The sequence below is a fragment of the Cupressus sempervirens genome, chromosome 11 (genome assembly GCF_028749045.1).
Source record: "Cupressus sempervirens isolate cs-2001-9-10 chromosome 11, ASM2874904v1, whole genome shotgun sequence".
In the NCBI taxonomy this organism is placed as follows: domain Eukaryota; kingdom Viridiplantae; phylum Streptophyta; class Pinopsida; order Cupressales; family Cupressaceae; genus Cupressus; species Cupressus sempervirens.
In genome coordinates this window covers 574,614,861-574,686,949 of record NC_143128.1, presented here as the reverse complement: position 1 = coordinate 574,686,949, position 72,089 = coordinate 574,614,861, and positions in this window count along the sequence as shown.

Here is a 72,089-nt window from a genome sequence, read left to right as displayed (position 1 = left end):
ATATTAGTTTTGATTAACAAACAATGAATACATTCATGGTTAAGAAAGTTTTATGGGTTCACTAAATTGTGAATTTTTTTATTTTGTACATCTAGACCTTGAATAACTGATTCACCCCCCCCCCCTCTAGTTATTCTAGAAGAATTCCAATAGAGTGTGCATCACTTCATATGACCAATGGCTTGAGTTTTTTTTTACTCTTCCAAGTATGGACCTAAATTGTAAATCAATTCTTGAGTAGCCGACTTGTAGCTAAGCTGGCTATAATAGAAGCTTGGTTAGATGTAGGAAAATAACATTCTTAGAGGATGGAAGATAAAAGATGTGAGCTAAGGCTCTGTTATTAAATGATAATTATTTTTTATAAGGCCAAAACCTCAAAGGCCCCACAATTGATCATGTTGTGGTTTATCTATATGTGAAGTTAAATAATTACACCTGCAAATATGCTACATCTAGCCTTGTTTTCTCTGTGCTTTTCTTTAGTCATTGTGTAGCTTCCAAGTGAAACTTTGAGTAGGGAATGTTGAATGTTCAAGTTGAGTTTGTTCCACATGTTTTTATAGAGATCCCTCCATATCCCTACATTAGTATTGCAACTCTAGAGGATTGAGAGGCTAGTCTTCATGAACATGTTGAGGTTGAGACTAGGAAAAATTATGTTGATAGATTAGGTAAAGAGTACCACATTTATGTTCTTTAAAGTAATGGAATACTTGTGTATCATCTTAAAATGGAAGCACTTCTATGTTAAGAGTATTTATCCCTTGGAGTAAGTTGTTTGGGGTCATATCAAGCACCTTGAATAGGTATTTGCATGTATTTGGCTGTTTCCCCCTGTTATGCTTCTCTCTCTATTTGTAACCTATTTCTGACAACTTTCTCTATGAAACTAAGGAATTTGAATTTTTGGGTCAAGGATGACCTTTTAGGTCAAGGTCAACCTCAACCTTGACCTAGGTCAAGGATGACTAGTACCTTGACCTAGGGTAGGGTCGACCTTATGCTTGACCCTAGGTACAATTTTTAATTTCTAGGAGTTTTAGGATATCGAGCTTCAACAAGTTTCATTTTCCTACTTTTGGGTCAGCTATTTTGGGTTTTGAAATGGTAGACTCTTAAATTACATTTAATCTAGGTCCATTTCTATGGGTTGGGGTTAATTGGGATTTAATGCTCCCATGTCGGCCTTCTCGAGAAGTTTGTGCCCTAGATCTCTATATAAGGAAGCCTTCTTCCCTTATTTTGACATCCATTATTCATGAGTGCATACCTTATTGATGAGAAAATTTATTATCTACCTAATATGAAGTGAAGATTTACTATCTATCAAGAATTTAAGCATTCAAGTGTTCAAGAATCCAATTTATCAAGGAGGTCCATTGTTAGCCATTGAAGGATTCAATCTCTATGGAGCTCTCTTGTTGATGATTTCTCCATCCAAATTTCTCCAAGTCTCTTCCTATGAAAATATCCATTCAAGATTGGTGTTGAAGATCTAATTCCATTGATTTGAGACATCCTACATACATTTCTACATTCATTTGGAGCATCCATACTTGTGGATTCAAGGATTTAGATCCTCCACAAGGATTTCAATATAAGAAAGGTGAATAGTTCCATTTAGTTTGTTTATTCATATTGCAATTTTAATTATATTTCATGGTTGATTCCAAACTAGGGATTCACCAAGGTAAACCCCCCATCCAAACAAAAAAACCATTTTCTTGTAGATACAGGTGTGAAACAATGAATTAAAGTGCATATTTGGATATCCTTTTCATTGAACTTGTGGGATCTATGAACATAAATTTTGTCGGAGCAGTGTAGGTGAAGGTAAACTTTTCGGGGCATAATTGTGCCTTGTGGTAAGATTGTGCCCCTCTATTTGGTTCAAGGTTGACCTTCCTTCAAAAGGACAAAAGTTTTTTGGGTTTTCTCTGTTTTGACATTTTCAGTTCGAAATAGGTTGCATAATTCTCCAAGATTGTACACAGACATCATAAATCAACATTTTCTAGATTTACCCTACTTTGAGGTTAGTATTTGTATTCTATTCATTTCAGATTTCAAGTACTTACTTTTTCATAACAAAGATGATAGGATATCCTCCTTTCTCCCTATTCTCTATTGCTTGATCCATTTGTGCATTGATCACTTCCTTGTGGTTAATCAATTTGGATGAATCCTTTTAGGAATTTGGGTTGAAGATAGGTCTTATTTTTTCCCTATTCAACTTGTAACAATTATAAAATATTGTTTTTAATTTAATCCTTTTATTTGTTATTACACATGACCCCCCATTGTAGTGGCATAGCTCTAGGAATGCAACAAGATCACAAGCAACAAACAAAAGAATTTGATGAGGGGGAAAATCATGATGATGGAACTGATCCTATTCTTAGAGATTTCATAAGAAAAAAATAAATGATTGTTATCTAGGTACCTTAATTGTTAATGACTAGATCAATATATGTGTCGATGAATTTAATAATGTGCTAATGAATGTTAATGAATTATACAATGTGTTAATTGATATCTATGAATGTTATGTGTTAATTAATATAATGTTTTAAGGAATGTTATCATGTGATAATGAATGAAAGTTATATTTTATTAATGGTTGAAAGAATGCATAAATGTTAGATGTTAAAAGGGAATTTAGAGTGATATTAGTTGGAATTACAAGTGGGAAAGGTAAACTTTTGAGGGGGGAAGGGGGGGTGAATCAGGAGTTTAAACTTAGACCCATAAAACTTTCACCATTGATACATCACATGCATTAATATACTGAAATAACATGTAAAGTAAATGCATCTAAAACATGTAAGAAATTAAACACACACACTTGACACTAGATATGATTACTCGGAACCCCTCCAAATCAGAAGGTAAAATTGGGGTGGGGATGTCACCCACAAATCTTTACTACTGCAGCAATAAAGTGTAGCCAATTAAGGTTACAATAGTTTGACCATGAGACATGATTTGCCCTGTGAAAGAACTGCCATGTTAAAGGCTTACAAAGATTGTTAAGTCCCACCTTGTTAGAGGATTTCAACACTCTATTAGAAGTGTGCCTAGTTAAAGGACTTTTGATCACTCACTTGGAATGTCACCCTGTTAAAGGATTTGATAAGGCTTGTTAGGACGACTCCACCTAGGAGATTTAACTGAAATCACTTGTCAAAATGTCTTAACATAGATCTTGCAATTGGCACTTGCTTGCTTGATAACAAATCACCTCTATCCAATCTCTAATTAATCCTTCCACAATCTAATGTAACAATCCTCCATCCTCTATCCTCTATTCTTTACTTAACTAATTCTACAATTCACTCTTTCTACTAAGTTACCTTGAATCCTCTGCAAACTATCTTGTTCACTTCTTCAATTTGATCATCTACCCCTTCACAATGCTCTCAAGTCTCTTTTCTCTCATACAAAGTTTAGGGTTTCATCCTACTTAAGAAGACTGAGGTGGCTTAGGGTTAGGTATGAATGTACAGTTGAGATTCACCCATTTTGTCGCTTAAACCTTCCCATTTCCTAATAATCTACATGTAGATTTGTCCTTATCTCTAAAGAATCAAATTCTACCCTTATGTTAGTTGAAAAATGGTTTACATAGTTGTTTGTGCCATAACAAACAAATATGTCCATTCTATGTTACTTGGCATATTTAGTTACTGATGCTTGGCATAAACTAGAATTTTGCTTCTGACTCAACACCTAAACTGCTCGACATCTTGTTAACCTCATAGTGGTTTTTGACACTTGAGTGCCAATAACACTTACCTACTCTACATTGGAGCCAAGTACACCATGCATGCTGAGCCACAACAAATGCCAATTTAGGAAAGACTTCAGGTGCCGAGTAGTTTTCAGATGCTGAGGGAAGATCATATACCGAGTGAAGTGTAAGTGCCGAGTAACATAAGGTGCCGAGTGTTAACAAGTTCTGAGCAACATAAGGTACCAAGTGTTAACAAGTTCCAAGCAACATAAGGTGCCGAGTGATATAGTTTTTTTTAGGTACCGAGCTATCTAGGAAACAACATGTGCTGAGTATTAGCAATACTTCAGGAGCCGAGTAACTCAGAATATCAACATAAGAGTTTGTAATTGCACAAACTATGATGCAAACAATTTTTGTAGCCGACATAAGGTAAATCTTGAAGGATTTAATGATGAGATCAAATATTTTATCTTTCCTATGCAATATACATGCAGCCAATAAGAAAAATGATAAAGACATGCAACCAATAGAAGAAATGCAAATAATAAGTGAAAAATGGAGATTGAATATGGATCGTAGATCCATACCTAACCCTAAATCCTCAAATGTCTTTATAAGGAAGACGAAATTTCATTGTAAAACATATGAGTGGACATACAAGGGTGCACAAGGAAATCTATTTTCAGAAGCGAGGGTTATCAGATCACAAAAGGATCAAGATCAGAGAAAGCAGAACAGGTGCCTGCATTCAACAATCAAGGATTGTAATCTATCAGGTTCATTATACCTAATACTTTCTAGCAATTGTATTAGAATGAAGTTAGCTTAAAAGCTATTTCATAGATCTTTTAGTTAGGTGATTAAATCCTTTAACAGGGTGACATTTCATGTAAAGTGTTTGTAAAGCCTCTAACCAAGTCACTATTAATACAGTATAAAGCCTTTAACAGGGCAGACCATCAGAAGTGGTTGAACAATATTGCTGCAGTAATTTTTGTGGGTATCAAACACACCCCAGTTTAACCTTCTTATTCCTGGAGGGTTTCTAGGTTACCAAATCCCAGTGTTATGAGTTGTTGATGCATGCCTTAGTTTCATGTTTACTAGATTTATTTACATGCATGCAATTTACTTTCACCCAAAAGTTTTATTGGTTAAAGTGGGATACTTATGATTCACCCCCCCTCTCATAAGTACTCTTTCCATATTTGAATATTCCAACACATCTACTGTTCACTCAACACTTGAATCATCCAACATGGTCTATCTGCTCAACACTTGAGTGACTTGACACATGAGTGACTTGACACTCATTGCAACTTGACATGCATTACTAGTTCGACATGAACTAAGAAAATGTCTTAAGTGTGTTGACACTCAATTGTCAAAACCAATATGAGATCAACAATCCCCCCCTCTGACATGAGTGTCAAAAACACTTGAATATACATAAACAATCTGATCTTTTCAAGTATAACATATCCATAACTCGACTTATATACAAAACTTCAAAATTTTCAAAATTTTGCAATAACCTATGTACCTCAAAATGTATAACTCCCCCTGAGTTAATGTGTGTAGTCTGTATTCAAAATCTATTCTCCATTCTAAGTAGATTTGTCTCTACTGATTGATACTCTTTTTCTTCAATGCCCTTATGCTCTTTATGCTCTACTCTATTTCTATTTCTACATTGTATTTCTCAAAAAAAAAGTATATCACTAGGGTCAAAGTTTATAACTCTTGATTGCTCCCCCTTTGTTCAAGCTTCCCACTTTTCTTTATTCATCTCTTCCACTTTCATTATTCTCCCCCTTTCTTCTTGCATATTTACTTTTCCTTTTAATCTATTTCCCTTGCTTCTTATCTCCCCCTTGTTTATTTGTCTCCCCCTTTTTGACACTTATGTCAAAGGGCTATACACTTATAGTGTATTTGTCCAAAAAGGATTTATGGACTTCCATGATTATTTTTAGAGTTGCATCCCAATTATCACATGCAACATCCAATGACTTAGCTTGGATAGCGAGCTCAACTGCAAGGTGTACTAGGCCATCAAGTGTAGAAAGATTGGGATCTTTCTTTAAAAAAGTTTCTACATAGCCTAATTATTTGTGGAGGATTTCCACGTGTGGAGTGAGAGAGGCTTCTATTAGCCTCTTCTACTATTAATACAACTAGTTGAGTCTATGATTGAAGCAATGTATGGAAATGCTTCTCATTCTGAGTTGGCTTCTTAGGTAGTTGTGTACCTGATATGCTTAAATTCCTTGCCAGGCTCAAAATTCTATGTCTAGTGTCTTGGGTGAAGAGTGTGGGATCACACACTTTGGTGTACAATGAGAAGATATTCTCAAGTACCTTCTTCACATCCTCAACCTTGGTTGCCAATGCAACTTGAGTAAGTGCTATATCACTAGATATCTTTTCATTTACTTTTCCTTGAAACTTTCTTTTAGACCATTCCAAAATTTTGGCATTTGTATCTAGGTCTTTATTATTAACCTTCTTCACAATATCTGACAGTTGTTCCAATAGTGGCTTGGTTTCTTCCAAAGTAGGCAAGCTGAATGCATTTGAAAAGATATCTTTAATTTCTTGTAGTGCTTGCTTTTGCCTATACCCCTTCCTAAGAATTTCTTGGCGTTTCTTCTTCTTTAAGGCTTGTTGTAGAATTCTTATTTGATCAATTGTCATTGTGTCATAATCAAATTTTGGAATCAGTATCTCTTCATCTAAAATGATATCACCATAGTGAATTACCTTTTCAACTTTAAAAAGAGCTTGATGTTGGCACTGAGATTTGAAGGGGTATTACTTCTATGATCACCTTCTAAAGAATTTTTATAGGTGAGGAGCCTGATGTTGGTAAAGTTACCAATGCTTGAATGGCCTCCTACTCCTTTACCTTTGATGTTTTTTCTCCTTCTTTAGTCTTATCCTAATCTATGAAAATGACATGAGTTGCACCCTGTGTCTATGCTTCAGGTATAGATGTATCTACCTATCCTATTTTCTCTGCTGTTGTCTCCTTTTCCTCTTCTTTGGCAGTCTGCCCTTGCTCAACTATGTCTTCTTTGGCATTTGTGTCAACCTTAATTGATGTGTCTACTATTGTTGGAATCAAAGGTTGGTCATTAGTAACTAAAGGGATGGAAGAAGGTGGTTCTTGTGTATTCACCTTATCCCTTGTAACCTCAGTTATTTCCTTTTGGAGTTCTTCTACATTGATCAAAATTGGATTTTTAAAAAGTTGAGCTTGTAGTGTAGATTGGTCTAAGATATTATTCAAATCTTCTATAGTTAATGGATTGACGTTCTAAGCTGATGCATCAGGGACATCCTTGACAATTATAGTCTCTGTAGGTGCACTTGTGTCATGAGGAGCACTGGCCATCTTAGTGTCCATCTTCTCAATCTCCTCCTCTATATTTCTCTCTTCCTTGCTATCTTCTTTGTCATCCTCTTCTTTATCATCACCTTTTCCCTCGAAGGGATCCTTCTCTCCTTACTTCACTATAGTTAATCCATAGATTAATTTCCACATTTGAGTGGATTTCTTAACAATATCTTCAATATCATTTTGGAGAATGTTGAAGGCTTTGAATTTTGGTGTGAACCTTCCACCATATTTCTTGTTTGCCTTAGCAATTTTCCCTTTTATTAGTTTTGGCATAACTTGGGCCAGAGTAGCCTCCCTTATTTGCTTCTCCAAATTTAAACAATAATGCCATTTTTGCTCAACTAAATCATACAATAGCTTGGGTACTAAGTTGGAACATTCTAATGGCGTATTCTTAAATTTGGACATCAATGTGTATAGGGCTTCTTCTACTATCTTTTTCTCCTCTTTCCCAAATTATCAAAATTGACATTCTTAAGACTAGAAAGATTTGCATTATTTTTGATATTTTCATAGAGATTTTCAAGATCAGAATGTGGTGTATGACTTACCACTTTGAATTGGCTTTGACCATTTGATTCAATTCTTTCTTCATTTGAATTAGGCTAAGCAATGTATTTCCTTCTTTGTTTCTTCTACTCTTGGCCTCCTCGTTCTTCCTACTTTGTTTTCTCCTCAACCTTTTGAGTGGTGGCTCAAGTGCTTGCTTTGGTGGCTAGTGCTATTTGCTTTTGTAGACTAGGTTTTGCAACCTTGTTTTCCTTGACCATAGGTTGTGCATTGGCCTTTCTTTTATTTGGCTCAGCATGTATTGGTGCTTCCTCAGCTTCTTCTTCCTTGGCACCCTCTTCTTCTTCTTTATCCTCGCCCATGCCTTGCGTTAATGCAAGAGGTTCTTTAGTTTGTTCTTGTTCTTCCTCTTCCTCTTCTTCATCTCCTTCCTCTTTTTCTTCTTCAACACCCTCATGCCTTAAGTTTCTTGACTAATTTGTCGTTCTTCTCTAGCATGGAGGTTGTCTTCAACTCCATTTCTATTTTGGACTTCATTACATCGTAGTTGCCAAAGATTTTGGCTATTTTATCAACTTCCTTAGCTAGAAGTGTAGTGATGGTAGCTGAGGCTTCATCAACATTGATCTCATATCCTAAGGGTCTTAACCATCTTACCCTAGGCATGGTAGCTTGCACATATGTGTAATCAATATCTAAAAGAAAACATATATCATTGTATTATTGTTCAACCAATGAAACAAGTATTCTCATCCTTTGCTTCATAGACTTCTTAAAGTCTTCAAAATAGCTTGTCATGATAGTTTCAAAATTATCACCCATTTTCTTAATGTACTCATTGATCTGAGTAGCAACTATCCTATTTTTTTTTCATCCTATTTTTCCAAAATATGGGAATTTATTCTATACATAGAAGAATATGAAAATTAGGATTGATCCAAATTTGCACGGTGCACTCTTGGTTTTCCTCACTACTCCAAGATTCTGCATTATTTGTTGCAATTGAAGTTCAACTGGATCATAGGTATGATCTTTCTTCACAATTTTGTATCCCACATCCACTACAATATAGGGCACACTGTTCAATATGCTAGATTGATAAGACTTGTGAGAAATAACCCTAACTAAAAAGTTTATTAGTGGATTAGTTATAGTGTCAATTGTCATTCCACATTTGTTCCATTTTGCTCCTATATTCTTCTCTATTGCCTCTTTTGAATCACTTTGTAGAGTCTTTGGCCAATCTAGGGTTGGGAAAGTAGTCACCCTATAGATTATTCTCTTTGAAATCTTTATTGGTCCTCATTCCAGCCATATGGATTCATCATGAATTTGGCTCAATACTATTCTTATCTAATCGGTTTTGAAAAAAATGGGAAATTCTAGGGCATGTGTCAGACCCTTCCTTTCAAAAATTTTGAATTCTTCTTTTAAGATGCCACTTTCACACAATTTTTTATAGGGTTCCCTTATTTCCATTTCACTTGGACCGTAATGACTTTTGGGGGAATCATGGACAATGCGCCTAAGGGATCTTGTTTATAAGCAACATCTAGAATTGCTTTGAAATTTGGTTGTTTTACCTCATTACTGACTAAGTAGACATTCAAAAACTCTTTTCCTTCTATGTTTCTTGAGCTTGATTCCATTATGAAAAACTAGGGTTTTTAAAAATGCAAACTATGTAGCTTGGCTTGTGAATAAATACCTTTAAAAATTCAAAGAACAAGAGTGAAATCACCACTAAGATTTTTGCAGTCACTTCAAACAATCTTCTAAATCACCTTCTACTCTTTTAGCTCTTGCTCAAATTTTAAATGATGAGAAATGAGCAAAAAATAACCATATACCCTTCAAAAACCTTGCAGTTAATGCTCAATGCTTATACAACTATAAACTCGGCATCAACACAATTTTAGATTCACTTTGCATCTATAGGTATTACAATTACTTGGCAGTTTCTATGAAATCAACATCAACTAGCTAGCCTGATAGATTGACACTAATTAGTATTCCATTCGACATCCATAGAAAACTTTTCTTAATCGACAACAAAATGAAAACTTAAAAATTTAATGTTGAATTTTCTACAACTTCTTGCATCTTTATTTATGCTAATGTAGTCCTTTCAGTACTAACTTCTTTTCGAACTGATATGTGATATAATGTTTTGAATATCAATCCCACATACCTCTTATTTGCTTAGTTTGATGAGGTGTGATCACTTGACCCATTGGGTGAAGTGATCCCTTCTCCATTTGATGTACTACAACCATCTTTCTTCTTCAATGTCTTATTCATCTCATTCCTAATGTGTTCAACATTTTCCTTGCCTTTGCCTTTATCAAATTCACAACTTGGTGCCTTTGACCTAGTTCGACAATGCTTGCTAACATGACCAGTCTTCAAACAGCTAAAGCATGTGGTTTGACTCAACCGCCTTTTGTAGTTACCACTAAAGTGAGTCCTAATACAATTTTTAGGTATGTTTCCATATTCTTGATAGTAGTGGTAGCTATATCTTGTATTGAAATCTCAATAATAAGAGTTTCCATAGCTTCTTACCTTTGCTGGCTTGCTTGATGACCACATGGACTTGGATCTACATTCAAAGGCTCTATGTCCATACTTATGATAGTTGTAACAATATCCTTCAAATTTTAGTGCATGCATGGTTCTGGTTCTGCATTCATGTGCCTGATGACCTTGTTTATTGCACTTATGAGAATGAGTCATGTCCTTAGGTTTAGCATTCTAATTTTTATTCTTGCTCCTACACACACTAGTAGTGTGTCCTTTCATTCCACAATTATGACAAGTGGGTTTGGAATTCTTACCTTTGTTGTTCCTTTCTTCAGTAGCTTTGGATGATTCTCCTTCTTCAATGCTTGTGTAGCCCAATCCTAATGTATCTTTTTTGGATCTAGGGGACCTTAGTAATTGCTCAAAGTATTTGTTGGCTTCATTTGTCTTGTTGAAATGTTCAAAAAATTCCTTTTCTCTTTTTGGGTCATTCTTCAGTTGTTCATTCTGCAACTTCAATGTAGTTATCTTAATGTCCTTGACATTCAACTCATGATGAGCATTCGTCATTTGGCTCAAGGTATCCAATTGCATGTTAGAGATCCTGGATAGTTCTATTGACCTCTCTTCCAGTCTATTTGCCAAATTTTTCTTGTCTTCTTCAATCATGGCTTTGTCTTCCATGGCTTTCTTCTTTTGTTCTGTAACCTCACATAATAGTATTGCTTGTGATTCTTGCTCCAACTTGAGATTTTTGATCTCTTTAGCTTGTGCTCTATTATTTTCCATTAGATCTACAATTGCTACATCAAATTCACTTGAGTTACCATTTACAAATAGTTTTTTGGTGTCAATCTCTTTGTATTGTGTGTCATTTTCTGCAATGGCAATCTCTTGCCTTCTCTTCAAGGAACTCTTCAAAGCATCTCTGGCTTCATTTAGTTGATGTAGTATAAGATGTATCTCACTCTCTTAGTTCTCAATAGTCTTCCCCCTTTGTAGACTTCTATTTCAAGATCTTTCCTCTAAGCTGCAAAGCTTCTCCTTTTGAGAACTTGGCTCTAATACCAATTGTTGGAATTACAAGTGGGAAAGGTAAAATTCTGGGGGTGGGGTGGGGTGTTAATCAGGAGTTTAAACTTGGACCCATAAAACTTTCACTATTCATACATCACATGCATTAACATATTGAAATAACATGTAAATTAAATGCATCTAAAACATGTAAGCAACTAAACACACATACTCGACACCATATATGATTACCTAAAAACCCTCTAAATGAGAAGGTAAAACTGGGGTAGGGATGACATCCCCAAGTCTTCACTACTATAAGAATAAAGTGTAGCCAATTAAGGTTACAATGGTTTGATCATGAGACATGATCTACCCTATGAAAGGCCTGCCTTGTTAAAGGCTTACAAAGACTGTTAAGTCCGACCTTGTTAGAGGATTTCAACACCCTATTAGAAGTGTGCTTGGTTAAAGGACTTTTGATCACTCACTTGGAATGTCACCCTATTAAAGGATTTGATAAGGCCTGTTAGGACCACTCTGCCTAGGAGATTTAACTGAAATCACCTGTCAAAATGTCTCAACATAGATCTTGTGGTTGGCACTTGCTTGCCTAATAATAGATCACCTCTATCCAATCTTTGATTAATCCTTCCATGATCTGATGTAATAATGCTATATCCTCTATCCTCTATTCTTCACTTAAATGATTCAACAATTCACTCTTATTGCTAAGTCACCTTGAATTCTCTACAAACTATCTTTTTCACTCCTTCAATTTGATCATTCACCCCTTCACAATGCTCTCAAATCTCTTTTCTCTCATACAAAGTTAAGGGCTTCATCCTCCTTAAGAAGATTAAGGTGGCTAAGAGTTAGGTATGAATCTACAACTAAGATTCATCCATTTTGTTGCTTAAACTTTCCCATTTTCTAATTGGTTGCATGCAACTGCATAGGGAATTTGCATATAGATTCATCCTTATCTCTAAAGAATCGAATTCTACACTTATGTTGGCTAAAAAATGGTTTACATAGTTTTTTATGCCATAAAAACTAAATATGTCCATTCTATGTTACTTAGCATATGTAGTTACTGATGCTCGGCATATATTGGAATTCTACTTCTGACTTGGCACATAAACTGCTTGACATTTATTGTTCACTCAGCACTTAAATCACCTGGCATGGTCTATCTACTTGGCACTAGAGTGACTCAGCACATGAATGACTCAATACTCATTGCAAATCAACATGATCTTGTATATAAATATTATACTCAACATGCATTACTAGTTCGACATGAACTACGTAAATGTCTTAAGTGTGTTGACACTCAATTATCAAAACTAATTTGAGATCAACAATATCATTAGTGAACTTGGGGCCAAATGAGCTTCCACCTTCATGTGGTTGGACCTATTTAGTAGAGAATATTAAACTATTCTATAAACAAAATGAATCTTAATATTAAGTTCTAATTGCATCACAACTTTCTAACTCTACCTAGGACTATTGTTGAAGTTTTCAAGTTTTCATGCATTGACCCTACATTCCTATCTCACCACTTCTCAATATTCATAAGTTGGTTTGTATTTACTTGAACATCCATCCATTATATTTATTATCAAAATAGAGATAATCCCATGGGTTGTCAATTAATTGCACTTGTTAGCAGCCCTAATAAGGGGTTGAAATTTTAATAGGATTTCCTCACCTTTCCAAGATGTTGTTAACATACTAGGCATAGGAGGATAAGACATTAAGTTTTCCAACCAAACCATTTCTTCTTTTGCATTAATTCTATAAAAATTCTAATAACTTTGCATTATATTACTACCCCTCTTCTTGATAGCTCTGACCCTCTAAATTACACTTAGGTTAGATAGGGATTTTTTTCTTGAATAACACAAAGTATAGCATGACCTTTGAAAATGCTAGTTTTCAATCTATAGTCTCCTCCTTTTTCTTGCAAAAATATCAATTTTGAGATTATTAAAGTATCCCTTCACCTCTCATACTCTTAACTCTAGCTAGGTATTATTGATGGTTTAACCTTTTTCATTTTTTATTAGCTCCAAGCTAAGGTTTCATTACTATCTTCTAATGGAAATTCTATTCGATATTAAAAAGTAAGTCATTCCCTCCTTTATTATGTCAAGAGGTGTAAATTACAACTAAATATGGGGGTAGGTGGTGTATTGTCCCCTATATCAACTAACTATTCAAGGCTTACAGTTCTTCTCTAAAACTTAGGGAAAAAGTTATCCTAAAATAAGTGTTCATTTTTTGCTACAAGTTGCATTTAATTTATGGTCAATATCATAAACCTAATATGGAAGTGATATTAAGTGTAAACTAAGAGATTCTACTACACTAGTGTAACAAAATAACATTATAACAACAATGATTAACGTGCCATGATAGTGAAAATAGATTTCCTCTAAATCATATTCAAATTATAGATTTAGAAAGGAGTACAAGGAGGAAAATCCAAACTCAAAATTCATAGCCACTGTAAGTTTGTGTCATGCCTATAATTTTAGTGTCAGGTTACACACTGTTAATTTTTTTTAATACAATAACTTATCTATGTGTAATATATAGAGATGGATAAGATTCTAATTTATTTTATCTTATTTAATACTTCAATAATATGCATGTATTTTCTAAGTTATAACTAATCCTACTAGTCAATTATGAAATATTACATAAGAAATAAATATAATTGACAATATTTAAAATAGATTTATAATTCTTTTTGCACTTTTTCATAGAGTAACCTATTAAGTTGAATAAAAACCATTACAAATGGCAATAGTTAGATTTATTTCTGGCTTAAATAGATTGACTACTAATACTAATTACAAATATGTACTAATATTTCATTTGAGAAAACTAGACACTTGAAAAACTCATAGAAGCATCTCTTTCAACTTATCACACAAAATCCTCAATAAATTTTCTCTTTCTTCTCGATTACATAAAACTTACAAAATATAACACATAATAGGAGCTTTAAGATTATTATTGTTCAACAAGGGAAAGACTTTGAGCAACTCAACAAAACCATCTTTTTCTCTTTCCATTTTTAGCTCCAAAATAAGGATGACTTGCAATAAGTTTAAATATACCCATTGAATTCTCACATTCCAGCGTAAGCCTTTACAAGGTTACCCCAACCTAGGAGAACTAGGTACCAAATAGGTGACAGACATAACCACATAAAATAACACATTTTCTACATTCTACAATATAAACATACCCATCCCAAGGCTAACATAAAGGATCTATTAGAGACTCAGAAACAAGGTGAAAGTGGGCCAAGTACCCACAAGGAGAATTCCAAAAGAAACACATTGCATAGGTTGCCTTCAACAAGGCTCAAAACATGCTATAACCAACTTCCTTCCTTCTTATCCATGTAGTTTACCTTTATGAGTCTCTGATGCACAATTTTTTTTTTTGCACATGGAACCCATGCATCCATGCTTAATCCCTCTCCCATACATGGAGAGAGGTTCTACACTCAGTGGGATGTAAAACTCCTTTCACCTCAAGGCTACTCTTTCCTCCCAAGGGAGAGTGTTCCTTCTACATCCAAACACAACACAAGATAAATTATCACAGAAATATGGATTACATAACTTAAAACACAATACATATACAAAAACAGGATCCACATAAACTCACTTCAATCATATGTCAATATACCACAATAACATTACCAAAAAAAGAATTGCAATCTTGCAACAATATTCTTCCAAACATATTACAAAGAGAGAATGTAAATTTACATTTTAAGGAGATAAATTAACAAACCTAGGATCCAAGCTTTAGGAAAGAAAAATTGTAGAAGAGCTCCCTTATAGTCTCCCACCAATTCCTCTAGTCCTCTCCTCAAACTCACCTAAGTTCTATCTATCTCCAAATGTGGATAATTAGTGAATATTCAAAAGTGTCTCTAAAATTTCGATAAAAAGGGCTTCCCCATCCCCCAACTAACTCTCATTAATGAGGTTATGTGTTTCTAGTCTTCATAACTACCCCTTCTCTCCCTTATAACTAGGATGGTGACTAAAGGTATGGTATAGAGTATTCCTACCTTTAATTTTCGTCACTCTTCATAAGTTCCCTTCTAGAAGGGTCATAAATAAGGCATAAACACCTTTTTGACCAAGAATAACCCCCTAACTCAAGGTAATATAAGTGGGATAGGTTATTTTAACCTTAACTACACCTTGGAGTCCCATTTAACCCACCAAAAACTCACTTCAAACTCATCTACAATTTCATAAGTTTTAAATCAACTCAACAGTAATGAAGTTTTCATAGGAAAAGCCATAGGTTACTAATATAGGCTCAGTTTTATCTCCTTAATCTTAATATGGACATGTCATTGCCAGTTTACATTACACATGTGCTAATTGGCACTACAAAATTCCACATCACAATTACGCTTGACATGTCCATTTAAGATGGAACAAAATATAAATACATAAAATCCAACCATCATTTTACATTTACAAATCAAACACAACACAATGAGGTATTATCTTTTCAATAGATGCAACCTTGGCTTTATTGTTGCACATAGGTTTGGTCCTATTTCTTTGAATTATTTCCGTGGAATTTCCTACAAATCTCAATTTTAATATTAGTAGTACAAGAAACCTTATACATATACAATATAATGAAATAAAAAATATCCAAATAACTAATTCATAATTCAACTCATTTAATCAATTCACCATATTCTAATATGTATAGATATTAACATATGCGATTAATATCATAATCCTATATCTCTTGTAACCCTAATCAAATTTTAACATAACATGCATTCAATTACCATTTCAAGGATCATTCCATATAGAACCTATTCTCCACACCTTAAAAACTATTCAATTCAATTAACCATAATATAATAATAAAAATATATCATTATCACCATGAGATGAATCAAAAAATGATAAGGCACATAACCATAAAAATCACTTACTTTGGAAAATTAGAATTGTATGTATAACTATGTTGACATAATTTCACAAACCATACCTAACATTAAACACATCACATTTTATTCTATCATTCTATTTCATGCAGTCTAAATCCATGAATCATCAATATAGTAACCTAACATCTCACAACATAATATCCTCATAACACTATGTGCACAATAAGCCACTTCTAACCTTACACATTAATCTACCATGAAATAACTTATCATCCTAATACATATTGGAAATATTTTATTTCCTAATGAATCTATCATTTCCAAGGGACGATATGAAAATAAACATCTTTTAGGAAATTTAGCATTTGATTACCATTTCTATATCATCAATTCTTAGTTACACTATGGAATAAATTAACATCTTCCTAAGGAAACTACCACATGAAATTGCATATACATATAAATGAATTTTAAGTTTATAACATTCAATTTACATCATGGCCATTTATTATCATAATACAAATTCAATTGTAATTTTCTAATAAATTTGTATAAAGATAAATATTCATTGTATCACCAAAACAATCACTTAAGATAACTATTTACAATACATGGATAAAAATAGGATTAGAATATCATTTGAATTAAATTTACTTATAGTCATTCTTAGTGTATCATCATATAAACCAATTCACAATTTCAAAAAGTAATTCCACATGACGTACATATAGAGATGAGTATAAGGAGAAGTTCATTTAGTCACATAACTTTCTGTTATCCTCTAATCCCCTCTAAAATAGAATTCAAAGTTTAACATGGAATCTAATACTCCTATTACAATGTTGTGGTATATTTATATATATATATATATATATATATATATATATATATATATATATATATATATATATATATATATATATATATATATATATATATATATATATATATATATATATATATATATATATATATATATATATATATATATATATATATATATATAGAGAGAGAGAGAGAGAGAGAGAGAGAGAGAGAGAGAGAGAGAGTTCACAATACATGTATCATAACTTCATCATCATAAATATAGAAATTAACCATAACTACAATATCAAATCCTTGTTAATTAGAGTCTAAATCCATTCCAATATCCTATATAAAAATATATTTGAAAAGTTGAGATTTTCTTAAGTGCCTCCAAGGAGGGGTTGTTATAAATAGGAGATACTAAGGGAGGGGGAGGAATCAGTATTCCAAAACCCTTTTCCCAACTATGGATATCTTTAATAATCTTAAAAGATGCATATGTAATTAAAATAAAATGTAAATATAATAGTAAGATGATGCAACTCATAATGCCATTATTTTTTTAACTAGGGAAGCCTTGACAAAAGGAAAATCCTATTGGGGATGGTACCCACAAGATGCTTCACTAATCAAAAGTATCTTGTGAAAGATATTGACCTTGTTAGGAATCTATTACATCCATAAAGTTTCTCTATCCTTGTTAGAGGACTAGGCCTTTTTAGAAGCCTAAACCTTATTAGGAGTTGGTATTACAATTAAAAAAGTAGCAAGATGAGTCCACTATTCAAACAACATATACAATGATATATTTGTACACAAAAGGTATAGATACAAAAACCTCTTGACAATATTGATATCTTCAATATATGATTTATCCTTTGTAGCAATTTGACACAACTTCACATATATTATCATTTCTCTACTCTAACATAAAATTCACAACATATAATAAGTACATTTAAATGTCCAAAGACATCACATATCTTTTCATATAGACATCTTTCCTTTATACCCTTCTGTTTTGTACAGTTAGCTTCCAAGTCTTTACACATGTCCCAATATACAAAATTGACCTTTTAGCACTTAGGTTTAACATAAGGATGTATTCCCTAATTATTTAAGTAATTATTTTGGTAAACCAAAATAATTCCTTAAAACAAATTACCATTTCCTTGCCTCTACTCTATTTTTCCTGTACATGATTGTAATTGGTAAATCATTAATATCTCTATCCATACAACTCATTATGACATATACTTTAAGATATGGGATCCTCACACCCTATATTACCTTTTTTTAAGTGTACACATGTCAAATCACTCATTGTGAACCTCTCCAATAAAAAAGGTGTCTCTGCTAAGAGTTATCCTTCATAACAATTAGATAATTTTCTCAGTTAGTTCCTCCAAAACATAACTTTAGAATATTCTCACTAAATATAGCATATATGTTTCCATAAATGAAAACCTCAAAATATTTATATAGTAACCTCCTAGAAAAATTTCCAACAATATCCCCCTTTGTCATTGATGGAAACATATGGGAAACTTGGCTATGTCCCAAAATAACAAAATTACAAAATGTGAAGTTTTTTCACATGGCCATACAAAATTTTCAAAATATAGATCATTTATATTTATATACCATCATTTATATTCTATATACCCCCTTACATTCTACCTCATAGCTCCTTTTATAATGTATACTACTCCCCCTTACATAATACTTTATACAATTTTCCATACAAACACTCCCCCTTTGACATCAATGACAAAGGTGAGTGAAAAACTATATACAAGTCAAAATTTTGAATTCTACTTTTTTTACTTCAAGCTAACTGGGTGGATAGACATGAGATAAAATCATAAAATTTTGTCTTCAAATTCACAAATTCTTTATCCCATGTGTCATGGACTGCCTTCGATACACTGATTAAAGCACATAGTCCATAGGATGCTAACTCTAATACATTGAATTCTAAATATACAAACTTCTAATATGATGCCTTAAATTTAAGGAATTCATCCAAGTTATTTTGAATATAGCTTATTTTTAGAGTGAGGTGTTACTTTAATAATACAAATTTTCTTTACTATACTCTCCCTTCTTAGCTCAATCAAACTGATATCATCACATACTTTCCCAAATTTACTCTCTAAATATTCAATATGCACATTGGGTAGAGGGAGAACATTTACAATATTCTGTAACTCTTCTTGTTCCCTTTTAGTGCTTCTATAATATCTCTCATGTAATTTTATGATATGGCACATTGCCCATAAAAAATCTTTCCCTCAATCAAACATCTTCTCAACTCTTTGACACAAGAGTCAAGAGTCACTAAGTATCCTATGATATTTTTGTATACAATTTCAAATAAATACACATCATGATCATTGACTTGTGCCTTTTTAGATGCAACTTCCAAGAGGGTGTTGATTTGATTATAAAAAAGAATTAATTACTGCATCTCTCTTCTCTCAATCTACTACATTGGTTTTGAATGAAATTAAGTCTTGAATTTGTTTGTCACTTTCTCAAGAATTTCTTGAGTCATATTGGTGCCTTTAGTCTTGTCAATAATTTTGCTAGTTGCAAATGCTGAAATTTGACTAAAAATATCAATCTTTGGATCTCTCATAGCTACCGAGGGTGTGCTACTCATCATGCTTGCTAAAAATAACTTCAATTGGGATTTTGATGAGCTTGGGGTATTTTTTCTTTTATCCTTGGTAAGTGTGACCAAGTGTAATTGCAAGGTTTGAACTATCATCTTTCTCTTTGATCTACCCTCTAGATTTTGTCTTAGGCTTCTCTTTTTCTTTTTCTCTATCTTCTTATAATTTTTTTGGCCCATACAACAATTAACTAAGATAAAGCATTAAGTTCAAAGTATCAACAAAATAAATATATTTTATAAGGACCTAAAACCTCATATATAAAGCATTACAATACAAAAAAAAAAATTCCCAAAGGGGAACACATTAATACTGTAAAAGAGACAAAGACCAACAATACCAACCAGAAACTATGACTAGAACCAAAAACCAACCAAAGAATAAAAAAGGAAACTAGAACCCCCTTAGATGAGCTCCTTTGCTAATTTATCCAAGTTCTTACCAATGTTAGCCACTTCCTTAATATAGTTTTTAGTAATCAATCCTGGACTAGCTTCAATAGCCTTCTTAATACTTTTCCTGATGCACTTACTAGGAATCCCATCGAGAGAAAAAAAAACCATTGGAGAACAATCTCATCCACACTTATATTTCCCAAGCTAGTAGTGACTGCACATAAGATGGAAGTAACCACATTCATGTTTTCTCCATTGTTCTTAACAAGATGCCTAAGTTTGGATTCATATTCTAAGAGCTTACCAAGAATGTCCTCAACCTTTTCTTCCAGCTCCATTCTATATTTCTTTTCTACCTCCAAATTTCCTTGCAGATCATTGACCATATTTCTTAGAGAATTTATTTCATTATAGATCCACATGTCAACCATGAGAGATAGGTCATCATGCATCATATTCTTATGGAGAAACTCAAGATTACCACCCAGCTCCTTTGTAACCATCTCATTGGGGTCATCAATAACATAATTAACATTCTCACAACATTGTCACTTATTTTGATCCTCTAGCCCCGTGTTCACAGTACCCTCTAATAGAGTCTTCTTGTCAATTTTTAGTTTGCTAACAAATTATAGTTTCTTGTTCTATCTCAACATGTTTCAATTATGGTATGAGGTGGGATGTTTCCTATATAATTAATCTCCATTTATTTGTTATCTCATCCTCTTACTTCACTTCCTCTTCTTCTATTTCTTTACCCTCATCCTTTCCTTCATTAGAGATAGGATAATCAACTAGGTGCTCAATAGCCAAATTATCAACAATAGGGTCTTGATCCTTGAATGGATCCTCTATCTCATCAGCAGTGATATGTATATTGTCAATGTTTATGGTATCATTATCAATAGTGATATGTGGTGGCTCATTAACTAATTCCTCAACATTATACTTTTAGTTCCTTGCTGACTTCTTCTTCTCTCATCACAATGTCCTCTTTTGCTTTTACCTCTATGGTATTAGGAGATGGGGTCTCTCCTACTAGTGTAGTTGTGCCATCCAATACTGATATGCTAGGTGGTGTTGCTTCATGTACAACCTCTTCATTATAGGCTCTTCTCATAGGTTCACTTAATATCTAATCAAAAAGTTCTTTAGTTTCCTTCTATCCTCCCATGAGTCTCATGACTCTCATCTTGTCACACACTAATGGATTAAGTCTATGCATTATTATTTCCATTTGTGCAGTTTTCTTCACATCATATAATCTTCTTATAACCTCTTCTCTCAAGGTCTTTTCTTATTTCTTTGTCCTCATTTTGACTTCATTTAATCTTTCATATAACTTTTCTAGTAGTTCTCCATGAATTATGAGTAAAGGTTTCTTGAATTTGATCATGTATTGATTAACTGTTACATCCAAATTCCTTTACTCATATATTGAGTATCTATCATAATATTTCTTTAATTTCTTATAGATACCATCATTCAAGATAGAATTATTTAGGTTCTTAATTCTAGGTTCCCAACTTGTTTTCTTTTTGCTGCTTCCTTCTCCTTCCTCTTGTTGCTACTATGGTTGTTGGACTTGGAGTTTAGGTGGAGTAATATGTCTTCTCATATTCCTCCCTTCATATGTAGTTATAACCTTTTTATTTTTCCCTAGTCTAGTAGCCATTTCTTTGACTCTCTTGGGTTTGGATGGTTTTGCTTGTTCTTGTTTATCCTCAAGCAATCTAGATGATCTGGGTGATCTCCTTGTGCTTGAAGGTGTGGATGATTGAACATGTATTATATTGAAATCTTCTTCCATGTGTTGATCCAATACAACTATTGGTGTTGATGGTTGTGAAACAAATTGTGGTGTAGTGCCGATGGTATAGTTCTAGGTCCTTCTATTGATAATGGTGGAACAATGATAATATCATTTTGACAAATTTTCCTCATCTTAGATACATTTTTCCTAAAATTAACAAAATATTGGTGTTTCATTTTAGAATCCTTTAAAATATTTCTCAATTCACTATCAACTCTCCTACTCGCAAACTTTTCAAGCTTTATCTGACAGGCCATCTTCATGTTTTCTTCACAAATTCTAAATATTGTAATATTAGGATCTAAATCTACATTTATGATCCTTTTTTCATATGCTTTAAATTCTTCCTTAGTGACTTCATAACCAAGAGGGTCAACATACATCACTCTAGGAGTGTCTTCCTCCATAGTGGTGAAATCAATGTCTACCAAGAAACATAATTCATCTTCATATTTCTCATTTATAGTTTTTTGAATTCTTGATCTCTGTTTCATTTTCAACTGAAATGTTTTGACAATAAGTGTTGCACTCTCATTAACCTTATCCATAGGATGCCTCCTATATAAATCTATGATATATTTCATTGTAAATTTCCCACTTGTCTAATTAGATATAGGCATGAATGGAAATCTCTTCAATAGATAGAACACCATATATTTTATTAATAACTAAAATCTAAATTGTGCATTCCTTTTTTTCTTTATCCTTTCAAGGTTATCTACTATTTGAATTCTCATAATTTCACACATGTTTACTTGAACTTTCTCAACACACAAATTATAAGCTACATGTATAAATCTAGCTGCTAACTCATCATCCCTTGAACTAGAACATAGTTTAGTGATAATGATTTTGCTTACAAACCTTACATCATCTTGTTTAATCTAACTAATGACCATACCTCTACCATTGTAGGTTGATTTGGTGTTTTCTATCACAATTTTCTCAACATTATTTTAGTTAAATAGAATTGATCCTTGATAAGATAGACATGTTACCTCATGAATCAATTCAACTAAAATGTTTACATCATTTTCACCCATACAAAAATTATCATCAATAATCCTACTAAAAAATGATCTTACTCCAACCCTCATTATCAAAGTCATGATAAAATATATGCTTCACTACATCAACTTGACCTAAGTGTTCAAACCCTTCCTTGAATGATATATCCTATTTGTATATCTTATCAAATTAATCTGATATGCTACTCTCTCCTATAGTATTAAACTTACAATAGCTATAACTCCTAATATCTTCCAAATACAAGACTTCACCAAGAATTTGAGAAAATGCGGTGTTAGGGTTATCTTCCATAGGTGGTATAGAGTTTAATTTTAGGTTAGGTCATGGAACCTCCACAACATTTTCCAACATTGATGCTTTGATTTTATAGGCTTAAAAAAAATGATCACATTTCACAAATTGACTTCACAAAGATGTAAATACCTTTAATTCACAAGCTAGGGCTTTTTGTGTGAAAAAGACTAAATTCTTGGAAAATCTTTCAAACTTCTTGCAATTCGCTCTCCACTTCACTTCTCAAGGCTCTTCAACTTTTTTCTTAATCAAATGGTGCTTAGTCCATTGATTTCAACAATTATATTTGATTCAATTCAGTTTTTCATTAACTGTGCAATTACACAGAGCTAAAAGGCTATTTCCTTTAATGAGAGAATCGATTTCTATTCACGCACTCATATATGAACTCAAAATTGCATGCACACTTAACTGTAGCTTCTTTTTATCCATACCAAAATACTCCCAAATTCACAAGTCTTAATTCAATCTTGTAGGGGCTAAATAAGTTTTTGGTAATATTTCCCCTTTACTTATCAATAAGTAGATTTCTTAGATTGATAAGGGTTTGTCGATATCTATTATTGAATTCAACTTGTTTTTTAGGTGCATCACTTTTCTTCTTTTCTACCAAAATTTGTGTGCTTTCTGGTGTCTTGGCTTTAAAAAATGTTTAATTGAAGTTCTCTACATGCTCTTTTAGATTCTCTTTTTGTCTATCATTGCTACTTTCATTCCTTCTCATATTCATGTTAGCATTCCTTCTATAATTGGGTGTCCTTGCATTTTGTGATCTCATGTTATTTGGTATTATCATGTTGTTCATCCTACAAAATTTTGCTAAATGTCCCAAAAAAATTCCAAATCCCTTAGATGTCAGTAAAACTTCCTTTAAACTCATAGCTTGGTTAGAACTAGATATACACTATAACTTAGTAAATAAAGAAATCTGATATATTAATGTGTATTAACCTTTAGTAACTTAGTTGCAGAAAGATAAAGAAATAAGAAAATAACATGAGCACATGAGACACCAATATTTAACATGGAAACCCAATTTGGGAAAACCACCAATGCAACTAGGTACAACTTTTCACTCTTTTGAAGTGAGCCTTGTTAGGAGCCAACCCTATTAAAGGTTAGAAAACACACTATTAGGCATGAATCTATTAAAGGATTTAAATCACCCTATGAGGAGTGGCCTTGTTAGAGGTCTTAAGACACTTCAATCTAGAAATGCCACCTAGTTAGAGTATTTACACAATTACTGTTAAGTCAACTCTGTTAAGAGATTTCTTCATTGCTACAATTATTAGAGAGTAACAATGATTGACCTAATTTATGAGGCAACTAGGTTGCATATTCGGATTACTATTCTGGCTTATCCTTTGGATCCTCCTTGATCAAAATATTCTTTGCAACTCCTTGGATACTCTTCTCTTAATTAGATTTCCTTCTCTTTTCCCATCTTATCTTCTTCACCACTTGCTCATGTTTCAATCCACATCTTGACCTTTCATACATATGAAATATGATGTTAAGTTGGCTTGAATACCCTTTCAAACAAAAAAATAACATACACTAAGTTGGCTTGCATAAACTAATAAATGGATAAAACTAATCTGCTAAAGGTCTGCTAAAACTAGGTCGCTAGATTACCACTAAGTTCCTTGGTAACTAACCTGACTTAGTTTATATAGGAATACCTAAACTTCTCTTCTTCTAAAAATTTTCTTGGTGAATGTTGGATGTTTCTAAACTCAGTTCCAATTGGTAGTGCTCGATAAGAGTGTAACATTTATGTAACATCAATGAAAATATACAATTGAATAATTGCTATCAACAATCTCCCTCTTTGGCATTGATGGTAACACAACATGTTGTTAAGCAAAGAAAATTGAGTGAAATCAAGATTATTTGTAAAAATATTTTATAATATCCTTAGTCCTTCTGATTCTCTATCCATCCATGAGAACTTCCTCTGATATTCTCACTTTGTCAACTTATCTTCAAACTCCATCAGATCAAGTTCCCCTCTTGTAGATTACTGCCTATAATTCTGAATATACCAGTCTCTCTCAATGAGTATATGACATGATTCTAAATATATGACATGATTGTGATGTAGGATCATCCTGGGTGTAAGAGAAATCTTGCATCACCCAAAAATTTTTTTTTTTAAAAACCTTTTGTAATTTAATAAGTACTAGTAGATAGGGGGTTGCTATTTCTAGGAACTTGCTAATTTTAGTAAGTTTTTCATACGAGCTTGTAATGTTTTCATTTTCTACATGAAGTTTCATCTTAGAGTTATAAGCCTACCATAAAAATCTCATTGCTCCAACTTAAGTATTAGAGAAGTTATTGCAGATTGTTGGTGGAAAATTTAGGAGAAAAATCTTCAAGCTCACTATTGGAGGCCTTGGAGTGCCCAGATGATGTCCAAAAACTTGATGGAAAGGCACTTGCACCATTTTGAGCCTATATATGAAGAGCTGATGTTTCTAAAAAGTCGTTATAGTAGCCAATCAGAGCAACGGTTCAAGAGTTATGGCCTTCCAAAGTTGGGATACCTTAAATTTCTAAAATAATTGTCAAAGATGTATTTGGCCAATTCTATATGTATTTTTAGGGTATGGCAGCCATAAGTATTAAGTTTGAATGTTTAGAACCTTCCTAGGTGGCATAAAATTGCCTATTTAAGAAAGGCACGAACATTCTCTAGGAGAACTCTAGGTGGTAGTTCATAGTTTAGTCTTGCAAATTACCGTAATGAAGGCACCCATATGGGTTAGCATATTGTACTTGTGAATTCCATAATTCCACGTTTGTGATGATAATAAGATGTCCATATTTTGTTCTTGCATTTGATGTTGTTTCTTTGTTTCTATTATGAGTTTATGGTATTAAGGGGAGCATATTCTCTCCCTCTTTGACATCAAATGCCAATGACTTGACATAGTAATTTTAAAATGTACCTGATGTACTGATTCATATGCAATGAGCTACAACTTCTTTGCATCAACTTGGTAGATCTTCAATGTAGTTTGTTTGATGCATCACTAATTTGTTCTCTAGTGAGCATCAGATAGAGGAATGACGCCTAGCTTTCCTCTTAGATACAAAAATGCATCCTTAGGTAATGGTTTGGTAAATATTTAAAAATTTTTTTTCCTTTGTGTTAACATATTCCAATCTAACCTTTTTATCTTGAACTAATTCTCTTAGAAAATGATACTTGATTGCAATGTATTTTGCTTTGGTGTGCATCACTAGATTTTTAGATATATTGATTGCACATGTGTTATCACAACACAATAGATAACCTATGGATCCTTGATTTTTTCCTTCATTTTTAATAATAGTTGCTTAAACCACATTATATTGGAATAATTAACTACTACAACAATATATTTTGCCTCTGCTATAGACTAAGAGATACAATTATCCTTTTTACTTGTCCAAGATACTAACCTCTTTCCAAGAAAGAATGGTCTTCCAGTGGTGCTCTTCCTATCATCAATTCTTCCAACCCAATCAGCATTAGTAAAGAATTCTAACTCAAAGTTTCCTCCTTTCTTATACCATGGACCATAGTCCTGTGTTCCTTTTAGATATCTCATAATTCTTTTGATTGTCATCATGTGATTTTCTTTGGGATTTGTAGTGAATCTTGCAACTATATCAACTACTAATGCAATATCTTGTATGAACAACATACCAAAGTTTCCCAATCATAGATCTATAGGTAGTCTGATTTACCTCTTCTAAATCATCATTCTTGCATAAATTATATCTAGTGACATAGGTGATCCAACTAGTTTGGAATCTTTCATTCAAGAGGTCTTCAATATCTCCTCTATCTGCAACTTGGCTTCTTCTGGGTAAGACTCGGTTAGAAGTGACTCCAACTTAGGTTTCACTAGCTGCAACTTGGTCTCCTCTATTTGAGACCTGATTCCCATAGACTATGACTTAGGTTCCTCTATCTAAGCTAGAAAACATGTAGTTTTAGTGAAGTCTAGGTAATTTTTTTTACCTTTTGTCTTATTGCTAGTCCCAACAAGGTTTCCTTTACCATCTAGAAGTCTGGTCTTCCCATTCATGAATTCTACCTTGAATCTAATGTTGTTCATATGTGCCACACTTAGAAGATTGTATCTAAGTCCTTCAACCTAGTAGGAATTATCACAATTGATTCCATCAGTCAATGCAATGTATCATTTTCCCTTCACATAACATGGTTCATTGTTTCCAAATTTAACACTTCCATGATCATAGTGCTCCAAGTGTTCAAACTTAGTTTTATCACCAGTCATGTGATGAGAACAAATGCTATCTATTATACATGTGTCATTGTTGCTAACATGAAAAATAAGTGCCATATTTTCATTAACCTCATCATCTAATTCATCTTTAATAGCAATATATACCATTTCATCTTCATTATCACTATCAAAATTGTTATCAATATAACAAGATTTCTTACCTTTGTTTTTGTAGTCTTTGTAGCTTTTGAAATCTTTCTCGCCTTTGAACTTGCTAGATTTTCTATCATCTTTACTTTCATTTTTTGAAAACCTTACAACAATGTGACCAACTTCTTCACAAGAAAAAAATCCAATGAAATTTTGCCTTTATATTTACCTTTGCCTTTTGGTAACCTCCTTCCAAGTAGGGCTTTAATGGCTTCAAGATGATCATTAGATTATTCATCTTCTTCACTGTTAGACTATTTTCCTTTTGAATTTCCTCTCTTTCTACAAAGGGTTAGTTTTTCTTTGAATTTTGATTCTATATTGCAAGATCCAGGAAGATAGTTATCAAAGTTATCCAACTCAAAATCTATTAACCTCACCACTAGTGCATCCAAAGTTCATCACTTTTGGTATCATATCTCATCTCTTGAATAGCTAAAAATCTAATTGCATAAATAGGAAGAAGAGTTCTTAATACCTTGTTGACTACTATTGCATCTTCTATTTTTTCAATTGAGGCTCTAATTGCACTCACACTTGCTTTGATTCTCTTACTATATTTTGCAATGTTATTATTTTCTCTCATCCTCATCTAATCAAATTGACCTCTTAAAATTTCTACTTTGGCTCTCCTCAAATTGTCATCTCCTCCATAGATCTTTTACAGCTTCTTCCACATTTCATGAGTAGTAGGATAATATTTGACTTCATCAAATTTAGCATAATTGAGAGTAGAGGCAATTCCAATCATCATTATGTTGTGATTATTTTTATCTACCATTTGATCTACAGTCAAAGGATTAGGAGGTGACACATACTAGTTCTCTAGGAATTTTAGGTCTATGTCTTCTATGGTTTCCAAATGCAACCTCATGAGTTCCTACCATGCTTTGAAGTTATCTCTCTTCAATTTGGGAATCTCTCTTTTGTAAGACATCTTGATCTTTAGCTTAGGTCCTTGAAATCTTTTTTACAAGCATCAACAACTTTGATACCAATTGTTGGAAATATAATAGGAGTATCTAAGAGGGGAGTGGTGAATCCATTACCACTAAAAAAAATTCCAAATCCCTTAGATGTCAATAAAACTTCCTTTAAACTCATAGCTTAGTTATAACTAGATATACACTATAACTTGGTTAACAAAGCAAGATCTGATATATTAATGTGTATTGACCTTTATTAACTTAGTTGCATAAAGAAAAAGAAATAAGAAAATAACATGAACACATGAGACACCAAGATTTAATGTGGAAATCCAATTTGGGAAAACCACCAATGTGACTAGTTACAACTTTTCACTTTTGAAGTGAGAGTTGTTAGGAGCGAACCCTATTAAAGGTTACAAAAAACACTGTTAGGTGTGACACTGTTAAAGGATTTAAATCAACCTATTAGGAGTGGCCCTGTTAGAGTTCTTAAGACACTTCAATCTATAAATGCCATCTGGTTAGAGCATTTACACAATGACTACTAAGTCAACTATGTTAGGAGATTTCTTCATTGCTACAATTGTTAGAGAGTAACAACGATTGACATGGTTTATGAAGCAACTAGATTGTAGATTCACATCACTATTTTGGCTTATCCTCTAGATCTTCCTTGATCATAATATTATTTGTATCTTCTTGGATACTCTTCTCTTAATCAAATATCCTTCTCTTTTCGCATCTTATCTTCTTCACCACTTGTTCATATTTTAATACAGATCTTAACCTTTCATATAGATGAAATCCGATGTCAAGTTAGCTTGAATAAATTTTCAAAAAAGTAAATAATATCCACTGAGTCATCTTTCATAAACCAAAAAATGGATAAAACTAATCTACTAAAGGCCGACTAAAACTATGTCACTTGGTTACCAGTGAGTTCCTTGGTAACTGACTTGACTCGGTTTACATTGAACTCCTTTGGTAACTGACCTAACTCAATTTACACAAGAATTACTAAACTTCTCTTCTTCTAAAATTTTTCTCAACAAAAATTGGAGTCTTCTAAACTTGGTTCTAATTTGTAGTGCTCAGTAAGAGTGTAAAATTTGTGTAACATCAAAGACAATATATAATTGAATAACTGTTATCAACAACATCTACAAAAGAATTGGATTCTTGGATTTATTTTGACTTTAACTAGAAAGAACCTCTTCAATCTCTACCTCAAAAATCAATTTTCCTTCTCCTTCCACATTTTTGCAACTCTAAAAAAACTTACTAAATTCCTTTCACAAATTCTCTTTTTGAGAATGTTGGCCACTTGAGAATTATGATAGAAAATATTGTTACACTAGCTTCTTAAAATCTTTTGTGAGTTAAAATGGCATTAATGGCATTCAAGGTCACATGCATGAAATCTTTCAAATATTTAGAAAGAACTTTTCATTCATATTTTGTGGTAGTCATACTGCACTTTCATCAATTTTTCCTCTGTCAATCAGTGTAACTAACCTTTATTTTGCATTTAAAATTATTTGGTCTTAATATAAGACACTTCAGTTGGGAAACCGTTATGCTGTGATTGGGAAACCATTATGTTGTGATTGACTTCTTCTTAACCCTAGTCATGCTCTCATTACTGTCAAACTAAATATTCCCTTAACCTTTGTGAGATTACATTTTGTATCTTTACTTTGTGCTTATCTCCATGTCACAATAATGTCCTGACACTCCCTACTAGTTGTTGCAATGCATCACCAAACTGCTAGCTTCATATCTTTATTATCCTAGAACTTCACAATCATAAACATTAATGTTTCTTAGAACCCTGCGAAGGTGCACTCCCAATTAATCTCTACTTTGCTACTATCAACTACAAATGGTCTAATAAAATTGAGATGTTGTGCTTATTATTTTATTTCTAACTTCACAACATCTCAACCTTATGTCTTAACTATTACACATGCTTTGATAAGTCATACTCAACCTTCATCACACCATTGCATCCTTAACTTAATTCTTAGACTTCTCACTTGTGAGGTAGTTCTTAAAAATTTATATGATCCATCATGACATCATAGTGGTCAAGAGGCTAAGAAAAATTTAAGTGGAGATGTTACGCTTAGAAATTATTTTAACCCTTATCATAGCTTCGTAGCTTGAAATACTAATGGTAGTCCTCAACATGCGATGTTGCAATCATACTAATTTTCCTTTTGTCTCTACTTCACAACTTAAAACCTTAACCATGAGCATACATTGGAGAAGTAGTGCTTAACCTTTTAGACTATCATCACTGCCTCACAACTTCAAATCACTTCATAGGTCAAACTACAAAGATATTGCACTTACAGTTATCTCACAACCTTTTCAATATCATAACTTGTAGTTTCATAAAAGAATTACCATCAGTGATGTCATGATTAACAATGAACTTTACCCATTTTACAACTTTGTAGGATTATTCACAACCATCAAGCAAACTGCGACAACATAGCAACCATGATTTGAATCTTTTGGATCACAACCTTGCAACTTGAAATGCTAACCTTAAACAATGAGAAGAGATTTCATGCTTCACCAAATACCACCACTTCACAACATGAAACCTTTAGTCTCAAATAAGCACTGAAAACCCACATAATTCTTTCATACCACTAGATCACAACCATAGTTTCATAACTAAGAAAAAACCTAGAGATGTTGAGATACACATGATATCTCTACTTTGCGACTTAGAATTTTAAATGTTTGATTTTCATTGAGAAGTTGCATACATCTAAGAAACTCTTGAAAATATGATTTGGGCTATAACATATTTGGATTAAAATGTAAATGGCATATTAAAATAAGGGCTTATAAATTTAAAGAAGGATCTAGAAAAATTTATTATCTTATAAAATAGGGCTAAGAGATCTAAGGCAACAAGTCTTGCAACTACTGAGTCTACAAGAAAAGGGCTAGAAAATATTACAAGGCCAATCAAGAGAAAAATTCCTAATAAGAGGACATTAGAAGCTAAAGATGTCAAGCAAGGCCAACAATAAAAGAAGAATTCAAGGAGAAAGCTAGTTGTTAAAATAGATGATGATGATGAAGATGATGAGGCCGAGATTATTGAGTTAGATGACTTGAGAAAATTCTAGATTGTGCCAAGGAAGGAGCCTCAAGACATTGATAACATATATAAGGAGTTCAATAGGATTAGCTAGTTTCGAGCATATCAAGTATGAAACTTTAGAAAAAGTTGATAAGGAAAAAGTTGAAAATGAAGTTATAGATATGATGGAGAATTTCAAATATACAATAACAGAAATAGGTAAAGAGCTAATAGAAGAATTATATAATAAAATAGATGGAAAATAGAAATGACCTTTGATCACTAAGAGACAAATGAGAGAAACTACATTAGGCCAAGTTATGCCTAATTTAAGAAAGCATCATATGGCAATAACCATGAAAGATTATGCAAAGAAACTCATGTCAAAGATAAGGGCATATATAATTTTGAGAAATAAAATTGAGGATGTTGTGTAGGAGAGTAAAATAGTGTGGAAGAATTTTTTTGGATTAATGTCTACAACTACAGAGGAAGAAGAAAAGGATGAAGGAAGAGTTGAGTTGGATAATATAGAAGACATCTATAATGATGCTAATGTAGTCATAATAGAAAATAAGACTCCTGATACTACATTTCCCATTGTGACTATAGTTGAACAAGAGCCAGAGAAGTTAGTGTCTGCCAAGCTAGAGAAAGTGGAGAAAGCTCCTAATTATATTAAAGACACATTGATGGACACCAATCTAATGATTGTGAAAATAAAGGACTACCTAAAGATTGGTGATCAAAAACCATCTCAATAGGTAACAATAAGTCTTATTGATACATCTATAATTACTATTGAAATGATTATTAAAACTTCATATGAGGTTACAATTGCTGAGTTGCAAAGTGAGGTGGCACATGAGGAAAGCAAGGATTCAGAAAGCTAAAGTGCACAAGTGGAGAAATCTACTATAAGTAGTGATAGGAAAAATGTCTTAGGATTTTTGAATGAGGGAGAAAATGAGATAGTACACCCAAGTTCCACTTGTGAACTTGTAGTGACCAAGGAATAGAGGCCATCTAAGGAGACAAAAGGTGCTAAGAGGACACAAGATATTGTTCAAAGACCATGTCTGTAGATACAAACTCAAAGTGTGTAATTATCATTGTCAAGCTCTAGTACTTCAGATTCTAAGGGAAAGAGAATCAAGAAGAAGAAAGTTCAATCACCTGGGAAGCTAGTGACATTGGATTAAGTTATTGTGATTTTAAATTAGGACACTAATAACTTGACATATGAGTAGATGATAATCTTGCAAGACCTATTAGCATGGAAGAAGTTGAGAAGGGAGAAACAACAAAAGAAAGTGTTGCATGAGATTAAAGATATTTTCATGTAAGTGTTTGATATGGAAAACCTTGATGAGAAATCCCCTATTATAGCCTAGGTAATTGAAATTTTTGAGAAGGTCAATAATATAGATGTTGACTCAAATGAGAATTTGATGCAGTGGATTGTAAGAAAATTTGAGAAGAAAGTTATAGAAAAAGTCTCCACTGAAATTGCATTAAGGCAAGTTCATTATCAACCCTTGTAAATAATGTAGAAGAATTTGTCAAGATTATTCATTCTTTATACAAAATTTTATGCGATGTTACATTATTTACAAAGAAAATCAAGAGCTTGTAGATAGAAAACAAATAGATTTAAATTCAATAGGACATTCTTTCAGCATGGATGCAAGTTCAAGTTCATTTCACTTTAACATATTGAAATTTGCCCAAGCTAGGTTAGCTGAGTTCATAAAAAATGATGGAAGAATTAGGACTAAGCTTATATTTATTCAAACAATGTTTATACCTCACTTAGAGGTTATGTAGAGAGAGATTCAATCAACAAAGAAGGTAGTGTAAAGAGATCCAAATCTCTCTATTGCTAATAGTTTGGTAGATCTAGTTGTTATGCTAGAAAGAAAGATTCAAGTTTTGGAGTCTATAAGGACAACTTGGGATCATTCTCTAGTCATTATATTATAGATCCACAAATCATTTTTATACTAGTATGGCATTAGCCATGAGTGACAAAAATAAGGGGGATAATGGTGGACATGATCAGATTAATCAAATGGGTTAGAAGAATTAGATGTAAAAAGGGATTAGATGAATAAAGGAAGTTTTTGCAGAGAAATAGAAAACAAATTTGAAGTTATGCATGTATATACTGAGTAAGGTATGAATTATATTCTTAGGGGGAGTACTTATATTTCAATTTTGTAGTAAACAAATTTTGATCATGACAAAGTGTTTTTGCCACTAATGTCAAAGGGGGAGGTCATTAATCCCTAAGTCATTTTGTCTATTAGTGTAAAACAATTAGTCATCTACACGGCATGATTATTCAGTCATCACTATAATTGAGTCATCTTATATAGACTGGGAAAATGAATGAAGAATTATAAGTATTCTAATTCAAGCGTCAAGCAATAGTTACTATTGAGCATGCTAATGGTTGTCAAGTACTCACATGGATGCCATGCTAATCAAAGATGACAATGGACGCTCAGTTGGTCAAAGTTTAGTAGAAGCCAAGTGTTATATAGATCGAGTTATTTAGTACATGCCAAGCATAGTAAAGGCTAAGGGATAGTATGGAGAAATAATTTATGCTAAGTGCCACTATGTTGTAAGTGTTGAGTAACACAACTTTACATTTTTGTTTGGAATGACACTAAAATATATGTTAACTATTTTTGTCAAGATGGATGTGTGTTTTGAAGACCAAGGAATTAATTAAGAAGGTGATTATGTATTTTTTTTTATAGAATTATTAATTCCTAGGTAAGGGATTCCACTAATTAGAAAATTGCAAGGTCTAAGTGACAAAAGGATTGATTCTAGATCATTGACTTGGATCTAGAAGGTGCACCCAATCATCTATTTAAGGAAGGCCTATGACCTAATTTGTAAGGTTTTTGAATGTGTGAGCAGTGTGAAGGGTTGGATGCATGGAAGGTTGAAGGTGGATTAGACAAAGTGTAGAGACTAAGAAATGTAGTGAAGTGCAAAGATAGAGACATATTAGATCAAAGAGGTGATCAATTAATGTACATAGGAGATATTTTATCAGCATATTAGTGCAAAATAAAGGAAAAAGTACTGATACATTTTAACAAGTCTAATCAGGATTTAAATCTCTTAATATAGTGGTTCTAACAACCCTTTGTAAATCTCTTAACATAGTACTTACTTAGTTGTAAGGTTGAATTTTTTAATCAAGGTAGACTATATAGTTATCATAAGCTCTTAATAGGGAATACCCCTCATAGGGTAAATCATTAGAAGTGATAAAAATTGTAGCCCTAACAAGCAAATTTGATTACTTCAACAATGAAGATTTGTGGGTGTCATCCCTACTACAGTTTTACCTTCACCTTGGAGGATTTTTGCATAACCAAATCTTTGTATTCATGTGTTATGAGTTACTTTAAATGTTTGTGAGTTATTAATTCTATTAGATGCTAGAACTGATTATGCATTGCAGAAAATGTTCATTTGATTTATGATATTTTTGAGATAAGGGTTTATGGTCAAGCTATTAGATTTGATACTTGTGTGAAGTGTTAAATTTTTATAGATCCTGATTCACTCCCCTCCTAGTATCTTTCTTTCCCTATTAGATTTCCAACACTATCAACTATAAAGATCATTCATCTAGCCTAGTAACCTTTAAACCTAATTACATCTTTCCCACAAGCTTACAATTTACTAAGCTTGACACATTCAATAATAACTTTTCCATATTCTTTACAAAAAAAGGATTTTATAAATTTGAAGTCTTTTTAGAAAATGACTAACCTTTCACAAGGAAGTCACTGGTTCAAAATGCATGTCGTACATAAAGGGAACTCATTTCATGCTACCATTATCAATTCCTTTTAGTACTTTTCAAAAATCAATCTTCTTATAGTGATTTTGATTCAATATATATTATCTATTTCTTTATCAGACTTCCATTAATAATATTCTTCAACATATCCCAAGAAAAATAGAGTGAAAATCCAAATATCCACTCCATCTCTCTTCCCCTCTGATACTTAAGGCTCTTTCCATGATGGGGAACATATTCAGTACATATCCTTTCCAACATTTTTGGGCATTCTCTATGCTTCACTATCTCCTCCTTTACCTTCTACCAAGAAGATGTTATTATATTCCTCTTATAATTCACTTTGTTAGCCTTCATCCATCACTAAAGAAAAGGCACCATCCCAAACCTTCTAGAATCATCTTCACCCTCAAATCTAACCCCCATCCTAGAATAATCCCTTCTAAAATGGATTCTAAACCCAACAATAAGTCCTCAAATAATTCCTTAATAACCCTCCTTACTTCATCCATGCTTTCTCCTATCTTCACTCTCCAAGACACAATAACGTAGATTACATCCAAATTAATTCTCTAATTTATCTTTTGTTATTGAAATTATGGACCTATCACACCCAAAACTGCATCAATTATGTTGTCACTCTTAATTTTAAATAATCCACACAACCTCTCTTCACTTGTGAGACCTTTAAAACCTTTATGTTTCTTTTTCTCTATGTTAAAAGATAATGTAGCTTCCATGTTTAAAAATCCAACTCATGTCACTTCTATCTTCTTAGATTCAAACCTAATAACACCAAATTGATCACCTTATTTTATTACTTTGTCCCTTCTTTCCGAGCTTAAAAATATTTCCAACTATCATTTATGCATATTTATTTATGCTCATTATTTTACATGTCCTAATATTAGTGGAATTGACAATACTTTTTCCTCATTAAGTTATAAGACATTGCCACCTTTTCATTTTATCTTTTCAAATCATCTTTTATCACCTCATCTTGAAAAACATCACTTTTTCTTTAGCATCTCATCACCTCAATGTGCTCCAATCATAGCTACATTCCACCATAATATCACATTCTTGTTCTATCAAATCACATCACCCTTTTAATGTTAATTTGAAGATTAAAAAGTATCTCATTCAATATTTCTATCACTTTAATCAATTACATCTATTCATCATTAAAAAAATTAAAACTATTTCATTTTTTAACCAACAACTTATTCAATTGCTAAAAGGAAGTTGTTGGTCCCAAATGATACTGAGTGGAGGTTGGGGGGGATGTGGTGGGGGGTGAATTAGTACTAACAGTCAAATTGGTTATCCTTCTTACCATTCTAAATACACTTAATAAAAACCACTTAACCACTAATGTAATGAGATAAAAACATATAAAGTCAAGAATAAAATAATTCATCAAGAGACATAGATATTTATACATGAAAATCCTCAGTGAGGTGGTGATAACCATAGTGGGAGTAATATACTCACTAGCCCTTATAATGTATATAAAGGGTTGCTTTGTTAAGAGCTACAAGTATTTCTTTTGGAAACACATCTTGTTAGGAATCCTTCTAACTAATTAGGATTACTCAAACTTATGAGAACTACCTAGTTAGAGGATTTACAATACTCCTTTTGAGAGATACCTTAATAGAGGATTTTACAAAATATTTAGAGTGAAGCTTTCCCTATTAAAGGCTTACAATTAGATGCAATGGTAAGAAATCAGTCTAAAAGTACGTGATATAATGATGCACTCTCTTTCCTTATAGATTTCATTACATTTTAAATTTTTTTTTTTTAATAAGTTCTCTTTGTCTCACCTCTACATATGGTTATTCAGAATAGCCTATTGTTGTATCACCTTCCTCTATAACTACTTCTCCTTCTAGCTTTTACTTCAAACAACTCTATGCTCTTACTCTTCTAGTAATAACTTTCTCTATGTTTCTATATTTATAATACACTCTCCTCTTTCGTTTCTCTTACTCTTTTCTTAACTCTCTTTATTTCAAAATAAAATTTGAGTACCTTTAAGCTCTTTACGGTCTTAGGGAATAGTTAACCATGATGATAATCCCACTTAGTTTTGAATTCAAATTTTGGATTCCATGTCTAGTCCATTTACATAGAACCTATGACCCCTACTACTAGGGTCTAGACAAGTATTCCTGCCAACTTAATTGTGAACCATGTGTAGCATGTTGGCTTCCTAATTTAAAAACTTTTCAATAACCAAATAGTTGAAGCAAAGTGAACCTAAGGGTAGCTAACTCCTATGATGAATGCATTTGAATATAACTTGGCCCAACTATAAGGTAAACTCCTTATTCTTTGGGGTCTACAAGACCTAGGCAAGTAAACCTTAGACTCCATAATGTGATCAGTACAAAACCATATTTTTGAGTCTATATAAAGAAGATAAAGCCCACAATCCTTCTATTGCTTATGCAAATGACATAAATATGAAATAGCTAATGTCATAACCTATGAGATTGATAGGCTAAGTGCGGGTATCCTTTCAATTCTACAACATGAAAGGAAAAATGGATGATTGATAATTAATTTAAAATCAGCATACCCACATATGCAAAAAAAAGAAATATGCAATCTCCTAGCTGATCAGTTCCTTATCCATTGGGCATCAAAAAAGTTAGAATGTACACCTATGGCTATGATCTATCCATTCACTTTGTAAACATACATCAATCTTCAAAATGAAACTCATTCTTACCAAATCCTTCTATGAACCCTACAATTCTATCAATACATATTAAGCACTTAATCAAGTCTTTGACCCAACAAAAAAATACACAATGATATACAACTTCAAATCAAGTTTCAAGTAGACAATATGATCTTTGTTCATTTATCACAAAAAATCACAAACCCATAGAAAGGAGACATGATTCAGATTGAAACTTTCAACAAGAATCTTTGTATTCATTTCCTTGAAACAAAATATATTAAGAGTATGGAATAACCCATAAGATACATAAAAGATGACTATATTATCTAATGCTCAAAGAAATTACAATGTTGTTCATAACAAAGAAAATGCTGAAGAATGGTGGAATCAAATCTAGAGCTCTCCTCAATAGACTAGAATCAACCCTATACCATGAAAGAATAAAGTAAGATATAGAAGAAGAAGAAATCCTAGATCTCATCTTGTGATTCCATTTGTTCACTTGGAATTCTTCCATCTCTTAAATCCAAACTTCTCTCTTCTCTCTTCTACTAAAATCTGGATCAAATCCCATAATTGTACATAACCAACTCTGAAAATATCTCAAAGAATGATGAGAATGCCCTTCTTGATATAATATCCGATCTATTACCAAAACTCTACTACAAGATCCACCAGACCAATTTGAACACAAAATAACATCAACAACATGATCCTCTCCAATTTTGGCAAATACCCACTTCATCGTTTAGCCACAAACTAAATCTGAATTGCTCATGCTAGAATATAGTAACATAAGAAGCACCTCAGACAAAACTCAGTATTACTTTTACGCATTGATACCTATGCAAAAATCAATGGAAAATATGAAAACTATACTCCAAGAGTTTTCCATCAAAATATGATAAGTCTATACCTACTGAAGAATATGCCCAGGATAGTCAAAAGAAGTTACAAGTTTAAAATTGATTCACATGCCTAAATTCTTGCAAATATTTATCTTTATGCTAAAGTTGCAACTATATGATAAAACTCATTTTTATTAAAATGATGATGCATGTTCAAACCTAAAAATGAATAAAATAAATAATTTTTTTGAACTTCCCAATTTTCCCTCTCATTTTGAATTTGGGTCAAACCTAGTTGACCAAACCTTTGACATGTGTCATTCTCTAATTTTCTGAACTCTATAGTCATCCATCTAATCAACAACCCACCTAGCACTTCTTCCACCTAGGTGCCACATGGCATCACCTCATCTCTCACATGTTGCCACATGGTGACTTGTTGCTATGTCTCTTTGCTTAACTTTTGAGCAACTCCCCATGGTGACATTATGACAACCGTCAATTTTTACCTCGTGGCACAATCTAGTGCATCCATCTAAAAACCCACCACACCAACATCTGCTACCACATGTCAATCTTTCACTTTGTCACATGTGCACTAAGCTTTATGCCACATCATCAGGAGAATGCAACAACATGATACATGTCGACTTCTACCATGAATCTTCAACAAAGAAATGGAAAAAACTTCATAACCTTGCTGATGTAGCAAATTATTCCTATTGTATTGAATCTCTTTTTAGAATCTCAAGGTTTGTCTATCATACACGACTGAAAATGCATAAATTATACCAAAGACTTTGGTATTTTTAACAATGAACTGCTTTACATAGTCCCCAACAAAGTTTCCATTTTGTTGGCTCCTAATTTAATAGATTTTTAACAACCAAATAACTGAAGAAAAGTGCACCTAAGGGTAGCTAAATCCTATGATGAATGCATTTGAATAGAACTTGGGCCAACTATAAGGCAAACTCCTTCTTCAGGCTCTGCAAGACCTACATGGGTAAACCTTAGACTCCATAATGTGACCAATGCAAAACCATAATTTTGAGTTTATATAAAGAAAAAAAACCCCAAATCCTTCTATTTCTTATGGAAATGACATAGATATGAAATGGCTAATGAAACAACCTATGAGATTGACAAGATAAGTGTGGGTATCCTTTCAGCTCTACAACATGAAAGGAAAAATGGATGATTGATATTTGATTTAAAATTATCATACCCACATATGCAACAATAAGAAATATGCAATATCCTATTTGATCAATCTCTTATCCATTGAGCATCAAACAAGCCAGAACATACACATATGACTATGATCTATCCATTCACTTTGTAAACATACATCATTCTTCAAAATGAGACTCATTCTTACCAAATTCTTCTATGAACCTTGTAATTTTGTTAATGCACATTAAGTATTTACTTGAGTCTTTGACCTAATAGAAAAATACACAATGACATACAACTTCAAATAAAGTTGCAACTAGACTATATGCTCTTTGTTCATATATCAGAGAAAATAAAAAACCCATAGAAAGGAGACAAGATTCAGATGAAAACTTTCAACAAGAAACTTTATATTCATTTCCTTGAAACAAAATACATTAAGAGTATGGAATAACACAGAAGATACACAAAAGATGACTATATTATCTAATGCTCAAAGAAATTACAATCTTGTTCATAACAAAGAAAATGCTGAAAAATGTTTAATCAAAGCTAGAGCTCTCCTCAATAGACTGGAACCAACCTTGTACCATGATTTAGAAGAAATAAAGATATAGAAGAAGAAGAAATCCTAGATCTGATCTAATGATGCCATTTGTCCACTTGGAATTCTTCAATCTGTTAAATACAAACCTCTCTCTTTCTTTTCTACTAAAATTTGGATCAAATCCCATCATTGTGCATAACCAACACTAAAAATATCTCAAAGAATGATGAGAATACCATTCTTGATAAAATATCTAATTTGTTACCAAAACTCTACTAAAATATCCATCAAACTAATTTGGAGGCAAAATAACATCAACAACATGATCTTCTCCAATTTTGGCGAACACCCACTTCACTGTTTAGCCACAAACTGAATCTGAACTGCTCATGCCAAAATACAGTAACATAAGAAACATCTCAGACAAAACTTAGTATTACTTTTATGCACGAATACCTATGCAAAAAATAATGGCAAATCTAAAAACTAGACTCCAAAAGCTTTTCGTTGATATATGATAAGTCTATACTTGCTTAAGAATACACCTAGAACAATCAAAAGAAATTACAAGTTTAAAACTAATTCACAGGCTTGAAATCTTGCAAATATTTATCTTTATGCTAAAGTTGCAACTATATGATAAAACTCATTTTTATTTAAATGATGATGCATGTTCAAACCTAAAAATGAATAAAATAAATAAATTTTATGAACTTTCCAATTTTTCCTCTCATTTTAAATTTAGGTCAAACCTAGTTGACTAGGCCTTTGACACGTGTCATTCTCTAATTGACTAAACTCTATAGTCATCCATCCAGTCAGCAACCCACCTAGAACTTCCACCACCTAGGCACCACATGGTGCCACCTAATGTTCCACAACTCACCACCTCATCTGTGACATGTTTCCACATGGCAGCCATGTCACTCATCTTGAAGTGTGTGCCACATGGCACTTTGTCATTGGTCATCTAGTTGCTAAGTCATCTATCCAGCCCTCAAATTTTCTTGCATTTTCATTCAAAACTTACTTATATATGCACTCCAGTTGGTTGTAGGCCCCTCACATATGAGCTTCCACCTTTGTCTTAAGTGAATTACTTTTGACATTTGATATGTAAGTAGTGCTTATTAAAAACACATAAAAGAGTCACTGTCCACTTAATTTGGGATTAAAAAAATCCATGCCAAAAAATGCAGGGTTGGATAATATGCACATTAACTCACCTGCATACACCTATACAATTGACCTGCATGAGGAAAATATGATTTTCCCCCAAAAAATGAACTGTTGATATAAATCATTCATTTAAAATGGACAACCTATATGCTGCAAAATATCTCACAATGAATGGTTAAACCAAAACCATTGATGAAGGAATCTCTGAAATCTGATGACTAGCACAATTTTCAATGCAAGATGGAAGAACAACATACAATTTTTCTATTTCATGGGCAATGAAAAAGTGCCTTTTCAAAATGGAAAAATGTGATAACACGCAAATTTTTTCCACTGCCATGTGACACAAACCCATTTTTCACAAATTGATTTCACTATTTCTTGAAGGCAAGAAAAAAGACCTTCCAAAATAGTAAATTTCACTATTTCAAAATGGGCATGAAAGTGCCTTTCTAAAATAGCAAAAATGGATGACACGTGTACTACCCAAAACATGTGTTAATCCATAGTAAAGAATACAACCCATTGAAGGTCTCTCAGATTAGTTATCAATAATGGGGTGAGTGGCGGGGGGGGGGGGAATGTCCAAAAGAAAATTATCATCATGGGATGTAAGCATATGTTGAATGAAAGGTGTGGAAAACATGAAACACTTTATAGGCCTCAAAATGACAGCTGGGTACATATGCATAAAAATCACTTATTGGGGCTCAATTTGACTCAATTTTTAGAACGGTATTCAAAATTAGTGCTTCAATTTTGAGTGCCAACATAGCCTTTTCTCTTTCTTTCATCTTCTATTTTTCTCTTTCCTTTGTTACATCTAATATGACTATTCTTCTCACTTGTCACTTCTTTGGTGACTCACTTCATAGATATTCTATGATCGACTTCTCCTTACAACTTTATTGCCAATGGTGAAATATAATAGCTATGCACTGATTAACTCTTATACTAGTTTCCATGTTTAATTGCATCATCTTCTCTCTTCAACTAGTCCCCAATCAAATACAACAAGTTCTTGTTCATTTTTTAGGACTAGTGGGGTCAATAGAAGTTGTTCGTTTAGGTATAATATCTCTTTTACAGTTTCATTCTCTTTATGTATGACCACATTTGCCTCCTTGTCTCCATCTGATTTATCTCCTTCATTTTTCTTTCGAGTCCAACAATCTTTCTTTTTGTGCCCTGGTTTCCCACAGTACCAGAAATCATTTGGTCCTCTCGATTGAGACCTCCTCCCCTTTGACTTTCCTCTTGATTTCCCATGATTTCCAGAGTTACTTCCTCTTTCAATCATTCTGCCCCTGCTTTGTGCATTTAAAGCACTTCCTGATGTAGATCCACCTGAGGATTTTCTACGAGTTTCCTCACTTAAAATAACACCGATCACATCATCATATTTTAGGGTACTAGATCCAGGAACAGAATTACTCACCACCATTACCAAGCCATTCCAGCTTTCAGGCAAAGAACACAAAATCAAGAGAGCCCTAATTTCTTCATCAAAATTGATACCCACAGAAGATAATTGACTAGTAATAGTATTAAACTCATTTAAATGATCTGCAACAGATCCACCTTCTGCCATTTTCATATTAAATAAACGCTTCATGAGAAATACCTTATTTGAAGCGGAGGGCTTTTCATACAGTGTCGCTAGGGTTTTCATCAAATCTTCTGTCGTCTTTGCTTTTGTAATATTAAATGCCACCGATGGTGCCAAGCATAACCGAATGCTTCCGAGTGCCTTTCTGTCCAAAAGATCCCATTCAGCCTCTGACATAGTTCCCTGATTCTTGGCTTTTCCTTCCAACGGCTTCCATAAATCTTTCTGATATAAATAGTCTTCCATTTGCATCTTCCATAACTGGAAGTTCTACCCATTAAACCTGTCAACCCTAAACTTACCCTCATCTGCCATTGCTCCCACTCAACTGTGAGACTCCCACTTAACCGTGAGACTTTCCTACAGAGGATAACTGAAAGACAACCTTGCTCTGATACCACTTGTTAGGATAAACCACAGACATAAATAAAAACTACATGCAAATATAACCAATAACAGAAAATAATAGAACACACAGAAATGAACACAAGGCACCAAGATTTAATGTGGTTCACCCAATCCCTGGGCTACGTCCACCAAATAGCAAGTCCGATCTTATTACAATCCAGTGATTACAACCTGATTACAATCCGTAATCCCTTACAGCTCAATACCGCCGCAAGAACCAATTTCGTATCACCACACATGAAAAATACCCAACCCTAAGCCCTTTTTATACAAGTATTAAACCACTTTAGGGTACTTTCCTGATCAGTCACCACAATCTAACACTTCTCTTAGGTCACTTAATGAAGCAAAAACCTTGACTCCTTTTCTTCCTTAGGTTCTCACACATGACAACCTTTGCTTCTAAAGAACCATTCCTACAAATAGAAAGTTAAGATCTTTTTCCACTCATTATCCATCATCCAATTTAGGGTTAGGAAGGATTAGGTATGATATAATGGATCTACCCCTCATTTCATATCTCTTCTAGAAACTTCTCTTTGAACTCTCTTTGAATTTGCCTAAAATGGTTTACCTTGAATTATATGCCACCAGCTCATCAACTTATCTTCCACCTTGTTCACACATTCCAAGAAAAAAACTTGTTAGCTTAGATCCATCGAATTCATGATCTTTTAAATAATGTAGCCACTCGGCATTATATACCTTCTTATGATTGACACATATTGCATTGCTCAACATCCTCTATAAAATCACTCAGCATGAACTAAAGTTTACTGGTTCTTGACATCAACTAAACTTTACTCAACATCTACTGTATTGCTCGACATACACTAGAATAAACTTTTACTTGGCTCCAACTAATTTTTTGCTTGGCTTGCATTGACTTTTCTTGGCACCTACTATCCACTCTTTCAAGCTTGGTAGATAAACTTTCTGTAACTTGTTTTTCTAAACTTTCTTAGTGTAACTAGAATTTGTAACCTTAAGTATATTATCAATGCATCACGTTATCACTATCTTAACTGATTCTTGTACTCCTTTACATAATCATAACTCAACCTTTCCTTTAGGTGCTATTGTTACATCTTTTGATCAAATCCTCTTTATCAAACAAAAAAGTGATAGTACTTAAATCATATAAGTAGTTGGCTTACCAAAAAATAATAGGTTTGACATTAGTGACAAAACAATGATTGAAGCATATTGATGATACTTGTATCAATCTGTTCTCAACAATCTCCCTCTTTAATAATCTTCTTCAATCTATTTTCAACAATCTCCCTCTTTAGCATTAATGGAAAACCAAACTGACTAGGTTAAAATAGTAAGATAATACCAAAAAGAAAATAATTCCTTGTATTGAAATCTCTCCCTCTATTAGAAACTTCCATCTTCTAAGTAGGTTACAAAATTCTTCCTTATAAATCCCTCTCAATTTCTTCTTATCATATCTCCCTCTTACTATATCTCCCTCTTACTAGGTAGATGTTAGGATTTCTCCCTCTTTGGTAAATCTCCAATCTCTTGTATATCTATCTCTCTTTTTCTTGTGTTTTACTATCTCCCCCATCATACTTGTACTTTCCTTTGATCAACAATTATCTCCCTCAGCAATTACTTCCTTGATCATTCCCTTGATCAATAACTATCTCCCTCTTTGACAAAAATGCCAAAGACTTGTCATCTTAACATACATATATGAACTTCTTTAGTTTCTCCCTCTATCACTTTGCTTGTGACTAATTTGGAGTGTCAGTTCTTTGATTACTTTAGGCAGATCCTAAAGTAAGATCCATTGCATCAATGTGTAAAATATGAAAAAATTAGCTTGTTTGATGTAGGGTACTCCTTTTGTTACTTAGATAGCCTTTGATAGGGGTATCACCCCTAGTTTACCTCTTAGATACTCATGAGTATCCTTAGATAATGCTTTTGTGAAGATATCAACAATTTGTTCTTTTGTGTTGGCATATTCCATCTTCACCTCTTTATCTTGAACTAATTATCTTAGGTAGTGATACTTGATTGCAATATGCTTAGTCTTTATGTGCATCATAGGATTCTTTGATATATTGATAGCACTTGTATTATCACAATAAAGTGTTACTAGTTTTGTGATCTCTTCCTTCATGCCTTTGAGTAAATCCATGCAATGTTTGTACAATTTACAACAACAACAATATATTCAGCTTCAACATTAGATTGTGAGGTACAATTTTGTTTCTTGCTAGTGCATGTACCCATCCTTTTGCCCAAGAAAAATGCTCCTCCACTGGTGCTCTTTCTGTCATCAATGTTTTCAGCCTAATCAACATTAATGTACACTCTTAATTCAAAAATTTCATTTTTATTATAGTATAGACCATACCCCTATGTTCATTTTAGATATCTCATTATTCTCTGTAAAACCATCAGATGATTCTCCCTAGGGTTAGCAAAGAATCTTGCAACTATCCCTATTGATAATGCAATGTCAAGTTTTCTATATACTAGATATTGTAATTTACCAATCATAGACCTGTATAATGTTTGATTCACCTTAGCTAAATCATCATTCTTTGACAACTTTTGTCCTATCACCATAGGTGTACTTAGTGGCTTGGAACCCTCCAATCCAAAAGTTTACAATATTTTCATGACATACTTTGATTGATTGATATATATACCATACTTCATTTGATATACTTGCAAACCTACAAAGAATTTGATCTCTCCAAACATAGACATTTCAAATTCTTGCTTCATTTGATTTACAAAATCCTTACATGAAGCATATTGACCTCCAAATATGATATCATCAACAAAAGTATTAGATAAAATAAATACCTTTTCCTTTCTCTATCTTGATGTACATATTGTTATTATCATCAATCCTTTCAAATCCAATCTTCACAAGATACTTACGAAGTCTCTCATACCATGCTCTTGGTGCTTGTTTCAAACCATATAGAGCTTTGTGTAATCTATATACCATGTTCTTATTTTTGATATCAACAAAAACTTTTGGCTTTTCTATGTAAACTTCTTCCTCTAATATGGCTCTCAGAAATGCAAAATTTAACATCCATTTGATAAACTTTGAAACCTTTGTATGCAGAATAAGCAGGTAATGTTCTTCCTCCTTCCAATCTAGCAACAAGGGAAAATGTCTCTCCATAGTGAATTCCTTCTTCTTGTGCATATCCTTTGTAGACTAATCTTGACTTGTTCCTTGTGACTTCACCATGTTCATCTAGCTTGTTTCTGAATACCCACTTTGTGCCAATCGCATTTTTGTCTTCTGGTCTAGGAACTAGAGTCCATGTTTTGTTTTTCTAAATTTTTCAATCTCTTCTTCCATGGATTTACTCCAGTCCACATCTTCTAATGCATCTCTCATTGATTTAGGTTCTTTCATACTCAACAAACATGTATCATTTCTCAATCTATTTTTTGTCATTGGTCTAACATCTTTATCTCCAATAATTTGTGTAGCAAGATGATGTCTTTTGACATATTTGGACAATCTAGGTTCAACTCTAGTTTCTTCAATTTATCTCTCAGCTTTAGAGTCACTATGTACATCTCTGTCAGGTAGCTCAACATCTCCACTAATCTCTAAATCTGAATGTGCTTCAACTTCATTCTATAACTTGGCATCTGAGTGTTCTCAATTCCTGAATGCAAGTCAACATTCATAGTGTGTGACTTGATAATCATTGAAACTTGCTATTGGTTTGTAGATTGATTTGCAACATCTTCTTTATCAGACATACCTTCATAAGAGTATACAAATGATTTGTATTTTTATGGTTCTTTCATAGGTTCAGCCTCATGTACTTTTGTATATCCATCGAAGTTTAAATTTGCACTTTCCACAACTTTGTTAGTGTTAGTATTTAAACAGTTATAAGCTTTACTTCTTGTGGAATATTTTAGGAATATACCTTTTTCACTTTTTGCATCTAGTTTACCATTCCTGATGTCTTTAAGAATGTAAAAGTTGCTTCCAAATACCTTAAAGTATTTTACATTGGGTGAGAATTCATACCATAGTTCAAAAGGTGTTGAATGAGTACCTTTCTTGACTTGTAAATAGTTCAAGGTATAGATAGTTGTACTAACAGCTTCTCTCCAATATTTTAAAGCAACATTTTTCTCGATCATGAGTGTTCTAGCATAGTCCATTATAGATGTGTTCCTTATTTTAGCAATTCCATTTTGTGGAGGGATTCTAGGGGTAGATTTCTGTCTTTTGATTCCTCTCTCATTACAAAACATCTCAAACACATTTGATGTGAATTCTCCTCCTCTATCAAATCTCAAATACTTTAGACTTTTACCTGTTTCCCTCTCAACTCTTGCTAAGTACCACTTAAAAATTTGGAAAGCATCGGATTTATATTTCAGAAACATAACTATCATCATTCTAGAATAATCATCAACAAATAGCATAATGTACTTATCTCCTTTGTAGCTTTGCACCTCAATTGGTCCACACAAGTCAGTATGAAAAATCTCTAGTATAGTTTTAGAGGTATGAGTTTTACTCTTAAAACTTGACTTTGTTATTTTGGCTAACTGACATTGTTTGCACATTATATTATCAGGCTTCTTCAACTTAGGAAAATCTCTAACTTTTCTCATGTTATTGATACTAACTAGGTTATTAAAATTGACATGACATAACCTTTTGTGCCATAGCCACACATCATCAAATTTTACAACTAGACAAGTAGCATCCTCTATATCAAGATAGAATAGATTGCTCCTAGTTTGATCACCCTTTCCAATTAGTTTTCCATTTGTGCCATATATCTTAGTAGCCTTGTTTTCAAACTCAACCTTACATCCCAAATTATTTAGTTGTGGTACACTCAAGAGATTATAGTAAAGTCCTTCAACATAGTAAGCATTGTTACACAAAATCTTATTTATAAGTTTGATACAACCTTTTCCTTTTATGAAACATGGTGCATCATTACCAAATCTTACACTATTTCCATCATAACAATTCAAGATAATGAACTTACTTTTATCTCTAGTCATGTGTTGTGAACACCCACTTTCAATAACCCATCTATCGTTCTTGTACACACAAGTCACAAGTGTAGTTGCCTCATCTTCATTAGATTCATCCTTCATTGCAACATGCACCACTTCATCATCATGTTCATTAGATTCATCTTCAATAATGTACCATGAATTTTTTCTTTTGTCTTTTTAGTCCTTGTTGTCTTCATCTCTCCTACTTTTGTACTTGTCGACACCTCTATAGTTCTTCTTCTCTGGACATCTAGCAGCAATATGACCAACCTCATTGCAATTGACACCAATGATAGATAATTTACCTTTGAACTTGCCTTTACCTTTGTGGATTTTTCTTGTTGGTAGTGCTTCAAGCTGTTCTACATCCTCCTCATCTGTATCACTGTCACTGGACACATATTTTATCTTTTTTTTCTTCTTCTTCTCATCAAGTTCCTTTAGTGATACCTTAGCTTTGAAAGAAGATTCAATATTCTCAGATTTGTAATTATCAAAGTTAGATAGCTCAAAAGCAGTGAGTCTACCTAACAGATCTTCAAGTGATAGATTATTCCTTAGTATACATCTTAGTTCTTGAATTGTAAAAACTCTAATAACATATATGGACAATAGTGTTCTTAAAACTTTTCTTAGTACAGTATCATCATCTATTTTCCCATTAGCTCCTCTTATTTCATTGACAACTTATTTTATCACTGCAACATATTAAGCAATATTTTCACCTTCTTCCATTCTCATATCATCAAACTTACATCTGAGACTTTCAACTTTGGATCTTAGAATATTGGTGTATCCTCCATAGATGGTGGCTAAGGCATCCCACATTTCCTTTGCACTGTCAAGACCTTTGACATCATCAAATTCAAGATAACTTAGGGCATAGTCTATTTCTAGCATTGCCTAGTTATGTTCTTTCTTCTTTATCATATCCTCAATTGTTGGCACTCCAACAAGATCAACATGCTTAGTGGTAATGGTAGATTGTGCATGATCTCTAGGTCCTCCAAGGTGTAGCTTCATTAAAATTTTCCATCTAGGAAAGTTATCTTTGTTGAGCTTGGGTACTTCTCTTTTTGACATCTTGAACTTTGTGCTTCTAGTACCTTCAAACTAGTACTCTTAAGAAGATGGCTTTGATACCAATTGTTGGAATAATTTTAGAATAACTAAAAGGAGGTGGGGTGAATCAGTTATCCAAGGTCCAAATGTATAAACAAAATTTTTTATAGCTTAGTGAAACAATAAAACATTTATCTTCATGCATGCATCCATAAGATTCTGCAATCACTAAAAACTTGTAGGTTACTGTCAAATCAACTTGCAAAAATGTAAACATGAAACATAACAGATTCATCAACACATTTGACACAATAACTTATGTAAAAACTCAATTTTGGAAAAACCATCAGTAACACACTACTCTTTTTCACTTTTCTTAAGTGATGCCCTATGAGAGGGCAACCCTGCTACAGGTTACAATATACATTGTTAAATGTGACCCTGTTAAAGGATTTCAATCGCACTATTAGGAGTGAGCCTTGTTAGAAGACTTTAGACCATTCACTTGGAATGTCACCCAGTTAAAGGATTTACAAATGACTATTAGGTCAATCTTAATCCAAAAGATTTTCCCTGGACTGATACAATTATTAGAGAGTAACGGTAAGGCTTGATCTGATAACAACTTACAACTCCATTTTCAGATTATAGATCTCTATTCTAGTCCTCCATTTTTCTTGGCCTTCACAAATTTCAGCTTTGATAGTTTGTTCACCCTTCAAGCATTCATACCCTTAAGGCTTCTTTCTTAACATGCCAATGTAGGCTCTTCTCTTAGGTCACTTAATGAAGCAAAACCCTTGACTCCTTGTCTTCCTTAGGTTCTTGCACATGACAACTTTTTCTTCTAACCAACCATCCCTATAAATAGGAAAGTAAGATTTTTTGCTGCTCATTCTCCATCATCCTATTTAGGGTTAGGATAGATTAGGTAGGATACAATAAATCTACCCCCCATTTCATATCTCTTCCAGAAACTTCTCCTTGAATTGTCTTTGAATTTGCGTAAAATAATTTACCTTGAATTTTGTGCCACCAGCTCATCAACCTTGTCTTCCACCTAGTTAACACATTCCAAGAAAATAAACTTGTCATCTTAGATCCTTCAAATTCATGATCTTTTAAATAATGCAGCCACTTGCTATTATCTACCTTCTGATGCTCGACACATACTACATTTCTCAGCATCCTCTATAAAATTAGTCGGCACAAACTAAAGTTTACTGGTGCTCAGCATCAACTAAACTTTACTCACCATCAACTATTTTTCTCGACATACACTAGAATAAACTTTTACTTGGCTCCAACTAATTTTCTGCTCGGCTTGCAGTGACATTGCTCGGTACCTACTATCCACTCAGTCAAGCTTGGTAGACAAACTTTGTGTAACTTATTCTTGTAAACTTTTTTAGTGTAACCAACCTTTGTAACCTTAATTAGATTATCAATGCATCATGTTATTAGTGTCTTAACTTATTCTTGTACTCCTTTACATAATCATAACTCAAACTTTCCTTTAGGTGTTATTGCTACATTTTTGGTCAAATCCTTTTTATTAATCATATAAGTAGTTGTCTTACTAGCAAATAGTAGGTTTGACATTACTGAAAAAATAATGATTAAAGCATATTGATCATTGGTAGGTTTGACATTACTGACAAAACAATGACATTACTGACAAACCAAACTGAACAACCAAATTGACTAGGTTAAAATAGTTAGACAATACCAAAAAGAAAATAATTCCTTGTATTGAAATCTCTCCCTTTGTCAGCAACTTCCATCTTCTGAGTAGGTTACAAAACTCTTCCTTATAAATCCCTGTAAATTTCTTCTTATCATATCTCCCTCTTACTAGGTAGATGTTAGGATTTCTCCCTCTTTGGTAAATCTCCAATCTTTTATATATCTATCTCTTTTTTTTCTTGCATTTTACTATCTCCCTCATCATACTTGTACTTTCCTTTTATCAATAATTATCTCCCTCAAAAATTACTTCCTTGATCAGTAACTATCTCCCTCTTTGACAACAATGTCAAAGACATGTCATCTTAACATGCAGATATGAACCTCTTCAGTTTCTCCCTCTATCACCTTGCTTGTGATTGATTTGGAGTTTCAATTCTTTGATTACTTTAAGCAGCTTCTAAAGTAAGATCCACTGCATCAATGTGTAAAATATGAAAAAATCAGCTTATTTGATGCTGGGTACTCCTTTTGTTACTTAGATAGTCTTTGATAGAGGTATCACCTCTAGTTTATTTCTTAGATACTTATGAGCATCCTTAGGTATTGCTTTTGTGAAGATATCAACAATTTGTTATTTTGTGTTGACATATTCCATCTTCACCTCTTTATCTTTAACTAATTCTCTTAGGTAGTGATACTTGATTGCAATGTGCTTAGTCTTTATGTGCATCACAAGATTCTTTGATATATTGATAGCACTTGTATTATCACAATAAAGTATTATTGGTTCTATGAACTCTTCCTTCATACCTTTGAGTAACTATTTGATCCATACAATGTTTGTATAATTTACAACAACATCAACATATTTAGCTTCAACAATAGATTGTGAGGTGCAATTTTTTTTCTTGCTACTCCATGTAACCAGTTGTTTGCCTAATAAAAATGCTCCTACACTAGTGCTCTTTATGTCATCAATGTTTCCAGCCTAATCAACATCAGTGTAGGCTCTTAATTCAAAATTTTCATTTTTCTTATAATATAGACCATACTCCTCTGTTCCTTTCAGATATCTCATTATTCTCTTTACAACCATCAAATAATTTTCCCTGCGATTAACAAAGGAATCTTGTAACTATCACTATAGATAATGCAATGTTGGGCCTGTTATGTACTACATATTGTAATTTACCAATCATAGACCTATATAATGTTTGATTCACCTCATCTGAATAATCATTCTTTGACAACTTGTGTCCTATCACCATAGGTGTACTTACTAGTTTGGAATCCTCCAATCTAAAAGTTTTTAATATTTCCGTGACATACTTTGACCAAGTGATATATATACCATATTTCATATGATATAGTTGCAAACCCATAAAGAATTTGATCTCTCCAAACATAGACATTTCAAATTCTCACTTAATTTGATTTGCAAAATCCTTACATGAAGCATATTGACCTCCAAATATGATATCATCAACAAAAATTTCAGATAACAAAATACCTTTTCCTTTCTCTATCTTTATGTATAGCTTGCTATTATCATCAGTCCTTTCAAATCCAATCTTCACAAGATACTTATGAAGTATCTCATACCATGCTCTTGGTGCATGTTTCAAACCATATAGAGCTTTGTGTAATCTACATACCATGTTCTTATTGTTGACATCAACAAAACCTTCTGGCTTTTCTATGTAAACTTCTTCCTCTAATATGGCATTCAAAAATGCAGATTTAACATCCATTTGATAAAATTTGAAATCTTTGTATGTAGAATAAGCAAGTAATGTTCTTACTCCTTCCAATCTAGCAACAAGGGAAAATGTCTCTCCATAGTCAATTCCTTCTTCTTGCGCATATCCTTTGTAGACTAATCTTGACTTGTTCCTTGTGACTTCACCATCTTTATCTAGCTTGTTTCTAAATACTCACTTGGTGCCAATCACATTTTTGTCTTATGGTCTAGGAACTAGAGTCCATGTTTTGTTTTTCTAAATTTGTTCAATCTCTTCTTCCATGGCTTTACTCCAATCTACATCTTCTAATGCATCTCTCATTGATTTAGGTTCTTTCATGCTCAAAAAACATGCATCATTTCTCAATCTATTTTTTGTCATTGGTCTAACATCTTTATCTCCAATAATTTGTGTAGTAGGATGATGTCTTTTGACATATTTGGACAATCTTGGTTCAACTCTAGTTTTTTCAATTTGTCTCTCAGCTTTAGAGTCACTATGTACATCTCTGTCAGGTAGCTCAACATCTCTACTAATATCTGAATCTAGGTATGCTTCAACTTCATTCTATAACTTGGCATCTGAGTGTTCTCAGTTCCTGAATGCAAGTCAACATTCATAGTGTGTGACTCGACAGTCATTGAAACTTGCTATTGGTTTGTAGATTGATTTGCAACATCTTCTTTATCAAACATACCTTCATAAGAGTATACAAATGATTTGTATTCTTATGGTTCTTTCATAGGTTCAGCCTCATGTACTTTTATATATTCATCAAAATTTAAATTTTCACTTTTCACAACTTTGTTAGTTTTAGTATTTAAACACTTATAAACTTTACTTCTTGTGGAATATCCTAGGAATATACTTTCTTCACTTTTTAGATCTAGTTTACCATTCCTAAGGTCTTTAAGAATGTAACATTTTCTTTCAAATACCTTAAATTATTTTACATTGGGTGAGTATCCATACCATAGTTCAAAAGGTGTTGAATGAGTACCTTTCTTGACTTTTACACAGTTCAAGGTATAGATAGCTATATTTACAACTTCTCTCTAGTATTTTAAAGTAACATTTTTCTCCATCATGAGTATTCTAGCATAGTCCATTATAGATATGTTTCTTCTTTCAGTAGTTTTATTTTGTGGAGGGGTTCTAGGAGCAGATATCTATCTTTTGATTCCTCTTTCATTACAGAACATCTCAAACTCATTTGATTTGAATTCTCCTCCTCTGTTAGATCTCAAATGTAATGCCCTACCAAGGGATCCAAATAATTAACCTAGAATTTCACTAAGTTTGGTAGCATTTTTTTTTTTTTACATATGAAAGTAAATACCACATAACTTATACACAATAACAAAAGCAATAGCAATGTCCATCTAAAAGTAAACATAACATACATAACAGATTACATTCTTTAAGTATCCCTTAACGTTAATTTACATCTAAATCAAGTAACATTATTGAACCCATCTAATAAAACAATCACATGAAATAATAATGATAAGTCCAATGTTTATACATAACATTTTTAAATGCTCGATCATCCACTATACATGTCATAGGGTATGAAAAGCTTAAAAGAACATACATATGTGAAACAAGGTACATCATCCTAGTCTAATCCATGATACATCAAAGTAAAGATAATCACATGATACACACGATACATCATCATAGAAGATATATACATCCATCATAAAGATCAAACATAATAAACTAAGTGCACGGTTCCTCCCAACTGTAAATAGCATCATTAGACCATCGTGGATCCTAGCCATCCCTCTGTGCGTAACATTCCAAATCATCGAAGAGATCATCAGTATTAACATAGTAGGAATGTCACTCCTAACATATACTACATCATATGTAGAAAGTAATCTAACATGCAAATATAAACATAAGATAACATCATCTAACATATACTAATCATCAATGAAAGGATACATATCCACCATCATGAAGGATGCATCAGCCACGATGTCTCAAACAGATCTCAAATGATAAGAGTGGAAAAACACTACCACCCAACCGCGTGGTACCTAAGTGGTCCACTCCCACTGTGCTGAGGAGATAATCTCAAGTCCCAAATAGGCTAACAAAATCACATAACATAAATCTCTATAAGTCTAGGAATCCTAAAAGTATACTAACTCAAAGGTTCCAATCACAAAACTGACATCTAATTCCCAGAGGCACACAAAGACATGTAGGAACCTACTATGCAAGCGGGAAAGTGTCATCGCATATATCATGTAGAAGTTACCCTGGAAGTTAGCTAAACTCCATGGGTCCCTACTGATCCTCATGTGGCCACTAGTATCCTCTCATACTGACAAGGCATACTATGGAATGCAAGGTCGCAACCATGCGTTCTCTCTACTCCCATCCTAGTCTGTACAAGCACTCGAGTCATGGGTGAGAACAAAACAATTATCTTTTTAGGTTCATTTAGTTAGTATTAGGTGTGAATGTTTTCACTTATTAAACAACTTACAATGAGTTACCTTGGCAGCCTCTTAGGGCCCCGGCCCCCATTGCAAGCCACTTCCTGACACTACAAGAAGATAACCTACCCTAAGCTCATGGAATCATAAATCTCAAAATCACAAAAGATAATTCATAATAAGAACATCAAATATGCACAATAAAAGCATCAAATCTCCATGAGAAAGCATCCATAGAAAATCATGACCACAACAGTTCTCTATTGGCAACTAAAGCATCACTAATAATCAAAAGTATCCGTTGGTTCTCAATAACCAAAATATATCTCAAATCAGACTCCAAAATGGTTGAGTCAAAACATGTCACAACATGACATCATAAATCAACATTTCAGTCCCATCATGGCGACTGGAAAATAACCAAGGATAACTGATCGATGACTCAAAAATGGTTAAGTCAAGTGTCTCATACACAAGAATCTCAACTATACAATCAGTAATTACAAACATTTCCTAGAGCATTCCATCACATAACCATGGTTGGGTTTATAAAGACAAAAAATAAGACATCATCACGACATCACAATCATAACCCCCAAGCCTCTAGTAGACGTCCTATAACTCGCCAACACTAGTCAACCCAAAACCCAAAACAGAAGCATAAAGAAATGCACAATGCAAACACATGTTTTGGTTTGCTAAAATTACATACTTGAATTAAATGTGGAGGTTTTTAGTTTTCCATTTCCAAATTTTAGATAATAAATGGAGGAATGTTTTCACGTATTTCCTAATCCCATGTATTTGTTTTGAAGTTTCTCTCCCAAAACTATTAGTTTCAATTTTCCAATTGTTCTAAAATTATATGGTTTATATAAACGTTGTCTAGAAATGACTCCTATCGACTTCCAATAGTCAATTAACAATTCAATAATTGCATGATTTAAAACTTTGATTAAACACATTCTAATGATTAACCTTAATTAAACCAAGTTTAATTAAGTTAATTATTAATATCTTTCTGTTTTAAATAATAATTGACAAACTATTATTAATATTTTAAACCATTTATCTTTTAAAAGAATGACCCATTAATTCAATCTTTTAAATATAATAATTATTTATAACTTAATAATATATATACATATATACTTATACACACACACATATATATATACATAAATATACATATATACATATAAAAATAACATTTTATAAAATGAAATATAATAATCAAGTTGCAAATTGCTTCATAACTTTTGAAGTTGATTACATATATTTGTATGACAAAACGTCACCGCACAGAGGAGGTACCATGTGGGCCTGCTGTTGTAGGCCTGCGACAGTGTCGCAGAGCCTGCGGCAGCAATGCCGCTAGCCTTTGCCATGTATACCTAGTGGGGTGGGGGTACGGGCTCGTCCCTTCCCACCCACCTTAATTTGCATTCAATTTTTTTTAAAAAAACAAAACAATCATATCATATATGATTCAGTTTTTGATTCGATTTTAATTAAAATGTTTTACGAAAAATGCAAATCGCAAAGCGATATGACATTCGATTCTTCAATAAGATATATTTATATATATATATATATATATATATATATATATATAAATGTAATTATGTATATATATATATATATGTATACATATATATGTGTATACATACATACATATATATATATGTATGTATGTATGTATGTATATATATGCAAAAATTAATTAAGCATAACATATATATATATATATATATACTTATATATATATATTTATATGTATGCATATCTGAATTAACATGTCCATAGCAACACAATTCTCGATAAATTTTCTAATGGATTTGGGTATAATTTAAACCCTAGTCCCATGTTCTCTTCAAATCTATGCATATAAAATTTTTTCAATTAAATATCAACTACCCGTATTGAGAAAGCATACAACCAAAATAGGGAAAACCCTCAGAAAACATATGGAAGACACGATGAAGACAAGAAGTGCAAGATGCAGAAATCGCATAAGCAAAATCACAAGAGTCTACCCAGATTCTGATGCTAATTCGCTTTTCCTCAGAAGACCCGCAGAGCAAGTTTCTCCCTTCTCCAAAGTTCTTGAGTCCTCCAATGCTCCACAACGCTCTCCAACCGCTGTGTCTAAGCTTCTAGGAATGCCTGAATATAAAGAGTTCTCAGGAAGCACCTAGAATGTCTCTAGAAACAACTAGAAAGTGTAGACAACTAAGCATGAGTCTATTCCAACCTTCTAGATGAGTCATAAGGTTGTAGACACTGATAGGCCAACACAGGGGCAAATAATTAAGAAATAATCAACAATTTATGATAAAATTCAGCTTGGTCTATTCCTGTCAATCCAAGAGTGTAAGCTTGCGAAAGGTGTTTGAGAAATATGCCATCAAGGGATGTTGCTTATGATATGAGGGATTATGAATGCATCTAGAACACACAATAATAAATTTGTAGCAAACTAAATTAATTCTGGCGACAGGAACTATCACTTCCTGGCGACAGGAACTATAATTTTCTGGCAATAATAGTTTCAATAGATCTAATAATCTAAAAACAAAACTCTCAAATACAAACCCAACTGATCTACAAACCATAAATGTGCATAAGATATGGATGGTTAATCTGATAACATAATTTCTTAATGCACAATTATTTCTCTTCTAATTATGTGATGAAAATTCTACATAAACTACAATACAAGAATGCGACAGGAACTACAGTACAGAAATTAAGACAAATTATAATAGAAATCAAATTTGAAATCCATATTAACTAGATCTGCAGCATTGAAATACAAATAGATTATTAACACTCATTGAATATAGAAATATGATATTAACTAACAAAAATTATTAAACTATCAAACATAACAATATAAAACATAATAAGCAAATACCAAATACACTAGAATAAATTATTTATAGTCTATCAATTGCTGGAGAGTGGGCGCCCTTCCTCCCAACAAACTGATTGAAGAAAATGCTCAAAGAACTCTTAAATCATCTTAGCACAATAATATATTTTTGATATTATGATTCATACATTCTTCTCCTCCTCTCTTGAATAAGTGATGGCTTATATAGCCTTTTACATATAAAACAAACAATTCCATTTTTGTCATGGAAGTTTAGTCTTTATGGCTGAAAATTATTGTTTTATTTTTAATAAAGAGTGTTAAATATATGACCACTCTTTCTATAACACAATAAACTAATTTCTTAACAATATACTAATTATTTTCAAACTAATTTTCTAATAATATAACAAACAAACAATATGAAAATCTAGCCGAAATGGTAAGTCTAAAATTTTAGCCTTTAGAAAACCATTCATAACTCCTTTGTCATTCACTTTTTGAAGATTTTGTTGCTTAAGAATTGAATTGGCTCCTTTCTAGACAAAACCCATATCTCAAATTTTTCAAATTCATCTTCATTTTCTTAGAAACTACCACACAATATTGACTATAGAAAATGTTTGAATTGTGATTTCTTGCAAAATTCTAATAAATATAATAATATCATTATATTTTCTTCAACATATTTCTTAGTCAATATTGTTGGAATAGAAAATACTCCAAATAAATACCAATAAGAGTCCTCCATAGAAGGTGAAGAAGGCGACAGGAAGTTGTAGTCCCAACTGACAGGCGACAGGAGGTTGTTAAATAATAGGAAGATCTACAACAACAAATCAACATGCTGCAGTAGTAAAGATTAGTAAAACATAATCAATAATGCATTTTCCATATTTTAATCCCAAAACAATATTAAATACTACTTAATTATATTAAACTATATGCAACATTATAATGGTAAAATGGAATGAAATGGGATACAAATGGAATAGAGAAGTATGTGGGAAAGTGCGTAAGATAGATTGAATGGAGCATTAAATAGGTTATAATTGGCTCTCATCATTCCCCCCAACTTAGCTTATTGCACATCCTCGTGCAATCCTTATGATCATGAGGCCTTTAGTTTGAATTAAAAGCACTTGGATTTATGGATTTAGACTTTGTCTGCACTCTGAACCATGATAACTCATAGACGAACACAAATCCCTTTCTTTGCCTTACATGAAAAGCTTTGTTATTTTTCTTCCTCAATAGGGATATCTCATAAAATATTTTTCTTTTCTCTTTTCTTTTTCGTATCTTTTCATTTTTTATAGCATCATGGCTCAAAAGGTTTAATATAGGAGAATTTATCTCAATTTGCACAAGAGGAGTTTAAATGGGTGAAATAGGAGAGATGAGAGATTAAGCAAAGGTTCTTATAGGATGGATATAATGGGTAATATAGTGGGTTTAGTAAGGGCGATAGATGGAAGATAATAGGGTGACATTCCTCCCCCCAACTTAAAGGTTGACCATCCACTGGAAACAAGGAGAGGGTATGTAGGTGTGTTGCATAGTGATCAATATAATAAGCAATACAAATAAAGTTAAGAGATAAAATAAGGAAAAAAAACAAAATCGATTATTTTACCAACATGCATGGGTAGAGAGACCAAGGTGGGTAGATGGAGTAACTCAGCAACTTTCGCCACCAAAAGCGATGAATCAACTAAAAATGAACAGAGAAAGGCACCCAAAACTGTATTGCAACACCACAGAAGACCACCATTTGACTGAAAGTAGCAAAGAGAAGACCATTGGAAGCAATCATGGAACATGGGACAAAGAGGGCAATCTGTGGGGGCACCATTATCAAATGAAGCACTGGAGATCATATAGTAGGTACCAAAATCCATTGAAACACCTCAACAGATTGTGCAACACGTACTAGGGGTGATCAAAGATGTGAGGATCACGTTGAAGAGGAGAAGAGTTGTAGAAGTGAGTGACAGGAGGTGAAAAGAACCACTGAAACCAATGAGTGCTCCTGAAAAGAATGATTAGTAGAAAAACCAAGAACACCAATTATTGCTTCTTCTTTCTTTTTTGTCTTTTTCTTTTTTTTTTCAATTTTTAAATATATATATATATATATATATATATATATATTTCACATTTTGATAATGACAAGTGACTGTTGGCAAGCCAATTTTCAATCACTCACCGCTTAATGGCGCTGTAAAAACAATTTTTGCCATTAAGGATTTATTTTGTAGTTAACATCTGCCAAAAACCAATTTTCAGATGTTAACTGGCCAACAACGCTTGAAGGTTTTCATTGTTGGATCTTTTATTGCTTTTCTTTTTCTTTTTTTTTTTCTTTTTTTTTTTGATTTTTTTTTTCATTTTTTCAATAACTGCATAGAATGACCAAAGAAATGAAATCTTGACATGGATGATGAAAAATGATACCATCCAAATCTTGATTTTTGACCATGGCCACATAGAAGGCACTGTTGAAACTTGATTGCATAACGAACTTGAAATGATCACCAAGAATAACCTCATCAAAATTGGAACCACAAACGACTGCACTAGAAACATTTTTGATCTATGTATCTCTCACCACTGAATCTAAAAACTGATAGTAGAGCTTCAAAACATACTGGGACACTTGGGTAAGAGTATTACTCACAAGGATGATGATTCTCATATTTTTCTATGCTGACTAAATAAGAAGACATCTCTTGAAGATATAAAACCCTATTCTTGTGAAGCTTGTGAAATATCCATGGTAGGAAAATTTAATGTTGCAAGTAACAAACCTTCATCACCAAATACATGAGTACAAAGTGAAAACCAATAGTAGTCACCAATGTATTCATAGAACTCCAGAGAGACAACTCGAGGAAGGAGTGTAGTGGCTGGCATTGTATTGAAAGTATTGTAAGATGTGTTGTTGAATAATCATGAACCTCATAGACCATGTTTCATACTTTTCTCCATTGAACTAATCACCAAAGAAAATAAATCTTCTCTCAAAGTGGTGAACACCCTATGGCAAAATTTGCGTGTGATCTTGAATAGTGAAGCACTAGTGAAATGGATATGCACTAGATAGCTAGCAAACCCACACAATGTGAACAAATCCAACATTGTGTGTTATGCAATACTTGTGTAGAGAAGCATCATCAACTGGTATTGATTCTAAGATTATCATACCACAACAAGAGACCTGTAACCACATTCTCTAAACCAAGCATATCAAGTATGGTAAATAAATATCATCCATTCAATAACTCTATCATTAAGTAGGTTATTTAGTTTGACAAATGATAGATAGAGTTATTACTATGAATAGATACTTGATAGAATGGATAAATACAAATAAACTCTTGTGTTCATATAATAGCAATGAAAATTATTACTAGAACACATACCTTGAATTGTGGAGATGTCACATGTTGAGGTTTACTAAAAGGACCAACAAAAAAATCAATGAAGCTAGATTTGAAATCATCCAAGAACCACAAGATTCAAGGGATTCCCCCCAACTTAACTTCATGCTACAAGGTCATGAAATCATTAGGATAACCAAAGAAATTAGGTAACCCGAAGAGGTAACACATCTTTAGAATTTTGTGAGCCTTATTGAATGATAGATAAATCAAATATTTCAATAATTCAATGGATGGATTCCCAAATACACTATAGGTTATAAAAGCAGAGAGAAGTCACCTCATCCAAGGAATCAAGAAATTAGCATGTATAATCAATGAATTATCATTATAAGATACAAGAACCAAGAATTAAGAAAATATGGATATTAATACTTTGATCCTTGTCAAATAAATGAATCATCCATAGTTTATTTGGTCTTCTTAGGACAATGGGAAGTATCAACAATGAGGATTAACAATCATCCAGGTTTTAACATTTTGGCCATTAATGCAAAGAGTCCCTTATGATAATGCTTAATCAATTATTGGTCCCAGATCAACAAGTATATGAGGAATACATAGTTTAATAATAGGCCTCCAAATATAAATATATGTAAGTACAAAAGTAATAGAATGTAGATCTTGGAGGATTTGGCAACACATTTGTGGAATATGGAATACATATGGTTTAATATTACTTAGTGCATGATTGATATTAACACACCTACTCATGAGTCCATTAATTAAAATTGATGCAATTTGAAGTATGGGCTCATTTGTAGGTATTTGGAATTCACTAAGTAGAAAAGAAGAACAAAGTTGATTATATTTCAATAACTAATAATATTGTTCTTCTAATTTAATTAAACCAAAATCCCATTCCTTAAGTCCGTCGATATATTCCAATGTTGATTTATCAATTTCAAGCACATCATTATATGGTAAAGGGATTCGTGAAAGTTTATTAACCACCTTATTATGAAGTCTTGTATGAGGCAATATAGTTTCATTTGGTGGATATGGTGGAGTGGGTAGAATATGATATGAATGAGATAATGAATATGGTAAGAAGTGTGGAGGAGATAAAGTAGATGGGAATAAGAAGGATGGTTGAAATGTAGATGGTAAGGATGGATATGGTGGAATATAAGAGGTATATATGGGTTGTTGTGAGCATGCATGATTACTTTCGTTGTGCATGCTAGGTGGAGAAGTACATTTTGAAGAAATATGTTGAATTTTTAATGAATTAGAGTGACAATACATGTTACCAACATAATGCATACCTTGATCTTCTTGGGTTGGTACTTGAGATTATTCATCCATTATAAGGAATACTTGGTCATTTCCTCCCTTATCTTGATAAGGATCACAAAAAAATTGTACCTCATTCACCACTTGCTCTTGATTGTTCAGGCATATGCACTGGTCATCTTTCCTATAGCAAAGAGAACAACAAGTGGTTAAATTAGCATCATCAAAATTACATTGCTCTAAAAATTCATCAATTATGTCTTCTTGGTTAGCAATAAGGATACCATTTGTACATACCTGTGATGATGGAAGATCAATATCTTTTACGATGCACTCATTAGGTAGAGAGGGTATTAAAACATCACCTTTGGTCAGCATCATTTCCCTATCAAGTTCTTCATTTGTTTTTAAATTTGAAGGTAGGGGCCTGGGGGTGGCAGGCACTAGTGGGGTCAACGGGTAATGCCCCTTGTGGGGTTCTGGGGTAGTGCCCAAGGTGCGCTCGCACATTTTGCCTCTTGCATTCTCTTTAGATTTTGCATTTTTGAAACAATTTTAAACCAAAATTGATATACTTGAACAACATTGAAAAGGCATCATTTTAAACATTTTTCTTCAAAATTTGCTTGTCAATAACTCGCAACAACTTATGATAATGTAAAATTTAATTAACTTCTAAAGAAATTAATGAATCTAATTTCTAATGCGTACTTGCAAACTCTCAAACAAAACTATAAAGCAATACATCTATATAATTTAACTAACACAATTAAGATTAATTACTTAAGCAAGGCTAGCAGTTGCAAAAGATTTCATCCTAACGCATTGTTCCTAACTCAACTCATCAAGCTAACATGCCTTTGACACCTTTCCCTGGCAACAATGCCAAAATGATAGGCCAACACTAGGGCAAATAATTAAGAAATAATCAACAATTTATGATGAAATTCAGCTTGGTCTATTCGTGTCAATCCGAGAGCGTAAGCTTGCGAAAGGTGTCCGAGCAATATGCCATCAAGGGATGTTGCTTATGATATGAGGGATTATGAATGCATCTAGAACACACAAGAATAAATTTGCAGCAAACTAAAGTAATTCTGGCGACAGGAACTGTCACTTCCTGGCGATAGGAACTATAATTTTTTGGCAATAATAGTTTCAATAGATCTAATAATCTAAAAAAAAAAACTCTCAAATACAAACCCAACTGATCTACAAACCATAAACATGCATAAGATATGGATGGTTAATTTGATAACATAATTTCTTAAAGCACAATTATTTCTCTTCTAATTCTGTGATGAAAATTCTACATAAACTACAATACAGGAATGCGACAAGAACTACAGTACAGAAATTAAGACAAATTATAATAGAAATCAAATCTGAAATCCATATCAATTAGATCTGCAGCATTGAAATAAAAATAGATTATTAACACTCATTGAATATAGAAATATGATATTAACTAACAAAAATTATTAAACTATCAAACATAACAATATAAAACATAATAAGCAAATACCAAATACACTAGAATAAATTATTTATAGTCTATCAATTGCTGGAGAGTGGGCGCCCTTCCTCCCAACAAATTGATTGAAGAAAATGCTCAAAGAACTCTTAAATTAGCTCAGCACAATAATATATTTCTGATATTATGATTCATACATTCTTCTCCTCCTCTCTTGAATATGTGATGGCTTATATAGCCTTTTACATATAAAACAAACAATTCCATTTTTATCATGGAAGTTTAGTCTTTATGGCTGAAACTTATTGTTTTATTTTTAATAAAGAGTGTTAAATATATGACCACTCTTTCTATAACACAATAAACTAATTTCTTAACAATATACTAATTATTTTCAAACTAATTTTCTAATAATATAACAAACAAACAATATGAAAATCTAGCCGAAATGGTAAGTCTAAAATTTTGGCCTTTAGAAAACCACTCATAACTCCTTTGTCGTTCACTTTCTGAAGATTTTAACGCGTGAGAACCGAATTGGCTCCATTTTGGACAAAACCCATATCTCAGATTTTTCAGATTGATCTTCATTTTCTTAGAAATTGCCACACAATATTGACTATAGAAAATGTTTGAATTGTGATTTCTTGTAAAATTCTAATAAATATAATAATATCATTATATTTTCTTCAACATATTTCTTAGTCAATATTGTTGGAATGGAAAATACTCCAAGTAAATACCAATAAGAGTCCTCCATAGAAGGTGAAGAAGGCAACAGGAAGTTGTAGTCCCAACTGACAGGCAACAGGAGGTTGTTAAATAATAGGAAGATCTACAACAACAAATCAACATGCTGCAGTAGTAAAGATTAGTAAAACATAACCAATAATGCATTTTCCATATTTTAATCCCAAAACAATATTAAATACTACTTAATTATATTAAACTATATGCAACATTATAATGGTAAAATGGAATGAAATGGGATACAAATGGAATAGAGAAGTATGTAGGAAAGTGCATAAGATAGATTAAAATGGAGCATTAAATAGGTTATAATTGGCTCTCATCATACACCATGTGCTTAATTGGTGCACTAACCCCCGTGTTGTTGACATATGAGAAATAAAAAGGTGTGTTTACTCCTAGGCAAGCTTATAATTCTTATTTAATTTCTTTTATAACTTTTATTATTATTATTTATTTATTACTTTATTATTATTATATAATTGTTATTATATAATTATTATTAATTTTAATTTTCTAATTTTCTTTTATTTAATTCTTTTTCTTCAATTAATTCTTATTTAATTATTTTTAATCCAAAATATCAAAGATCATGATATAATATTAATTTCTCTGAATAATTAATTTATTAATTAAATCTATTTATTTAAGAATTAATTAATAGAAAATTCACCATAAACCTCCAAGATAAAATATAAAAATCCATCATAGAACAATTCACACAAAATCAGTCTAAAGGGTTAAAAATCACGAATTATGTCATCCGACAGATTCAGTGGGTAAAATATCTAGATACTTGTCCTACCTCACTAGGACAAATGGTTTAAGGGTTTGGGATTTGGACTTGAGAATTTATCTCCCTTCTCTTATCATTGAGATAATGTAATAGGGTACGCTCATCCTGGCAATTCAGGGAAGTCGATACCCAGTACCTGCAACCTGCATAATAACCATGCATGTACATACAATATATATAATACTAAGCTAAACAGACAATGGAAAGAAGTGGTGCATTGTGTAGATCCCGACTAGTAGGTGACTAAGACTCCCTTCCTTAACCACATCAGAAATGCCATACAATAAGAGCAAACACACACACCATACACATGCAAGTATGGGGTAAGTATCCATAATAAAGCACATGAGATAATAAACCATCTAACTAATCATCATCAATAACTAAAAGCAATGTAATGATCATCACGCATACATGAAATGTAAAGTCTAAATGATCTCATCATATATCCTCTGAATCCATAACATAATGTCTAATAGTCTCAAAACAACACCACTAATCCATAAAACTAGTCTAACATAGTCTAATAATAATAACAACAATGTGTCCAGAAAGATGTGAACGAGGGTAGGCACTACATCAAACACTTCAAACTTTTACCTATTTCCTTCTCAACTCTTGTTAAGTACTAGTTAAACATTTGCAAAGCATCAAATTTCTATTTCAGAAACATAAATGTCAGCATTCTGGAATAACCATCAACAAACAACATAATGTACTTATCTCCTTTGTAGCTTTGCACTTCAATTGGTCCACACAAGTCAGTATGAACAATCTCTATTATACTTTTAGAGGTATAAGTTTTACTCTTAAAAATTGACTTTGTCATTTTGCCTAACTGACATTGTTTGCACATTATATTATCGGGCTTCTTCAACTTAGGCAAACCTCTGACTTTTCTCATGTTACCAATACTAACTAGGTTATTACATTTGACATGACATAACCTTTTGTGCCATAGCCACACATCATCAAATTTTACAACTAACAAGTAGCATCCTCTATATCAAGATAGAATAGATTACTCCTAGTTTGATCACCCTTTCCAATCAATTTTCCATTTGTGTCATATATTTTAGCAGCCTTGTTTTCAAACTCAACCTTACATCCCAAATTATTCAGTTATGACATAGCCAAGAGATTATAATTAAGTCCTTCAACATAGTAAGCATTTTACACAAAATCTTATCTATAAGCTTGATAGAACCTTTTCCTTTTATAAAACATGGTGCATCATTACCAAATCTTACACTATTTCCATCATAACAATTCAGGGTAATGAACTTACTTTTGTCTCTAGTCATGTGATGTGAACACCTATTGTCAATGATCTATCTATCATTCTTGTTCAGACAAGTCAGAAGTGTAGTTGCCTCATCTTCATTACATTCATCCTACATTGCAACATACACCACTTTATCATCATGTTCATTAGATTTTTTAATTTTTTTCCCTCTTCAATTATGTAGCATGAATTTTTTTCTTTTTCTTTTTAGTCCTTGTTGTCTTCATCTCTCCTAATTTTGTACTTGTCACCACCTCTATAGTTCTTCTTCTCTAGACATCTAGTAGCAATATGACCAACCTCATTGCAATTGAAACAAATGATAGATAATTTTCCTTTGAACTTGCCTTTACCTTTGTGAAATCTTCTTACTTGTAGTGCTTCAAGCAATTCTACATCTTCATCATTTGTATCACTATTACTAGACACATACTTTATCTTTTTCTTCTTCTTCTTCTTGTTATTAGGTTCCTTCAGTGACACCTTAGCTTTGAAAGTAGATTCAATATTCTCAGGTTTGTAATTATCAAAGTTAGATAGCTCAAAAGCAATGATTCTACCTACCAGACCTTCAAGTGATGGATTATTCCCTTGTATACATCTCAGTTCTTGAATTGCAGAAACTGTAATAACATAAATGAGAAATAGTGTTCTTAAAACTTTTCTTAGTACAATATCATCATCTATTTTACCATTAGCTCCTCTTATTGCATTGACAACTTATTTTATCCTTGCAACATATTAAGCAATATTTTCACCTTCTTCCATTCTCATATCATCAAACTTACCTCTGAAACTTTCAACTTTGGCTCTTAAAACATTAGTGTCTCCTACATAGATGGCAGCTAAGGCATCCCAAATTTTCTTTGTAGTGTCAAGACCTTTGATATCATCAAATTTGGCATAACTTAAGGTAGAGGAAATTTCCAACATTGTCTAGTTATGTTCTTTCTTCTTTTCCATATCCTTAGCTGTTGGAGCTCTAGCAGGATCAGCATGCTCAATGGTAATGGTAGATTGTGCATGATCTCCAAGTTGTCCAAGGTGTAGCTTCATTAAACTTTTTCATGCATGAAACTTATCTCTGTTGAGGTTGCGTACTTCTCTTTTTGACATCTTGATCTTTGTGCTTCTAGTATCTTCAAACTAGTCCTCCTAAGCAGATGATACCAATTGTTGGAATAATTTTATAATAAATAAGAGAGGGAAGGGAGGTGAATAAGTTATCCAAGGTTCAAGCATATAAATAAAACTTTTCATAACTTAGTGTACCCATAAAACATTTATCTTCATGCATGCATCCATAAGATTATACAATCACTAAAAACTTGTAGGTTACTGTCAAATCAACTTGCAAAAATGTAAACATGAAACATAACAGATTCATCAACATACTTGACACAATAACTTACATGGAAACCCAATTTGGAAAAAACCACTAGTAACATGCTACTCTTTTTCACTCTTCTTAAGTGATGCTCTGTGAGAGGCTAACCCAACCAAATGTTATAATACACATTGTTAAATGTGACCCTGTTAAAGGATTTTAGTCACCCTATTAGGAGTGAGCCTTGTTAGAGGACTTTAGACCATTTACTTGAAATATCATACAGTTAAAGGATTTACAAATTATTGTTAAGTCAACCTTAATCCAAACTATTTACCCTAGACCAATATAATTATTAAAGAGTAATAGTAAGGATTGATCTGATAACAACTTACAACTCCATTTGCAAATTAAAAATATTTGTTCTAGTCCTCCATTCTGCTTGGCCTTCATACATTTTAGCTTTGATAGCTTGTTCATCCTTCAAGCATTCATACCCTTAAGCCTTCTTGTTTAACATGCCAAAGCAAACTCTTCTCTTATGTCACTTGATGAAGCAAAACCCTTGACTCCTTGTCTTCCTTAGGTTCTTGCACATGAAAACCTTTGCTTCTAACCAACCATTCCTATAAATATGAAATTAAGATCTTTTTCCACTCATTCTCCATTGTCCAATTTAGGGTTAGGACATATTAGGTAGGATATAATGAATCTATCCCTCATTTCATATCTCTTCTAGAAACTTCTCCTTGAATTCTCTTTGAATTTTCCTAAAATGGTTTACCTTAAATTCTATGCCACCAGTTCATCAACCTTGTCTTCCACTTGGTTCACACATTCCAAAAAAAAAAACTTGTCAGATTAGATCCATCAAATTTACAATCTTTTAAATAATGTAGCCACTCAACATTATCTAGCTTCTGAAGCTCAACACATATTGCATTGCTTGACATCCTCTATAAGTCACTTGACACAGACTAAAGTTTACTAGTGCTCAACATCAACTAAACTTTACTCAGCATCCACTTTTTTTCTCAGGATACCCTAGAATAAACTTTTACTCGGCTCCCAATTGATTTTCTGCTCAGCTTGCACTGAATTTACTCGACACCTACTATCCACTCGGTCAAGCTTGGCAGACAAACTTTGTGTAACTTGTTCTTCTAAACTTTCTTAATATAACCAGCCTTTGTAACCTTAAGTAGATTATCAATGCATCATGTTATCACTTTCCTAATTTATTCTTGTACTCCTTTACATAATCATAACTCAACCTTTCCTCTAGGTGCTATTGTTACATCTTTTGATAAAATATTTTTTATCAATCAAATAAGTGATAGTAATTAAATCATATAAGTAGTTGCCTTACTAGTATATAGCAGGTTTGAGATCAGTGAAAAAAAATGATTGAAGCATATTGATCATACTTGTATCAATCTGTTCTCAACATCTTATCTCTTTAATAGTCTTCTTCAATCTATTTTCAACACTATGCTATAAAAGTTTCTACAATTAAAGAAGTTAAAGCTATGTTTAGTAATGATTTAACACTTGATATTTTAGTTGTTCAGTTGACTACATTTAAGTTGAGAAATTATGATAACAATTTGGTTACACTTGGAAATGCTTTTAAGCCTTCACTAACCATTGGTGTTTAGTGGTAAAATGGAAGGACTTTAAATAGGGTTGTAGGCATCCATTTTAAGGGGTCATTATGTCATTCAATTGCAATGTGAAAGGGAAAGGTGGGAATTTCCAAATATAAATCCCCTTCTAAACCAATTTATATTAGCTAGGACTCCAAAGAGGAAGGGTGCTTATGCTAAATCTAGATTATAGGAGGAATACAATACCAGGAAATGTGCTCTTTGGTCCTTTTATAGGACAACGTGAATATGAAATTGAAAGTAAATCTATTTGCTATGTGAATATAGTCATCCCAATTAAAATAAAAATCTTGAATAACGATATGAAAGGAAATGAAATATGAAAAACTCACCTTGAAATACATAGAGGAAGAACATTTTTTCTCAAGAACTTCCAGATTTGAATATTTTTTGAACTTCCATTCATGGATCTTAGAATGAAATAATGGAAGGGACAAAACTAAATCTCAGTAGAATGTGAGACTAAAGGACTAGGTAAAATTGGAAGGATGTATTATAACTAGGTTGACCAATCCATGACTCTCAAACTAAAGACTCTAGAAAGCTTGCAAATTACAGGTTCTAGATTTGTGATTCTTTTCTCTCCCAACCTAGAAATCAATTTATAAAAGAAAGGTTTGGGGGTAGGGGTCTGATGAGGGCTTTCCTTGGTTAAGCCCTAGGTTAAGAAATTAACCATAATTTAGAAATTTAAATGTAAATAAAATTCTTGAATGTAGTCTATCTGAATAATATCAAGTAAAAAATACAATTACCTTTACAGATGAAATCACCTTTGATATGTGATCACGTATGTAAGGGTAGTAGCCTTGATTCAAAGAAACCATAAGGAAATAAAAGAAGCCAAAAACTCATATATGGAAATGTATTTGACATGTCATGGATGAATAATATAAGAGCTTAGATGGATTGGAATGATGGATCTTCTCCTTAGAGACAAACTCCACTACCACCTTGAAGTAAGAAGCTTGATGCAAGAAGGAGATGCTTGGATTTGAATCCTCAAATATGCTTGCTTGAAGAAGAACACCTTGAATACTTCATTGTGGAGATGAGATAACTTGAGAATAAGATATGAAAATGAAGTCCCCAAGCCTCCTTTTATACTATTTTCTAGGTGATAAAATAACTTAGGATATCTAGGGAAGTAAATAAAATAATTGTTAAAATCTAGAACTTTTAGGCCCCGAACTCCGTGATCACTAGGGACTTGGTTAACTTGGATTGACCTAGTCTAGGACAACATAGTCTAGGTTGACATTGTGTTAGGATAAACCAAAGACAGAAATAAAAAACTACATGCAAATATAACCAATAATA